This window comes from Bos javanicus, chromosome 11, assembly GCF_032452875.1.
Source record: "Bos javanicus breed banteng chromosome 11, ARS-OSU_banteng_1.0, whole genome shotgun sequence".
NCBI lineage: Eukaryota > Metazoa > Chordata > Mammalia > Artiodactyla > Bovidae > Bos > Bos javanicus.
In genome coordinates this window covers 66,645,290-66,717,378 of record NC_083878.1, presented here as the reverse complement: position 1 = coordinate 66,717,378, position 72,089 = coordinate 66,645,290, and the positions used below count along the sequence as shown (strand labels likewise).

Here is a 72,089-nt window from a genome sequence, read left to right as displayed (position 1 = left end):
ATAGCATGCAGGATCTTAGTTCCTCCATCAGGGATTGAACCTGTGCCCCCAGTGGAAACACAGAGTCTTAGCCACTGGACTACCAGGGAAGTCCCATTAAAAACTGACTTTTTTTTTTTTAAACTTTACAATATTGTATAGAAACTCTACTGGATTATTCGAGTGGGCCCAGTGTAATCACAAGGGTATTAAATGGGGGAAGTGGGAGGCAGAAGAGTCAAAAACAAGCCATTTTTGGCTTTGAAAATGGAGAGAGATTCTGAGCTAGAGAATGTAGGAAGCCTCTAGAAGCTCATAAAGGCAAAATAAAATACAACTCTCCCCGACTAGAGCCTTCAGAGGGGAGCACTGCCCTGCCAACACTGTGATTTTAGCCCAGTAAGGCCCATTTGGACTTCTAACTTTCAGAATTAAAAGATAATAACTGTGTGCTATTTTAAGTCATTAAACTTGTGGTAATTTATTACAACAGCAGGAAATTAATATAATAAATTTTTATTGAAATCCTGCATACAATTAAATTTATAAAGCATCAAAATTTTGTCTTCCACATATTAATACTGTCTGAGCCACCAGGAATGGTAAAGAATCTGCCTAAAATGCAAGAAACCCAGGAAGATCTCCCTGGAGAAGGGAATGTATTCTTGCCTAGAGAATTCCATGGACAGAGGAGCCTGACAGGCTATAGTGCATTGGATCACAAAGAGTTGGACACGACTGAGTGACTAACACTTTCACATATTAATATACACAACTCCTAGTTATCGAACATTCCAGCATCCTACAAATTTCCTTCCTGCAATTTCCCATATTATATACCACACCCCTTAAAGTAATCAATATTCTGACTTTTACAGTCATTCATTTTGCCTGACTGTATCCTAAGGGAAAAGGCAGGCATTTTGAATATTTAGAGCATATGAGAAAAGAATCCAGAGAAGATTCTTTTTCTAAGGGCCTAATTTTTGTGACTTAATAGTATGATTCCATAACACAAGATCATTCTTTTCAGTGTGAACTTAAGTTATTTTGTAGAAATCTTTGGCTTTAACATCTTGATCTTCAGATCATGTTCCTTTGAAGTGACTATCTCACATCACCCTGCTGATTTCTGCTTCTTCCTAGATAACCTTTATCATTGGCTTTCATATTCTTGGAGCTGCTATTGAAACACTTGTATTAGTCTCTTAGAATCCCACATCCTTTGGAATTCTTGTAAATTTTTTCACCCTATTACCAGATGTTTATCCCAGACAACATCGTGGCTACCAACAATATACTCATGTGGTGGCAGGACATGGGTATTCGTTTAAGTGGGAGGGATGTTTGAGAGGGGCATAGTTTTTTTTAAACAGTCTGCTTTTCAGTAAAAATTTTTGTGTTGAATTGGTTTTCTATCCAATAGAACCTTCTGGATTTGGTGATTGAAATCATTAGTGTTTGACTAAGGTGGGCTCCCTATAGTTCATGAGTGTTCATTAGAGTTTAAGCAAGGGATGGTTAGAGAGGAGGGCTGATATTTGTGAAATACATGGGATTAAATCCTCGAGTCCTTCATCCCAGGTGGAGGAGTTTAGAGTTAAAATATTTGACTCTGTACAGAAAATACGTTGAAGGGAGCCAATAATAAGGCAAGAAAAACCAGTTATGAGGTTTTGACAAAAAACAGGCATTCTTTTCCTATGGCTGAGGAGTATTCCATCATGTGTGTGTGCGGACTAAGTCACTTCAGTTGTGTTTTACTCTTTGCAACCCCATGGACAGGCTCCTCTATCCATGAAATTTTCCAGGCAAGAGTACTGGAATGGGTTGCCACACCTTCCTCCAGAGGATCTTCCTGACCCAGAAAGTGAGCTGGTTCCCTTGGTCTCCTGTATTAGCAAGTGGGTTCTTTACCACTAGGACTACTTGGGAAGACCCACATCTTCTTTATCCATTCATCTGCTGATGGACATTTGGGTTGTTTCCATGTAGTTGGCTATTGTAATCAGTGCTGCAAGGAACATTAGGATGCATGTATCTTATTGAATTATGGTTTTCTTCACACACATCTGTATTTCCCACTTCCAAACAGGTATACATTCTTTTTTAAAATCAGAAAAACATCAGATCAGATCAGATCAGTCGCTCAGTCGTGTCCAACTCTTTGCGACCCCATGAATCGCAGCACACCAGGCCTCCCTGTCCATCACCAACTCCCGGAGTTCACTCAGACTCACGTCCATCGAGTCAGTGATGCCATCCAGCCATCTCATCCTCTGTTGTCCCCTTCTCCTCTTGCCCCCAATCCCTCCCAGCATCAGAGTCTTTTCCAATGAGTCAACTCTGCACATGAGGTGGCCAAAGTACTGGAGTTTCAGCTTTAGCATCATTCCTTCCAAAGAAATCCCAGGGCTGATCTCCTTCAGAATGGACTCGTTGGATCTCCTTGCAGTCCAAGGGACTCTCAAGAGTCTTCTCCAACACCACAGTTCAAAAGCATCAATTCTTCGGCGCTCAGCCTTCTTCATAGTCCAACTCTTACATCCATACATGACCACAGGCAGAAAAACATAGATATATTTAAAAGTAAAATATGTTAATCTCTAAGAGATTAACAGATAACCATTACTGTATCTACTACTATGGAAAAGAATTCCTTAGAAGAAATGGAGTAGCCCTCATAGTCAACAAAAGAGTCCGAAATACAGTACTTGGGTGCAATCTCAAAAATGACAGAATGATCTCTGTTCATTTCCAAGGCAAACCATTCAATATCACAGTAATCCAAGTCTATGCCCTGAAGAAGCTAAAGTTGAATGGTTCTATGAAGACCACAAGAACTTCTAGAACTAACACCGAAAAAAGATATCCTTTTCATCATAGGGGACTAGAATGCAAAAGTAGGAAGTCAAGAGTTACCTGGAGTAACAGGCAAATTTGGCCTTGGAGTACAAAATGAAACAGGGCAAAGGCTAACAATTTTTCCAAGAGAATACACTGGTCATAGCAGATACCCTCTTCCAACAACACAAGAGAAGAATCTGCTCATGGACATCATCAGACAGCCATTACCAAAATCAGACTGATTATATTCTTTGCACCCAAAGATGGGGAAGCTCTGTACAGTCAGCAAAAACAAGGCCGAAAGCTGACTTTGGCCCAGATAATGAACTCCTTATTGCCAAATTCAGACTGAACTAAAAGAAGGTAGGGAAAACCACTAGACTATTCAGGTATGACCTAAATCAAATCCCTTACGATTATACAGTGGAAGTGACAAATAGATTCAAGGGACTAGATCTGATAGACAGAGTGCCTCAAGAACTATGGTTGGAGCTTTGTGACATTGTATAGGAGGCAGGGATCAAGACCATCCCCAAGAAAAAGAAATGCAAAAAGGCAAAATGGCTGTCTGAGGAGGCCTTACAAATAGCTGTGAAAAGAAGAGAAGCAAAAGGCAAAAGGAGAAAAAGGAAAGATATACCCATCTAAATGCAGAGTTCCAAAGAATAGCAAGGAGAAATAAGAAAGCCTCCCTCAGTGATCAATGCAAAGAAATAGAGGAAAACAATAGAATGGGAAAGACTAGAGATCTCTTCAAGAAAATTAGAGATACCAAGGGAATATTTCATGCAAAGATGGGCACAATAAAGGACAGAAATGGTATAGACCTAACAGAAGCAGAAAATATTAAGAAGAGGTGGCAAGAATACACAGAACTATATATACAAGATCTTCACAACCCAGATAACCACGATGGTGTGATCACTCACCTAGAGCCAGACATCCTGGAATGCAAAGTCAAGTGGTCCTTAGGAAGCATCACTATGAACAAAGCTAGTGGAGGTGATAGAATTCCAGTTTAGCTATTTCAAATCCTAAAAGATACTGCTGTGAAAGTGCTGCAGTCAATATGCCAGCAAATTTGGAAAACTCAGCAGTGGCCACAGGACTAGAAAAAGTCAGTTTTCATTCCAGCCCAAAGAAGGGCAATGCCAAAGAATGTTCAAACTACTGCACAATTGTACTTATCTCACACACTAGCAAAGTAATGCTCAAAATTCTGCAAGTTCAACAGGACATGAACCATGAACTTCCAGATGTTCAAATTAGATTTATAAAAGGCAGAAGAACCAGAGATCAAATTGCCAATATCCGTTGGATCATAGAAAAAGCAAGAGAATTCCAGAAAAACATCTACTTCTGTTTATTGACTATGCCAAAGCCTTTGACTGTGTGGATCACAACAAACTGTGGAAAATTCTTCAAGAGATGGGAATACCAGACCACCTGACCTGCCTCCTGAGAAATCTGTATACAGGTCAGGAAGTAACAGAACTGGACATGGAACACCAGACTGGTTCCAAATCGGGAAAGGAGTATGTTAAGGCTGTATATTGTCACCCTGCTTATTAAACTTCTCTGCAGAGTACATCATGCGAAATGCTGGGCTGGATGAAGCACAAGTTGAAATTAAGATTGCTGGGAGAAATATCAATAACCTCAGATACACAGATGATACCACCCTTATGGCAGAAAGTGAAGAGAAACTAAAGAGCCTCTTGATGAAAGTGAAAGAGGAAAGTGAAAAGACTGGCTTAAAACTCAACATTCAAAAAACAAAGATCATGGCATCCGGTCCCATCACTTCATGACAAGTAGATGGGAAAACAATGGAAACAGTGAGAGACTTTATTTTATTGGGCTCTAAAATCACTCCAGATGGTGACTGAAGCTTGCTCCTTGGAAGACAAGCTATGACCAACCTAGACAGCATATTAAAAAGCAGAGACATTACTTTGCTGACAAAGATCCATCTGGTCAAAGTTATGGTTTTTCCAGTAGTCATGTATGGATGTGAGAGTTGGACTATAAAGAAAGCTGAATGCTGAAGAATTGATGCTTTTGAACTTTGTTTTTGGAGAAGACTCTTGAAAGTCCCTTGGACTGCAAGGATATCAAACCAGTCAATCCTAAAGGAAATCAGTCCTGAATATTCATTTGAAGAACTGATGTTGAAGCTGAAACTTCAGTACTTTGGCCACGTGATGGGAAGAACTGACTCATTGGAGAAGACCCTGATGCTGGGAAAGACTGAAGGCATAGAAGAAGGGAATGGTAGAGGATGAGATGGTTGGATGGCATCACCGACTCGATGGACATGAGTTTGAGTAAGCTCCGAGAGTTGGTGATGGACAGGGGATCCTGGTGAGCTGCAGTCCATGGGGTCGCAAAGAGTCGGACGCGACTGAACGACTGAACCTAAGAGAGATCTTCTGATCTTCAGCAGAAACACACAGGTCTTATTTTTAAAGATATTTAACCTTTGCAAGCTCATTCCCTAGAGCAGCTTATTACCAATTGTAATATGCATAGGACATCATCTGATGAATCTAGTTAAAACTCATGCTCTGACTCAGATTTGGACTGGAACTCCAGCTTCTGCATTTCTAAGAGACTTCCAGGAGGTGCTAAGGCTGCCAGTCTTTGGACCACTCTTATAGCCATACTTTCACATCTCTGTCCCACAGTGAACTCACTCCATGTTGGCCTACATCATGAACCTAACCAGTTCCTCACCCCACTCAGCACATATGGCTTTTCTGGTTACTCCAGATCCCCTGCTCAGATCCCATGCATGCCCTTCATCTAGTCTACCAACATGTGCTTGACCTCCTGCTAGTAACTCACCCAACCTGTGTGCCCAGGTTCATTTCCATTGGATTCCTCATTCTTACTTTAGGATCTTAGTGACAGAACTCCTGAAAGAGGTCAAAAAGACTTTCTTCATCCTTGCACTACATAGAGATGGTTGCTCTTTATTCTCAACCAAGTCTCCAAAACATCTGTTCCAAACCATTCTCCTCAAGCTCCCCAAGAATTCCTCTCACTCAAACTCCCTTTGCAGTGACTTCTTCTCTTGCTTTAGAGAGATGTCAAGGGCAATCAGCATAACCTCTTCCCTCGTTCTTCCTCTCAACTTCTAAAGAAATCTATTTCTATGTCTGTCTCTATTTCCTTGTTCATGTTAGTGGTATCACTCCTGTTTCTCATGAAAATGTTCTGTCTGGCCCCATGATACAACCCTTCATCACCACCTCCATAACCTTCCTTCCTCATTTCATCCTTTCTTATCATCTCCAACGTATTCCTATCCTCAGCCTACAATTTACAAAGATTCAGTGTTCCACTTAGAAACAAAAATCTTTCACCTGTTTTTGACCAGTCCTCTGGACCCCAGCTCTACTTGGATGACTCAGAACAGGCCACTGTGAGCAAAACAAAACCCCTGATGCTAACATCCTACCACACCCCACATCTGTACTTCCCCCAGGCTCCTCATATCAGCAAATGCTCTACCATTTGTCCAGTCACTCAGGTCAAAAACCTAGGAGTCATCCTTCATTTGTCTTTTCCTTTTATCCCAACTTGTTTAGCAGATCCTAATTGATCATTCTACCACTAAAACATATCCTCATTCTAACTCTTTCTCTCCATTTTCAGTGCTACCAGTCTGGATAAATCAACCTTACCCTTTGCCTGAATGATTCAGCAACTTCCCATGTTCCCAAGATTTAATTCTTTTCTTCATAGTCCATTCTTGAGGAAGCCAAGGAGAATTTGAAAGCTGTCAATCTGAACATGTCACTTCCTTAAAATCCATCAATGATGTCCTCTTGCACTGAGAATATAACCCAAGTTCCTTCCTTGTCTCTCTGATCTCTCCTATCACTTTCCCCCTAGTTTATCAAGCATCAGATACAATGGGCCTGTTTTTGTTCCTTGATCATGCAACACTCAATCCTGCCTCCAGATCTGTGCATTTTCTCTTTCCACAGACTAGTATGTACTTATTTCTTGCCTTGTTTTATTTTCATCAAAAGCACTTTCAGTATCTGAAATTGTCTTGACTGTTTACATACTATTCCTCTACACTAGAATGAAAACTCCCTAATCCTGGGGATCTTACCTGCCTTACTCACCTAGCAGTGAACAAGCACTCATAGACTCTAATTAATGTGGGTTCATTGAACAAATAATGAATGAGTTAATGTGAGTTAGTATACTTCTGGAAGCTACAGCCCAACTGTCTACCTTATAACGCAATGTAACAAAGTTCTAGAATGAATCATCTGCAACCACTGCTTCCCTTTTTTATTAATACTACCCACCCCATTTTCACTCTGTTGTGACTTTTCCCCTCACCATCCTTTTGAAACTTCACCACTGTGTGCTTTCATGACCACACCCAACTGGCTTCTAGAGGCGTCAACCTTCTTACCCACCAGGCACCCACCATGCCTTTGACACTATTGACCACTTCCATTTTCTTGCAGAATCGTGCTTCTCCCAAGGCTTCTGAAAGCCTTCTTCTGTTGACCGCATCTTGACCAACCCCTTTGCTGGATCCTCTTCCTGCTCCTGAACTCCATCTATAGGTAGTTCCAGTTCTTCAACATAAACCTGTGTTCATATCTTAATTCTACACGTTCTCCTTTGGGGAACCCATCTCCTAAGACTGCAACCCTTCTTTGCCTATAAGTCTAAGTAGACCCCTACATCTCCACTCTCCTTACAGCAAATTCATGTCCCAAACCCACCCTCATGCTATGATTTCCCTTTTTCTACTAAAGAGCTGCTGTTCTCAGAGGATTAAAATACTACAGTTCTAAGTACTTCTCAACTCTCACCACCTTATTCAGTCTGTACTACCTGTGGATCCTTCCTCTGAAATGGTTATCTTCATCCTTATTTCTACTGCCTACACTCTTAATACCAGCAATTCAAATAAACAAAAGTTCACTACCTAATTTCCTAGTCCGTGAGTCACCTTCTCCCAAGTTACCTCCATCCAGGACCCCTTGAACTCCCCATTGCCTCCAAAGAAAGATGGAAAGCTCAAATTCCTTACTTACTAATTCAGTATAAATAGAGCCACAAGCCAATTTTCTAGATTTTTCTTGATATGTCTGCTTTCTTACTTTTTATGGTATTAAGTTCAACTGTGGTCTCATCACAGGGATCATCTATACAGTGCACTCATGTTTAGCTTTATAAACAGACGCTATGCCCCAGAGGGCATGATTAGGTCTTGACTTTTGTGCCTCTGTGAAGAGCCGGACACGACTGAACGACTTCACTGTCACGTTTCACTTTCATGCATTGGAGGAGGAAATGGCAAGCCATTCCAGTATTCTTGCCTAGAGAATCCCAGGGATGGCGGAGCCTGGTGGGCTGCCTCTATGGGGTTGCACAGAATCGGACACGACTGAAGCAACTTAGCAGCAGCAGCAGCAGCAGCATGAGACCTAGCTCAGGAGTTGGTCAATTAAAGGTGGTCCAGCCAGTTTCTTTTGAAGCAGAAGTCTTCTGTGCCCATGTGCAAAACAGAAGAATCAGGAAAAGCATAGATGTAAATGAATTAATTACAATCATTAATAAAGGTTATTGGAATCTCTGCACATTTAACAGTATTAACACCTATGTGTACAATCAATTAAAATTTTTAAGTTATATTCTCTCACTGGCAAAAAATTTTTTCAAGTGTAGGTTATATTCAACTTTTCAACTCCATAAAGTCTATCTCATCCTTAAAGAGTGTTCTCTTGGTTTTCTCTCCCATCCCTAATTATCAGCTATTTATCTATTTCTCTACACTATCAAGAACCTTGAAAGAAGAGTCTAAACTCTTGTTTGTCATTAAAACACTGACCCAGATTGATCTCACAGTTCTTCAGTTACCACACAGTGGGCACACAGTAAATGTTGAATATATGAGTGAATGAATACATGGACTCATGTTCTCCCTTATTACTACAGCTTCAAATGCCCACAGACAAGTTCATGACTCCAAAACCTCAAACTCCACTTTGACCCTTCTTCTTTGCTCCAGTCCTGTAGATTCCTAATTCCTACTAAGCAGTCACTCCTAGATTCCTAACTAGGACTTTAAGTTCAATATTTTTCCATCTAAATGCAATATCCTTTTCAGGAACTAGGCTGCAGATTTTTGTATTTCTTACACTCATTAACAAAATGGTCATCAGAATTCCAGGTTGCTATGTCAGAAACTGGAAATCATATTAGATTTCTTAATGAAAAGATTGAGTCTTTCTCCTAAAAGTATCTGTCAAATCTGTCTCCTACACTCTTTGCCTTGGTAAATCTTATCCATCTTTCAAGGTTTCACTCAGTTATCACCACCTCCAGGAATTCTACCCTAAACAGCCCATTTTCCCTTCTTAATCTGCCCATCAGAACACTCAGCAGTCACAGGGTATTGAAATCATTAGTTCATGAGCTCTTTGAGGGCAGAGAGTAAGGTGTAGGTACTTCTCTTTCTAGCACAGATCCAGACATAAGATGCACCTTCCATAGATATTTATTCAACTGTTGACTGAAATGGACTCTCACCTGCCTCACCTTGATGGCTGTGATTCTGTTACCTTTCACCTGGATTACAGTAATGAGCCTTACTGCCATTATTCTCCCAAAGATGCTCAGTCAGCTCCAGATACTCACACTGTGGTCAGAATGACCTTGTAAAATGCTAATGCAAACCATTCACAGAGAGGCCTAGAGAGCCAGAGGAACAGGAAGGAAGGCATAACAGAAAGAGCAACTGTTTATCCAACTGGATCACTCACTGTGGCAGGAAGCAAGTGACCAAACTGGGTCACTTGTCTTCCGTTTTTATGTTGACTCATTTACTAATCCAAAGACAACTGGAAAGTTATCTTCCCATGTGTCAAGATACTGCCAAAAAAGGAAAATCCACAGTGATGTTGGATCTGCTGTTCTCCTTTTGAATGACTACTAGAACAAAACGTAATGCAGTTTGCTGTACAGCAGAAATTAACACAACACTGTAAATCAACTATTCTTCAATAAAATAAATTTTAAAAAACATAAAGCAAGTAGTATGTACATTTAAAATTTTCTCATAGTCATATTTTAAATAGTAAAAAGAAACAGATGAGATTAAGAATGTTTTCATTCAACCCACTGCATTCAAAATAGTATCTTTTCAACAAGTAATAAATGTAAGAATTATTAGTGAGATATTTACAAGGATTGGGGAGTACTAAGTCCTTGAAATCTGGTGTGTCTTTTACACTTATACCTCAGTTTAGCCTAGCCACTTTTGAGTGCTCAGGGGCTCCATGTGACTACACAGTGGCTACAGGGTGGATCTGGACACTGATAAGGGAAAAGAGAACCCTTAAAAGGCTTATACCACATTGAAATGCTTAACCCAGAACCTGCCACATGACAACACCCAGCCCTGAGGGACTGAAAAGTACAGTCCTTCCAGGTTTCCGGAAGAGATAGAGTTGAACCGATAGAGTGAGCAGCCTTCAGGACTGCCACATATGCCTTCCAGGAATAACGTCTTCCTGTCATAACCATAGCTACTGTAACCATTATGTTGGAAAGCTGGTCTCCTAGGAGGCAATCATGATAAGCCCCAGTCCCATAACCCATTTAAATCAGTTCTCTGGGACTACATCTTTCTCCACTCTTGATGGACTATCAGGCAGATTCCATCATATTTTCAGTCTCCAGGGTAATGAAAAATCCTCCAGATACTTCAAGTCACAAAACCATCTCAACTGGGTAATTAAAATGCAGTGTTCCATACAGTACTCTAAAACTCATCTCGAGGTAAGGAGGCTGCCTTCACAGATCAGTCCTGGGGGCTTGAGAACTCTGCAGGAGAAAGGGTGATGGTGGATGAAGTCCTCTCCCTTTCCTTGCCCTGTACCCCTGGCCCTGCTTCCTCCAGCTCCTCCAGAAGTAAAAAGGGTTGGGGAAGGAAGGAAGCAAGGGAAGGAAAGTTTTCGCATTCTGGTTACCAATCTTATCTTGTGTTACTCTCCTCTCAACTTGTACAAGTTCAAAGCTGCCTCTTCAGGGAGGTTTTGGTGGGTTCCCAAAGACAATGCCCTCATAGACACCCCCAGCAACATTAAGATGAACTTTTCATGAGGCCTGCCACATGTGTTCCCATGGCTGTCTGCCTACATTTCTCCTTTTGCCCATGAGAATCCGATGGCCTATTCCAATTGTTGAGGTCATGTTCTTTCCATTCAGGCAGTCCTCTCTGGCAGAATTTTATAAAGCTCCACATGGCCTTCTCCTACCTGTGGCCCACACTGGGAAAGTTCTGTTCAGTTCAGTTCAGTCGCTCAGTCGTGTCCGACTCTTTGCGACCCCATGAATCCCAGCACGCCAGGCCTCCCTGTCCATCGCCAACTCCCAGAGTTCACCCAGACTCACGTCCATTGAGTCAGTGATGCCATCCAGCCATCTCATCCTCTGTCGTCCCCTTCTCCTCCTGCCCCCAATCCCTCCCAGCATTAGAGTCTTTTACAATGAGTCAACTCTTTGCATGAGGTGGTCAAAGTACTGGAGTTTCAGCTTTAGCATCATTCCTTCCAAAGAAACCCCAGGGCTGATCTCCTTCAGAATGGACTGGTTGGATCTCCTTGCACACTGGGACACACTCATTCAAAGAGCCAGTGCCCCAGCAATCCAGGAGCAGAGCCCAATTCCAGTGTAACCTTTGCTCCTTGCTTCTGCCACCAGGACACACCAGTCACAGCCTCTGGCCTTAGGCTATTTCCAGGTGTGATCTGCCATCAACTTCTGGGCTACACAGATTCCACCAGATTCAGGTCAAGGTGAGAGTCTTCTCAAAGCCTTTCACGGTCTACTTGGGGTGAAGGGAAGTACCCTCATGGAGTGAAAAAGAAAACTTCCATTGCACTGCAAGTGCTTTCCCCAAAGAAACAGTCTCCCTGATTTCCAAATGATATTTTTAAATTCTTCCTATTTAGATCTCTTAGATGGGAGAAGGACAAAGAGTCCTACATCTGGCTTTTGTCTATCTTTTGCAAGTCTAGCGTCGTTCTGACATGGGAGTACAATACCAGGACGTTTTAAGGGCATCACCCAAATAGAAAAAAAAGGATCCTATTTTAACATGTTGCTAAACTACTATATATTGACCATTCATGCCCACATAAGTCATTTCACTTCCATGGTCTTATTTAATTGTCATGTGAATGGTGCAACGTCAGTGTCAACCTCTCCACATTACAGATGTGTATGCAAGGCTCAGAGAGGTTAGTATTTGGTGAAGGAAGTCTGACATTTGATCTGCCTACTGACTATGGGTAAAATCCCTTTTTGTAGTAGGGGTAGAAAAATTCACAATTATTTAAAATTATTCAACTTCAGTGGGTTGATCTTAGATGTGTGCTGTTGGGAGGAATTCAGGCTTCCTTGTCTGATCATGAAGCCAAACACACTTCAGTTTTAATGTGTGCTCACCAGCTAACTCAACATTTCTCTGTCATTCTGGCCTTTCTTGGGAGTGTGTTCAGCTTCAAGATTTGTGCACATCAGACAATCTATTTCCTCTGAACTGCCATTCAAAGGGAACTTGATTATTGAAATTACAGGAAAAATTGACTGAACAAAACCCAACTGACCAGAACTTCAAACTAACAGGAACTCTCTTCTATATTCCAATCTAAAATAAAGCAGCAAGCCACAAGACAGCAGGTCAGTGTGAGAGATCAGGTGCAGAGCAGGGGCAGGGGTACTTAAGAGAGTTTCCTAGTAGTTGCAGTGCGGGCTTTTCATTGCCGTGGCTCCTACTGTTGCAGAGTACAGTCTGTAAGTGCACAGGCTTCAGCAGTTTTAGCACACGAGCTCAGAAGGAGTAGCTCATGGGCCCTAAAGTGTGTGGGCTTCAGTAGTTGCATCACAAGGGCTCAGTAGTTGTGGCTCATGGGCTTAGTTACTCCACAGCATGTGGAATCTTCCCAGACCAGGGGTTGAGCCTGTGTCCCCTGCATTGGTAGGTGGGTTCCTAACCACTGGACCACCAGAGGAGTCCAGTAGGTACACTTTTTTGTCTGGCTTTTTTCACTCACCACAATTTATTTTGACATTCACCCCATGTTGAATGTCATGGCTTCCCTCATAGCTCAGTCAATAAAGAATCTGCCTGCTCACTGAAACATGTAAAATATCATGTAAGAAACGAGTTGCCAGTCCAGGTTCGATGCACGATACTGGATGCTTGGGGCTAGTGCACTGGGACGACCCAGAGGGATGGTATGGGGAGGGAGGAGGGAGGAGGGTTTAGGATGGGGAACACATGTATACCTGTGGCGGATTCATTTTGATATTTGGCAAAACTAATACAATTATGTAAAGTTTAAAAATAAAATAAAATTAGAAAAAAAAAAAAAAGAATCTGCCTGCAATGCAGGAGACCTGGGTTCAATTCCTGGGTCAGGAAGAATCCCCCGGAGAAGGAAATGGAAACCCACTCCAGTATTCTTGCCTGGAGAATCCCATGGACAGAGGAGTCTGGCAGGCTACAGTCCTTGGGGTCACAAGAGTCAGACACAACTTAGCAACTAAACCAACACCACCATGTTGAATATTCATTTCTTTTTATTGCTGAGTAATATTCCCTGGTATGCTGCTGCTGCTGCTGCTAAGTCGCTTCAGTCGTGTCCGACTCTGTGCGACCCCATGGACTGCAGCCTACCAGGCTTCTCCGTCCATGGGATTCTCCAGGCAAGAACACTGGAGTGGGTTGCCATTTCCTTCTCCAATGCATGAAAGTGGAAAGTGAAAATGAAGTCGCTCAGTCGTGTCTGACTCTTAGTGACCCCATGGACTGCAGCCTACCAGGCTCCTCCATCCATGGGATTTTCCAGGCAAGAGTTCTGGAGTGGGGTGCCATTGCCTTCTCCCATTCCCTGGTATAAGTATACATAATTTGTCTCTCTATGAACCTTTTACTGTGTATTTGGGTTGTTTCCAGTTTTCGATTATTACAAGTAAAGCTGTTATGAACATTCATATGTAAATTTTGTATAGTCATATGCGTTCATTTCTCTTAAAATATATCCAGGAGTGGAATGGCTGGTGCATGTTCAAGTTTTTTTAGGAGCTCTCAAACTGTTCTCCAAAATGGTTGTAATAATTTTACTATCCCACCAGCAGCATATGAGAGTTTCAGTTCCTCTGCACTTTGCACACACTTGGAGTGATCAGTCTTTGTAATTCTGGACTTTCTACTAGAAATGCCTTGGCATCTCATTGCAGTTTTAATTTGCATTTCCCTAATGATGGTAAGCATCTTTTCATGTGCTTATTTGCCAACCATACATCTTCAGCACAATGTCCCCCCTTTTATTATATTTTGAAACTGCAAGTCAGTCAGTCGTGTCCAACTCTTTCCGACCCCATGGACTATACAGTCCCTGGAATTCTCTGGGCCAGAATACTGGAGTGGGTAGCCCTTCCCTTCTCCAGGAGATCTTCCCAACCCAGGGATTGAACACAGGGCTCCCACATTGCAGGTAGATTCTTTACCAGCTGAGCCACAAGGGAAGCCCAAGAACTGGAGTGACTAACCTATCCCTTCTTCAGTGGATCTTCCGGACCCAGGAATCAAACTGGGGTCACCTGCACTGTAGGCGGATTCTTTACCAACTGAGTTATGTTTTAATTTCTTATTATTGGCAAAACATGGCTTTTGACCACATAGCAATTTTTCATGTGCATCCACCCAGTGATATCAGTAGTTAGGTTTAAAAACTTTAAATAGGCACATAAGCATACAAATAAATATATATACTGCATATGTGTCCATATATAGGCGCATACACAGTAATCAACTCGGGAAATGTTTTGCCACATGTAACATTAAGAATACAATCCTCAAAAGCCTCAAAACCAGTATCAGGAGGGCAGAGCTATTTGCATAGCTGTATCTAACTGTAGAGGTTTTCCTTAAGAAAAGCCTAGAAGGTAGCCGTGGCCTGACAGGAAACGTGGGCTGCAGCTGATAGGGCAGGCGGGTGGGTGGAGTAAGCCAGGTGTTCCCTTGGCAACAAGATAAAGAGCCGAAAGGCAGTGGGAGTGAGATCTATCTACTACAGAACAGAGCACTTAAGCACGGGGATTCAGAAGCCAGGCTGATCTGTGTTTGAATCTCCTTGGGCGACCAGCTTAGGGCCCTTCCCCAGTATGACTATACTCATTTCCTTCATTTGCAAACTGGGGACGCAACCCAATAAATACCTAACCCATTTCCAATCATCCCTCCACTCTGTGCCACAGGGAACACTTCTAGACCATGCAACTTCTCTCTTCTTTCCAAAGGAACGTCTTCCCTTACTTGTAGATTGAGTATAAAGAAGCTAATTTTTTTTGATAGCTTATCAGAGCGGTTTGAAAAAGATGATGCAAAATAGAATTCACTTAGAAAAAGGCAGACAGGGAGTCACAACATGCTTGGGTTAATTCAAAGTGTGGCCATTCTACCATAAACTGCTATTAACTACAGTGAAATGATGCAAGTTAAAATCAAAACCTGGACTCAAATATATCTCCGAATTTTAGAAAAAAATGAATTGTACAAATTAAGTGGAAAACTCGTGTGGTATGTAGCCAAGTTCCTAGCATTCATAGTCAGCGCTAATTAAACTCCAGCTCTTATGAAGGGGAAATTAAAAGTAGGGGTTAAAAGCATGAACTCTGGGGTCAGCCCAACATGGCTAGAATTTCAACTTGGACAATTCCTAGCTATGTGTCCTTGGACAATCTCGTCACCATTCCAGGCACAATTTTCTCATCCATAAAATGGGAATAATATGAGATAAACCTCCTAGATTTATTATGAATATCAGCTGAGTTCATGTGTGCAAAGTCTTTAGAAAGGCGGTAGCAAACAGGAAACATTTGCTGTTACAGCTGCAGTGATCTCTCTAAGCTCAAGACAGTGTATCTGGAGCCTCCTAATTGTGACTAGTAATTCATTCATTCACATTACTTAACTAACAGCTATTTATAGTGCACCTTCTACACAAGTGTTAGTAAGGATTGAAAGAGTTGTAAGACACAGGTACTTTCCCTGACCCCAAAGAACACAAACCCTAAAACAGGAAGCAGAGTTAGTAACTTCAGCCAACACAGTATGCAACTTTTCATAAATGCCTGATGCAAGCAGATAATGGAGAAGTTCAGAGGTGTAAGGTCGACCACAGCTGTGGGGAGAGGAATATGAGAGAAGGGTGAGGCGCTAAGGAATCCAGCTGGACCCTGAGGATAAAGAAGAATGAGAGGGCCAAAGAGACAGGGAGCAAAGAGTGTTCTGGGCCTCAAGGGTCCCATGGTGGTGCTGGTCTCTCAGAATCAGAGAGAGGGCAGGTGTCCGGAGTTGGGGGCAAAGGAGCAATTACTTAGGAAAGGTACTGGGGGCCAGCTCTTGAAAAGTCATTAAAAGTCTTTAGTCTATAAAGTCTTTAAAGCTAGCTACACTAGAAGCAGCGGGGATTCAAGCACTTTATTGCTAGTTTTTAACTTTAATGTTGATTAAAATTACCAGTCTTGTTTTTGTTAAAAAGAAATGCAAACCTATAGATCCCACTGCACACTTAAGAAATCAGAATTCCTGACACAGAGGCTCAGGGAAAGAATTCCACAGGCTGTTTTGATAGAAACCAGAAGTTGAAATCCATTGCTACAAAGCCTTAAAAACTTGGATTATCATGACAATTTCTCTGGCAGAGGGGTCAGGAGGAAGAAAACTAGGATTTGCTGAGAGCCCACACGTGCCAGGGGACTGACAGATATTTTTCCATTGAGTCCTAACAACAGTCCATTGGGGGGGTACTTGCTGATTCTCATGTTAGGGATAAAGAAGTCAGAACTCAGATGTGTAAATCACAGAAGTGAAGTGAAAGTCGCTCAGTCGTGTCTGACTCTTTGCTAACCTATGAACTCTACAGTCCATGGAGTTCCCCAGGTCAGAAAACTGGAGTGGGTAGCCACAACCTTCTCCAGGGGATCTTCCCAACCCAGGGGTGGAACCCAGGTCTCCCACATTGCATACGGATTCTTTACCAGCTGAGCCACAAGGGAAGCCTATAAGTCACAATGAGGGTTTTCAAAGTCAAGTCCCAGGAGTCAGAATGACTATACTTTGCTCCGTATCACCTGATTGCCCCAGAAACGCCCGTCATCCTTCCCCTGTATCTTAGTGCAGTTCAAAGTCCAGTAGCAAAAGTGGCATCATAATCACTCACCCCCATCCCCATTTCTCTCCTCCAGTGAAATCTGAGTTTACCTTCCCTTTGCCCTGAAGCTGAGCCAAAATCACTGAGCGCCATCATTTCAAGTGGAGTTTATTTTTATAGAAGAGACAGAAGTCACTCAGTTGTGTCCGACTCTTTGCGACCCCATGGACTATAGCCCACCAGGCTCTGTGGTCCATGGGATTTTCCTGGCATGAATACTAGAGTGGGTTGCCATTTCTATAATCAAGTTTATTCCAACTTTCTTTTTCTTCCACCCTCTTCTCTGTGACACCTCCTAATCTATTCTATGCAGTTTTGTTTTGTAAAGTTTCTGGTGTACAGCGTTATAGTTCAACATCGATATACACTACAGAATAATCACCATGAATCTAGTTACCATCCATTACCATCCAGCTGACCCTCTTCACCCATTTTATCCAACCCATGACCCACTTCCCCTGTGGTGACCACTAATCTGACCTCTGTATGTAAGAGATTTTGTTGTATTTTGCTTTTTTTATTTTAGATTCCACATACGAGTAATATCAGACCGTATTTGTCTTTCTCTGACTTATTTCAATCAGTGTAATACCCTTAATGTCTATTCATGTTATTGCAAATGACAAGATTTCACTCCTTTTTATGACAGAGTAGCATTTCATTGTACATATACATCATATCCTCTTTATCTATTCATCAATCAGTGGACACTGAGGCTGCTTCCAGATCTTGGTTTTTGTAAATAATACTGCAGTGTACATGGGAAAGCACCCTATGCAGTCACAAAACTTCTTATTCAGAGCAAGACACAAACGGAACATGAAATCTTAAATAATTCTTTTCATGGTTTTCTTTTTACCCTAAGGGTAACATGGGTGGTAGCTGGGGATCGGAGGGGGTTTGTCCAGAGGGGACTTCACCTGAAATCCACAGGAAATGATATGGATGCACTGTTTAGCTCTCTCACATGTCTACCAGCAAGCACTGGGAAACTGGTTGTTATTTTAATCTAAGCCTGTTCCTCATTCTGGTTTTGAAAGACAACTCCTGTTGGTAGGATTTTAGCCACTCTGTGTGTGCCTATGTGTCTGCAAGAGACACTTAACATCCTTCCTTAAATTAGTCTTGGGTTTTCCACCTGCGTATAAGATTCTCACCTCACAAACTAAAAGTCTCTCAGTTGTGTCAGACTCTTTGTGACCCCACGGACTGTAGCCTGCCAGGCTCCTCTGTCCGTGGAATTCTCCAGGCAAGAATACTGGAGTGGGTAAGCTGTTTCCTTCTCCAGGGGACCTTCCCAACCCAAGGACTGAACCCAGGTCTCCTGCATTGCTGGCAGATTCTTTACCAGCTGAGCCACCAGGGAAGCCCAAGAATACAGGAGTGGGTAGCCTATCCCTTCTCCAGGGGATCTTCTGACCCAGCAATCAAACTGGGGTCTCCTGCATTGCAGGCAAATTCTTTACCAGCTGAGCCACCAGGGAAGCCCTCACCTTACAAGTTCTCCTTCTATTTTTTGTTTCCCAGAAGGGTGTTAGATTTAGCAGACTTAATGTTTTATTTTTCTGACTTGCTGTCAGTTACATGATGTGAGAATCCATTTTCCCCCTTTTATATATTCTCCTAATTCTCTTATAAATTATTCTTTTCCGATTTTTTTTTCTCCCCACTCTAAATTGGAATCCTGGATAAATGCTGAGCAGCCCTTTCCTAGCTTCTAATGTCCTTCAAATGGAATGACAGGTAGTACACTCCTTCACCCACATCACTGAGGGCAATATTCATCACTGGGGCTCTGCCCTGTGTAGTTTGCTTATTTCTGCACTGAAAGGCCGATTGTTTACTAGTAGTAAAGAATATGTCTTCCAATGCAAGAGATGCAAGAGACTCAGGTTGGATCCCTGGGTCTCTACTCCAGGGATCAGGAAGATCCCCTGGAGTAGGAAATGGCAACTCTCTCCAGTATTCTTGTCTGGAAAGTTCCATGGACAGAGGAGCCTGGCAGGCTACAGTTCATGGGATTACAAAGAGTCAGACACAACTGAGCCACTAAGCATGCTCACACAGATGATCTCTAAGCCAAAGCAATTCAGACATAATATCTATGCATGCTCAGTCACTCAGTTGTGTCTGACTCTTTGCGACCCCATGGGCTGTAGCCCACCAGGCTCCTCTGTCCGTGGGATTTCCCAGTCAAGGATACTGGAGTGGATTGCCATTTCCTACTCCGGGATAATATCTATACCTATACTCTAAATATCTACTTTGGCAAGTGATACCTTCATTCCAGTTGCCCCCATTAGGAAGCCATAATGATGCTTTGAATTCTTTGCAGACCACAATATTCAAACATGTAATGCAAATTGTGTAATGCAGATTCCAAGGGATGACAGTCGCCCGGATACAGAGTGAACAAGGCCCCCTGAAGTTGAGCAGTGCACATCCTGCTCAACCATACTGAGCAGCCTTTCAGTGAGAAACTTCTTTCCCCCTAATGTAAGCAGTTTTCAGCATTCTTAATAGGTAATGGCCATGTATGGACTCTTTTGCTTGCCTATACATTATAAGTTCTCATAGGTTAAAAATTACTGGGACTTTGCTAGTGGTCCGGTGGTTAAGAATCTGCCTTGCAATGCAGGGGACATTTGTTCAATCCCTGGTTGGGGAACTAAAATCCTACATGCTGAGCAGCAACTAAGGCCACAGCTAGAGTCTGAATGCTACAATGAAAGATCCTGTATGAGGCAATGAAGATCCCACATGCCACAACTAAGACCCGATGCAGCCAAATAAATAAAAAAAGAAAAGAAAAAAGTGTATAATGCAAGTAACTCATTTTTTTAATCACTGATAAAGGTTTAGGGAACAGAAAGTTATGCTGTCCATATATCTTTCTATTCCCTAAGCCTTATCTTTATTTTCCCTATAATCTTGCTCCTTAGAATACACGGACTTTGTTTTTAAAACAATTTTAAAACCATTGGGATGACTTCATAGATGACAGATGGTGTGGAAATCAGTAAGGGAATGTAGGTGGTAGAAAAGCAGAGTCACTAGCGACAGGCAAAACGTCAGTCATCACACCAAGATGACACACAACATGGTAACATTTATTTCAAAACTTAAAATTCACTCCACATTAATAAATACTTCTAACACTGAATGTAGAAAAAGTACTGTGCATGTTCTAATACAGTTTACTAAAGAATCACAGAAAAGTAGTCTTTCACCTCTTGGCCAATGAGAAAACAATCTGGGGGTAAGAGTAGCCTCAAGGATATTGTGTGGAATTGGGGGAGGGGAAAGGAGCTGCTAAAATCAAGAAGAACTTTCTACTCTTCTTTTCTCACTAGGGCCTTAAAATTAAAAATCGAAAGTTGGAAAATACACCTTCGCAAACATATTTAATTTCTTTCTCAATTTTGGTTTAGAATCATTAGTTGGCAGACAGGATAAAAAAAAAAAAAAACTGAAAACCAGTACACAATCTGAATCTAGATCAGACCCCTCTGAATGATGATGGGCCCATGAGGCCCCTTGTTGGCCAAGCAGGAGATCGGACAGCTTGTGCTTAAAGCACATGCTTTAAAGTGTGACCACAATCTCAACAACTTGAGCACTGAAGGCACAGTGTGATGTGACGGCCACATCCATTTGCAAGCTAAACGTTAAGTCCTTTCAGAGCTGTCTTTGTATAAACTCATTATCCCATCAGCTGGCCTGTGATCTAAGTCCTCCACCCTCTGGAGCTGGGGTTGGGGGTGAAGGAGGGGACATTTGAATCAGGCAGCTGTCCAGCCCCCTCACCCAAGCAGAGACCTCATAGAGAAAACCCCTCTGGCCACTTTTCTCTGTAAACACTCAAATGAAACAGAATCTCACAAATTTGGAGTTCCTGCTCCTAATTAGAAATGCTCTCTGGAAAGAGGCAAAGATAGCTTCTTGTCTGACCAGCCCCCAGTAGAGTGCAACACGCCTGCTCTGGGAGGCCTCGGGAAGAGGAGAGGACCCTCAGCTACCCCTGGCTTCCTTGGGTCTTTTTCTCAGAAGACAAAACTTTCCAGACTGAAGTCACAAGGCTTCAAGCTAAAAACCACGACTGCAGTATACTGGCTGTCAGGAAGTTTCTGGCGAGGGCAAAGAAGGAAGAAGAGGGTTCTCTTTGGTGTTGATACATGAACTTGTGCCAAGAGCAGGGGAAGGCAGCAAAGGGGAACAAAAGAGGTTTGTGCTAGTGCTCTTAGTACAGATGGGCAATGGCTTTAACAGGAACAGTTGTCTCAGGTTCTGAAGGCCAAGACCTGGTCATGGAGGGACTTCAGCTGCCCTGCCATGGGTATTAGATTGGCAGGCTTTTGAAGCTAGGAAGGACAGTTCTCCTCTAGTTCAACTCCTTCATTTTCCAGAGGAGGAACCTGAGGTCTGAGAGGGTAAGCAATGTCCCCAGGCCACACAGCTTGGCATGTCTGCCCAGGGAACACAGAGAGTGGCAGAGAGGCTTCAGCGACTGATGTGGTCAGTGTGGGCGAACATCACACGGCATGAGGTTAGTTACATTCAGGACCCCCGAGGATGACAATATCCCACCCCTGGGCTTTCTGTTGCAGAAGTGGCCAGGCCCTGGACTGAGCTTATCCATGTGGTTCCCTTGGAAGGGAGTGTCTTCACTTTCCTGTCCGGGAGGCCACCTGGATGGCTTTGATCCACTCAATGCGCTCCTTGGGGGTGGCTGCTTGCAGGAAATAGTGAACTTCATCAGCCGTGATGATCTCAAAGAGGTTCTCTTCTTCACTCTTCTTGCCTGGTGAGAAAGAAATTGATGACAGTGAGCGTGGGCACCAGAAAGGCCACCTAGCTTGCCCTCCTTCTGCAAGCAATTTTCCAAGTGTTCTAAGGAAATTAAATGCGATTTTCAAACTTACCATTATTGTATGCTTATACATTTATATATGTATGATTAATATATATATATATATAGTACTTATACAGACAGGTGTCCAGTATGATTGTGTTTGTGTGTTTAAGAAGTAAGTTAAAAACACTCAAGGAAAAACATTTTCTTTTGTAAGCAAACTAAATTTCTCATTTTTGCATACAGTGTATAATGAGTAATCTGTAATAGTGTCCAGTGAGTGAAAGGTACTCCACTCACAATATAAATCAAAAGCTGGCCTCAATATTAGTTTTCTTAAAAAAGAAATTAAAAAAAAAAAAAGATGTGCCACCAGTACCATCGGTGCAGTCGAAACTAGTTTTTATCAAGCGCTAAGTGAGCATCTCTACTGAAAGATCAGAAGGCAGAAAACTGGCCAATACTGTGACAAGGCTCAAAACACATCCATCGCGGATCAAAAAGAAGCACACTGTCCACCCTGACAGTGAAGGATGACTCTAAGGGGAAAGGGGAGGGAGCAGATCCAGGAATAGTTAAAATCTAGGCACTTGCAGCTGCAGCATTTCCAGTCCACCTCTATAGCATCACTAGCCCAAATGACAAGAGAAACCAGGGTCTGGGGGTCTGAACCACGTCTTCCTTCTGACACTACTCACTCATTCCTACACCTGAGAAGACGGTCATTTCATCACCGAATCATAGAGTTGTGATCAGGACCCAAGGATCAGCTGGTAGGACTCCATCATTCTCAGAGAAGGAACCAAAACCCAGGTTAGGCAACTCACTCAAAGTTGTGCCCCTAACTAAGGAACCTAGACCTAACATAACCCCAGAGCACTTCCTGTTCCCCACACTGCCTCCCGGCACAAATGTTCCTCTTGTTGTGGGACGTTTCCTATTTTGTAAAGGTGCACGTTGAGGAATGTTGGGCTCCATCACAGGCATCAGGAGGTAAAAAGTCTCCCCACCCATGCCGGTTCTGAGGTGACAGGTTTTTCTCAGCATTGTGCTAGGATTTATTCAAGGCATCCACAAAACCACTACAGCTCCCCAAGACCCAGAGAACCAGGACAGCAGTTGAGAGAGAACAGCTTTGGGTCTCTCTGAAGTTTTCAGACAGTGAACTCATTCATGCCTGAGTAAGGGAGTGAGTGAGGGAGTGATTGCTGTTGGCTCAGGGTGCACAGGTGTGGGAAGGGAGCCCAGGGAGACACACCTCTCTCCCCCCAAAATTCATTCTTACCATCTGGGTGGCTCTCCACTGAGGTCACCACACAGCCTCTCAAGCGAATCGCTCCCAAGGGATCTTCCCCCTAAAGGAGAAAGGAGTCCTTCATTATGTTTCCAAAGTAAAATATAGGCGTATACTTGATCCTCTTGGTGCAAAAGCCACACAGACTCACTGTGGTTTAGAGAAGAGCTGAAGGAGATTAAAGGGAACCCGTTCTGGATCCTCCACCCCTCTTGCCACTTCACACAGCGGGGAGGTGGGGAGCTGGATGAGGAGATGCAAGTCAACCTGAGCTTCACGTCTGGAGGAAAGTGACAGCTGGGGGAGGTAGGGAGGCCGAATCATCTCCCCGCGGGAGAATCGCCAGGTGTTTCCAGAGTCCTTTGGCCCCAAGCAACAGACATAGTAGTAGAACCCTCATAGGAGGGAATCAAGAGAGCCCTGCAGAAGCTGAGGACCCAACCCAGATAGACATGACTCAACTTATTAAGGAAAAAGCCCTCTTCTGAATAGTCAACAGCCTAAACGGTTGGGCTCAAAAGATGCTCTCATTCAAATAGGCCTAGAAGAGGGATTATCACTTTTTTGCGCATTAAACCAAGAGCACAGTGCTAGGTTGGTTGAGTTCCTCTGAAAATATCAGCTTGGAATAAATAATAAAAAGTTGTGTTGTGTTGATCAAATAAATGGCCATATAATGATATTTTCTTCCATCCCCTGAGATTCTGCTGGCCTCAAAGCCTAAGGTCTCAGATCTTTGCAATAAGAAGGGGTTGGAAAAGGTAGAGGAGGGTGAGGAAAAAGAAGAGGGAGGGTGAAGATGAAGGGAGCAGAGCAGGAAGGGCCCGGGCAGCCCCGTGATTAGGAGCAGCGCAAGCTTCTACTGGGAGGGTTTATGGAGCACAGTTTCTCACCCCAGCAGGGTCATAGTAGTGCAAATAGGCAGGGTCTTCTCTCAGAATGAACTTCCTCACTTTCCAGTTCTTCCGCCTATGGCCCTATATCCAGGATGAACATAGAAAAAGGAAGGATGAGTTTTTAGTCTCACTCAGTACACATAGTCCCTACAGGATAAATCTTGTTGGATTGAAAGAAGAAAATAATAAAGATGATATTCTATCTCCAGAAGAATTCAGGCCACAACCCAGGCCTTGTCAGAGATAGCACTAGAACCAACGAACAATTTAGATGTTATTAAATTGTGGGTTAAATTATTTCTAAGATCATCTCGCAGCTTTAGCATCATATAAGACAGCACTATGTATAACATACTATGTTAGGTAATGTGGGGCTATCAAGAGATTTAAGACATGGCCCTGCTCTTCAAAGAGTCTATAATCTATGTGTAAATATAAAATAGCAAATGTCCAAATCAAATAATCTCTATAGATAAGGGTTTTTCAAAGGATTTTTCATTTTATTTTACATATGATAATGTAAATTTCCATGGTACCCTGTCCATACATCTCACCCTCTCCTCCCCTCTCCCCATGTCCATAAGACTATTCTCTATGTCTGTTTCTCCACTGCTGCCCTGCAAATAAATTCTTCAGTACCATTTTTCTAGATTCCATATATACAGATTCAAAGGATTTTTTTTTAATTTACTATTTATTATTTGGAAACTTCATTTGAGGTTTTTTTTTTTTTTCATTGAAATATAGTTGATTTACAGTGTTGTGTTAGTTTCCGGTATACAGCAAAGTGATTCACTTATACACACACACACATGTATATTATTCTTTTTTAGATACGTTTCCATTATAGGTTATTACAAGATATTGAGTATAGTTCCCTGTGCTATTCAGTAGGTCCAGTTTCAAAGGATTTAAATGAAAGATATATAATTGTGGTTTGGCATGTCAAAGAGAGCCTCATAAAAACCTTCACTTATCCATGTGGGACACACAGGAGTTAGACGGGTGAGAAAGAGGTGGGTGGGAAGACCATTGACAACAAAAAAACCGTGGTGGGAATGTCTAAGGCATATTCAGACCCTGATGAGTAAGACCATCAGGCTAGAAGGCAGGTATAGCAGAGGCAAGTTTGGAAAAGTGGAAGGAGACAGTAAAAATAAGACACAGGGGTTGTTGTCACTCACAGCTTTTGAGTTGGAAGCAAAAAGATTACTGTAACACTTTAGGAAGATTAATATGGGGACAACATACAGGATGGATCAGCTAGGGATTAAAGATAAAGCCAGGGGAAATATAATAAGGTAGAAAGAAGACCATCAAGAAATGATTACAACAATCCCAGCATAAAATTAGTAGGAACTAACAACAGGGAGCCGGAGAAGGCAATGGCAACCCACTCCAGTACTCTTGCCTGGAAAGTCCCATGGACGGAGGAGCCTGGTGGGCTGCCGTCTATGGGGTCACACAGAGTCGGACACGACTGAAGTGACAGCAGCAGCAGCAGCAACAACAGGGAGCAGCAATGGAAATTGGAAGCAGTAGTGGTTGTGACAGACACGATGAGGAAGAACAGGACTTGGCCCTTCCCTAGAGAACCATTGACTCTTCCAATGTCAAACACTGCCATTGTCTAGACTGTGGGTTCTGAAGCAGGATTTGTGTCTGTTTCTCTTTGTTCCTCCCAAGCCCAGCACTGCGCCTGGCCTGTGGGAGCCACTTCGTATGTTTGTAATTGCCTTGAATTGCCCAGTTATTTCCATTAGCTGATAGTAGTTGTTTAAAATGTTGTGCTAAACCTAATTCTATGATTTCCTACAGTAAATTCAAGTGACTTTTAACTCCAGAAGTTAAAAACCTTAGATTAGAAAATATATAGTTTCCATGTTGCCAACATGAAGAATATTGTGTGTTATTTCTGAAGCAGCATGTATTAAGAGGCACATACAGAAAGCTTCCAAAGTTTTTCTCTGTGTTTGTATAGAAAGCAATGGAACGTCTGCGATTTTAGCAAACGATGTCTCCTTCATAAAGCCAGGTCAGGGCACTTTCAAGAATGGGTTTACGTTATTTGGCAGAGCATTTGGTCAAGGAGCTCATCTCCAAAGAACGCTTTCCTTGCCTGAAGGATGGAGCCAAGAACACTGCAGAGTCATACAGGAGAAAACAGAATATTTCTATCTGCAATATTATATGACTTTTGTAAAGCATCAACTTCTAAAATTCTTGTCAGGAGTCCCTGTTCTTTGCCTTAATTGACGTTACCCATGGGCTAAGAGGACTTCCCTGGTGGCTCAGATGGTAAATTGTCTGTCTACAATGCGAGAGACCTGGGTTCGATCCCTGGGTTGGGAAGGTTCCCTGCAGAAGGAAACGGCAACCCACTCTAGTACTCTTGCCTTCAAAATCTCACGGACGGAGGAGCCTGGTGCAGGCTACTGTCCATGGGGTCGCAAAGGGTGCTGCCCCACACCATTTTCTCCAGATCTACAGGCACACAAATCATGTTCTCGTACACAATCAGTGGGTGAGTATCAAGTACTCAGGAGTCAGTGGAAGAGGAAGGTACAGGAGGATGTGAAATCAGCCAGCCCTGGCCAACTACCACATTGTCTTGAGGTCCTCATTGGCACACGATGTGAGGCACTGAAGAGTTGTCTTTCATTGAATGAGTGTTTCCTGAGGCACTTTAAGGAATGCATGCACAGCTGGGGTTTCCAAGAATTGTTGCTGCTCTGTCAACATCTATGTGCTACATCATTTTATATAAGGGATTTGAGCATCCATAGATTTTGGTATCCATAGCGGGTCCTAGAACCAATCCTCTATGGGTACTGAGGAACGGGTGTACCTACATTCAACTTAATTCACTCTAAAAAGGTTTATTGTCTATTACAGACTAAGAAGGATGCTGAACTCTGCAGCAGATACAAGAAAAATATGTATAACATATTGTCCTTTCTCATCAAAGAATCTACGTGTGGTTGAGAAATGAGGTATTTTATTCATCATAGTCACAGAGAAGGCAATGGCACCCCACTCCAGTACTCTTGCCTGGAAAATCCCATGGACAGAGGAGCCTGGTAGGCTACAGTCCATGGGGTCGATAAGAGTCGGACACGACTGAGCAACTTCACTTTCACTTTTCACTTTCATGCATTGGAGAAGGAAATGGCAACCCACTCCAGTGTTCTTGCCTGGAGAATCTCAGGGACAGAGGAGCCTGGTGGGCTTCCGTCTATGGAATCGCACAGAGTCGGACACAACTGATGTGACTTAGCAGCAGCAGCAGCAGTAGTCACAGAATGAATTGTATAAAAAGGATTATGTTGAATATAATCCAGTATCATTCATCCTCAAACTGGCTATGTCCCCCAAACTGAATTAATGCCTCTGGAACCAGTGAATGGGGTAGAATGAGGGTAGGGACTGACCCCCAAGTGGATCCATCTACTTCCCACCTATGAAGTGTGGAGCACAGGTACCCTTTTTTGAGATAAGGCTTCTGCCAGGTAACCCGGGCTAACTCACAACGGAAGACATAGGGTTGATTAGTTTTTTTGGTACTTAAAAAGATTTTCAAAAATCTCTCAGATGATCCTGCTATGAGCTAGGATTATACACGACTGAGATAAGGGACAGGAAACATTAAAGGGGGACTATCAATTCAAGTAGAAGAGGTTTTTCTTCCCTCTCCCTCCCCTAGAAATTAGAGATGGGGGGAATATTAAAAAAGAACAAAATTCCTGAATGAAAAAAAATTGTTTTCTTCATGTTAAAAGGAGGTTTATGACTATTTAAACAGTGATATTTTGATAATAGGATAAACTAACTTTTAAGAAAATGGTTAGCTCTGTAATTCTTTACATTGGCCACATACCAGAATCTCTTGGGGACCTGTAACATATAGAGACTCTGATTTAACTGGCCTGGGGTGCAATTTTAACAGATCCCTGGAGGGTTTAAATGTATACCACCGGAGCTATTGAAGGCTGACCTGTACCTATCAAAGGCCACGTAAAGAAGATGAAGAAAAATGGAAGGGGAAGCCTACATCTAGTCCCACTACTTTCAACACACACTCACACCACAACTCTCAGCTGACTTTTGAACATCCAGCATCTCCATTGCATCCATTGCCCAGACCTCACTCCAGTCCAGCCTGGACTTCATCTATCCCTATTCAACCTTCACGTTCAGTCGGATCAACTCACTCAAGAAAAGACATTCATGGCTGATAGTAACATAGAATTATAGAAGATATCATAAGGAAATAATGGAACTCCTTTCCAAGTGACTCCTGCCTTAACAGCCTATGATCAGAGCCATATACATACAAACATTTGCCAGAACCAAAGAGGAAGCAGGTGATATGCAAACTCTGCCCATGGGCAACCTCCAGAACCTACCCTGTGTAAGGCTGACCCTGCTCCTTTGCTCATTCTTTAATCTAGTCAGTGGGCATACAAGTTATTAGAATAGTCTGGAATTCTTTCTTTCTTTTTTTTTTTCTAATTTTATTTTATTTTTAAACTTTACATAATTGTATTAGTTTTGCCAAATATCAGAATGAATCCGCCACAGGTATACATGTGTTCCCCATCCTCTTAGGACCCTGTTCTCTCAAAATATAATGGGAAGGTAAGTTTTCCGCATTAATGCTCTACTTCTAATGAAACTAAAAAATGTCTATCTATACTTAGTCAACCCAAAGTTCTCCTTTTTAAATGTAAATATATGCTCAACTTTGGTTCTTCCCTCTTTACCCAGAAGTTCAGGCTTCTATCATGAGATAAGTCAAATCTCTCAGTCCCGTGAGATCTATATACAATGCACAGAAATCTTGCAGCAGCCAGATCCTTTCTTTTATTAACAGGTACAGAGCAGTGCCTTTGAGACAGCTCATGACGCAATCACAAGGGGCAAGACCTTGGCCTCATAAAGCAGCTTAGGCTTCTATGACAACATATACCAGCATCAGTTGTTTCACTCTGAATATTCCTGTTTTCCAATTGCTTCTTCTCTACCAGGTGCTGACCCTGGCTTCCTCACTCAGCTCCAGCCATCGGGTTCTCTTACCTCTTGGTGTCCCATGCCTTTGCACTTGGTAACTGAGCAGAGCTCTTCAGCTCACCCCAGCCCCTGTCTCCCAGACTGACAGTGGCCAGTACCTGATGATACCTGATAATGACTGAGTCTATGCCCTCTGACCGGATTTGACCTTCATCTGTTGCTGCTCCTGCAGAGCTGGCCTGGGTATGGTCTCATTGTGACCTACCCACAGTCTGCAATGGTACTTCCTTGCTCTCAGTGGTTTATGATGCTCCTCTTCTGGGTGCAGCTTGTTTCTATTTCCTGGTTACTTTGTAAGGAGGAAGGATAGGCCAATGGAAGAACTTTCATTGTGAAACATCTCTGTCTTTTGGATGGCATCTCTTGGCCAACTGATATCCTCCAACTAATGAAAAGTTCAGCATTTTCCTGAAACACTGATAGAAATTTCCCTATTTTTAGGTGCTTCTGCCCTGCCTGCCTCAGTCCTCCTGACCTAATGCCACTTTGATCATCTACTTAACTATTTGTCTCTCTTTCACTAGGTCAGTTTCATTCTCTAGTTGACTATTCACCAAACAAACAAAACACCATTTGATCCTATAGAATACAAAGGGCCTGGTTAGGGAGAAAGCCTAGGGTAGAATATAGTGACCACTCACCTGCTTCAGTAAACATCCCTGCTTGATAATGACTCCTCTGAATTCTTCTTTCAAAATCACATCATCATCACTGGAATTCTCTTCACAGAAGAACCCACTGTCTGGCTGTTGGGGAACCAAAGAACCAGTTTATTTTTCCAGTCTTAGGCATAGTGCTAATTATACCACCTTCCTCTCCCCTCTTCCCTCTAGCCACTCCTTCTCCCTGTGATTCGCATCCCAACCTGAACGCTAAAGGTTATCCTTGGTTAGCTTGTTCCCCCTCCCCACTGTTCTTGTTTCTAGATGCTTATTTCTTCTTCTTTTTTTGTTTTGTTTTGTTTTGGCTGCACCATGCAGCATGTGGGATCTTAGTTTCCCGACAAGGGATCAAACCAGAACCCCCTGCAGTGGAAGCATAGAGTCTTGACCACTGGACCACCAGGGAAGTCCCATCTAGATGTTTATTGTTGCTGGATGCTCCCTTGTCTCCATGCAATTATGATCTTGTCCATATACTTTCATTTTCCTGGGTTCCCCAAGCTGTATTGGATGTCTAGCTCAGCACATCTCTCCCTTCAAAGCCTTCCTTCTCTAGGGACCTCATGGCCACATTGCTGAAAGCGAGCTGGCTGGTTTATAAGACACTGTCCATACAACATAACCTCCATATGCCCCCTGCTCCTCGGCTCCCCCACTTTAAGAAACCAAGAGCCCAGGTCCAGCCACATCCTTTGAGTTCAGGCAGGAACTGGGCCTTGCTCAGCTAAACGAGACCAGTGAATCACACAAGCCACTGTGCTCGGTATTTTTAGACCTACATTTTTTTTTAGAGTCCTACATTTAAATAGCTATAAACAACCAGGTTAAAATTCTGAAAAGAAAAAAATATTCTGGTAGAGGAAATTCCCCAAAGTGAAATGAAACTCTCTTTGGTACATTCACTTCATTTATATAAGTAGCTTCCTTACTTTTGTGTTCTGACTCCAAATAGAAACAAAATTGCCAGAATCCCCCTAGAAATCCACTGTTGCCAGATGTTCATGTGACCCAAGATTTAAGTCCATGTTGTACCATACAGTGTTTCCCAGCCTGTGGGAAGCATGCCACTGGAGGTACCCATGATGACAGAGGGAAGGAATAAGGATGAACATACTTGGTATTGAGTCACATATTTCAATGTATATTTGGACTCCCGGGGGCCATAATTTTGCTGGTTATTTTTCCTTCCACTACTGGATCTACTTTGACTAAATGGGTGCCTGGCATGTGCTCAGTCCCTAAGTCACATCCAACTCTTTGTGACCCCATGGACTGTAGCTTGCCAGGCTCCTCTGTCCTTGGGATTTCCCAGGCAAGAATACTAGAGTGGGTTGCCATTTCCTTCTCCAGGGAATCTTCTCGACCCAGGGATGAACCCTCATCTCCTGCATTGGCAGGCAGATCCTTTACCACTGAGCCACCAGGGAAGCCCCACCTGGCATGTACTGGGGCCTAATAAGCTTTTACAAAAGAAATTCTTGCTTAAAATAGAAATAAATATAGCAAATTTTTAAACAAAAATAAAGAAAACTATTCAAGTAAACAGTATTTTCCTTTAGACTAACTTACTGGATGTGATAGGCATTATGGAGAGGGACAGCTGTCAAGTCAAGGACATGGACCAAAGCTGTAGGGATAGGTGCTTTCCTTCACATCAGCAGATATTAACTGAAATCAACTAGAACACACCCAGGTCAACCCCCATGCCCGGAGGAGTAGATGGGTAGCTCTCTCACTCACAAAGTAATAGAAGGCATCAGGGTTGTCCAAGAAAGGGTTTTCAGCAGTTCCATCCACCGCGTTCTTGGAGAGGTCTCCAGCGGGCTGCAGGTACCCTTCGTTGAGCAAGGAGGAGGCGATCACAAGGCCTTCCTGGCGGTTCCGAACAGACTTATTGGAAACAAGCCAATCAATGACACAGTTACCTGGATGGGACCATCAGAAAGAAGGTTAATTCTCTTTTTCAAAGAACAAGGCACAGACAGTTGCCCCTAGAGAGCTGCAGAGCACCCAGCTTTCTTACTTGTTTCATCTTCCCTGTTACTCCAAGAAGGAAAAATGAAATTATTGAGATAGATACCTGGAAACAAAAGGAACCACGTAAACGGTTTTAAAAAAACACCTACATGCTCCTTAAGCAGCAATGCATGCGTCTTCCATTAATGACCCAGAACTTCTGCTGAGAACTAAGTTCAGTAATGGCTATTGGGGAGGCCCCCCCGGGGGAGTCTAAAAGGAAGATCTGGGTAATGAGTAAGTGTTGTAACAAGTGCCTTGCTGTGGGGTCAGCACAGTGGAGCTGCTGGGTCAAATCTGTAGGAAGGTGTGGAGGGGTGGCTGGGGCAATGGGTACTGTTTCACAGAGGAAGTGACAATGTTTATCAAGCATTTACCTAGGCAGAGGCCGAGGGAGAAGCAGGAGCTGAGGGAGCAGCAGTGTGAACAGACTCAAACAGGCATGAGGGATCCCTTCTGGGTGCTGATGGGAGAGGGGCCGGTGGAAAGAAGACAAAAGAAGACAAGAGAGAGAGGAAGTCATGGGGTGGGTGGGGAGAGCTTTGATGGTACATTAAGAATTTGGCAATGAGGAGCTGTTGCAAGTTTTTAAGCAGAAAACAACATGTGCTAGTATGTGTATGTCCTAATTTAGAATTTTATGCCATCCCTTACATCGAATGTCACACCTTTGCAGGGTCTAGCAGGGACCTTGAGAAGTCATTCAATCAGCCTTCTGAATCAAGGGAAGACTGTTAGGAGAATAAAATGAAATTGACCCACCAACTGGATTATTAGCAGGCTACAATGAAGCTCTGTATTAAAAATATTTCGTACAACCAACAAGGACCTATTGTTTAGCACAGGGGACTATACTCAGTATTTTGTAAAAATGTATAAGGGAAAAGAATCTGAAAAAAGAATATATATATGTATGTGTGTGTATGCATAACTGAATCACTGCACTATACACCTAAAATTAACACAATATTGTAAATCAACCATACTTCAATAAAAGTAAATAAAACAAATTTCTTTCAAACATTTATATATATGTATAAATTTATGTTATTAAATATACTTATACATTATTACAAAATACTGAGTATAGTTCCCTGTGCTCTACAATATATACTGTACAAATATAGCCAACCAAAGAGCCAACTTAACAGGCCCCAAGTCATCAAAGCAGTAAGGTATACCATCTTTGAAACAAGAGTGGGAGCAGTTAGTTGATAAGAGCACCTTTCATGAATTTCATATACAAAAGGCTTTGCCCAGTTTTCTTTCTCTGAAAAGAAAAACTAATTAATACTGCATTTCTGCTTTTAATCCTTGCAGTGATCCTGTAAAAGAGGTAGGGAGGTAAGTACAGACCTCTTTTAAGAATGACTAAATGGACATGAATTTGAGCGAACTCTGGGAGATAGTGAAGGACAGGGGAGCCTGGCATGTTACAGTCCATGGGGTCACAGAGAGTCAGACACAACTTAGTAACTGAACAGCAACAAAACACTATGCAGCCTCAGACATCCCTAATTTGTCACTTAAGTCTAACATTAGGTGTCTTGATTCTTATTTATCATCTTGCTCAACTCTGTGTCTATTTCAACATCCTGCCATTTTCTGGCAAAAAATGACCCTTTGATTGATATAACTAGAACTTCTAAGATTTTACCTTGAACCACAAAGTATGGGCCTACCTTTCTTTCTCTTTCCATGCTGGGGAAGTCCAATGATCATGTCCATCGGTCTGTGTTCCATGAGACCAAACCCCCCACCTCGCTCCACATCCCCCTACACACACTCAAGGCTGAGCAAGACCTCCATATTGCCTGCCCCAGAAGCCCCACATCAGACCCACAAGGCCTTTTACCTGTGAAGCAGTGATTGAAAATCTTCTTGTCCTTCTCTAGGTTCAGTTCTTTTACTCCTTTTTCAGTGTCTTTCATGGACAAATACAAGGCACTGCACAGATGAAAACACATGGATGAGCAGGAGCGGTTCAGTATAGCCCGTCCTCTCTGGGACTCGCCGGCTTGGAGGGGCTGGCCCTGAGCACAAGCTTCCCCCTCCCCAGGTGAAACCTGAGCCTAATCTCTCCACTGGATCATAAGTAGGTCATTAGAAGGCAGAGCTCATACTTGAACTCTGCGGCCTGCACAGCATTCAGCAAAATGTACTGGGAAGGTATTTAATAGCCCTTAAATTCACTAAATTTTGTTGATTTAACTTTTAGTATCTGAGATGGAGAGTTGTCCCCAGTTAGGTGTCAAAAGATTAAAAGTTCTCAGGCCTCAATACTCATGTCCCAGTTCTTTGTGCCCTTTAAGAGACCATCTGGTGTAGACATTTGACTCCAAGAAAGTGAATGTGTTTTGGTGGGGTGGGCTGCCGTCTATGGGGTCGCAGAGTCGGACACAACTGAAGCGACTTAGCAGCAGCAGCAGCAGAGGGGAGTTGCAAGGGGTTAGAGTTTTTTGGTTCGTTTTTTTTTTAATGTGGACCATTTTTAAAGTCTTTATTGAATTTGTTACAATATTGCTTCTTTTTTTAACATGTGGGTTTTTCGGCTGCAAGGCATGTGGTATCTTAGCTCCACAACCAGGGATCAAACTCACACCCCTGATATTGGAAGGTGAAGTCTTAACCACCGGGCCATCACAGAAGTCCCAAGAAAGTGAATGTTTTGACTAAACTTATCCTTTATCCTAAAATTTATAAGAGATAAAACAAAATAGTGAGATGTTCTCATTTTTATCCTTGAATAATAAAGATAGCCTTATCAGAAAAATTGCAAGCAGCAATTTTGTGTGTCTTGTGGCTCCATGTAGCACAAACATCATTCCCACTTAGCTCTGACAGTTGTGGCCAGAAATGCAGTCACTGGACCACCCACCCAGCAGCTACAGCTGGACTAGGCAACTCCTCTTGGGTCTTTACCAGAAAGCTTTCTTAGTGAGAAAAAGCGCTCATTCTCTCTAAGCTCAATGTGCAAACTTCATCAAACTCCTATGACCTGCCAAATCCTGCATTAGGTGTGCATGCGGCTTTTTCTATTCTCTTCCTAGGGACTTCCTGCATTTGGTAAACAGAATCCTGGATAGATGCTGTAAGTAGTCAATATGAAATTCTTCCTGATAGAGCTCCTGTTACAGGGTATGTGCCACATAAAAGCAAAAACCAGTAAAAAATAAAGACACTCCTAAAGAAAGGGACTTAAGTGATATCAATCTGTAGGCAACAACTATCACCTGTCAACTATCACCAGTCAACATTAGAGGTCACTAAGCTAGGTCGGGGCACAAATGGTTTCTGCCTAGGAGAGAGATTCACGCTTGCTGAATATGTGAACTTGAACTTGAAAAACCTTACCTGCATGAACACATAGTTCCTGTCTTTTCCTACCTATGTATAGATCCCAAAGCTTTCTTTTAAGAGTAATTTACTATAGCTACTTTATAAATGCAATGATGTATTATCTCTTTCTCTCTTCCCTCCTTTTTCTCTATCTCTCCTTCTCCCCGTCCGTCCCTCTGCAAAGATTACGCAGACATAAGGGAACTCCCATGCCTCCTCTCCTCAGCTGTTAGGCTTTGGAGATGCCATGACCACTCCTTCAGAGCCAGGTAAACGTCTTAGTACATCAAGTGAAAGTACTAAGGACTGGTAAGGGTGTGTACAGCCTTCAGAGGTGCCCAAAGCAGGCCTTGGAGTAGGGCCTGCTGTGGGATTGCCTCAAGGAGTGGGGTGGAAGGAAGAAAGAGTGAAGGAAAGTAGACATAGAAAGTCACCTTAAGTCAATCGTTTCTGGCAGTCGAATGGACCTCCTGGTGGATTTTCTTGCAAACTTCTGGCCTCCTTCAATGCATTTAGTGGCCTTCTTGATGTCCCGAACCCAGGCATCTCTCTCCTCCAGGAAGGCTGCCTGGAAGAAGTGGTCCTGCTGTTTGGTCGTAGTGATCTTAAACACAAACTGAAATCAAAACACATCCCATTAGGAACGACTCCTTTCAAGGGGGTGAGGGCTTTTATGAAGCACAGGAGTTGAGCCAACCCTGTTCTGGAAATGCTTAGCCAATAAAGACCCAAATGCCCAGGGTTCAGGATGAGTGGTGGGCAGAGGGACTGGCCCAGGGAGCTCCATTCACATTCGTAGGCTATGCAAAGGTCAGCACCTGAGAAGATGTTCGTCACAGTTAATGACATCAACTCACCATCCTTTTTCCAAAGTCCTGACAAGGGCTGGTCAGAGCGCTTCCTTTCAAGGGAATCATTCCTTTGGGGCTGTTGTCACTCTTCTTCTTATAGAATTCAATTCCGTCTTCTAACAATACAACCCACATGGGTTTCCAAGAGTTGAACATGCTCCCCTGTGATGCCAACAGAAAGATTCGGGTAAGGATGTTTTCTAGAGCTCTTCTGTAGATGCCACAGGGCTCGGTAAACAGCCTACCTTTGGCCAGCGTGGATGCAGGAGACCCACATTTGTGTGACCAGGGGAGAAGGGCAATGCCATTCTTCTGGAACTTCTTTAAAAATTTTAATATAAAATGTATACACATCTATCAGTAGCCCATAAGCCTCTCCTGGGCCATTACCAAGGGAATATGGTATGGATCTCAACTCTCCTTCTTGTGCATTTCAGACTGACTTTCTGCAGCATATTTTCTGCTCCTAACCCTGCCCGTTGTTTTCAGTTCAACTTAAGTAAGGATGGCAAAAGAATCTACCTCAAGTGCCAACTCAGACTGCATAGTAGCTGGTGCTTGAAGCTGGACTCCCTGGAAAAGTGCCATTAATGGCAGCATGGAAGCTCCACTTACTTCCATCCTTTGGTCTAATCAGATTTTATCTGGGTATGAATGTCAAGAAGAGACGCAGAGCACAGCCTTGTATATAGGCATGACTAGGAGGGATGAAAACCAGGTTCAGAATGGTCTCTGATGCCAGCACGGTGCTATCATGTCAGTTCTTACTTTAAAAGTTTTCAGTTTGGGTTGATGCCAACTGTGCCTTTAGTAACAGATAACCATTCTGACTAGGAAGTCTTTCTTTCTTGTCTGTACTTTATGAGGACTTTGGAAAAAGAAGAGAATAGCGTTCTTTGCCTCTCATCTTTGAACTCCTGATTGTCACCCTGTCATGATTACCACAAAAATGGAATTATCAACCAGTTCCTAGAAGATCCTTCTGCTTATCTTAAAATACCAAGAGCCTCTATATAAAGGTCCAGTTGCCCAAAAGGAAGACTATTTATGCATTGAAGATAAATACTCATGGAACTATCATTTTGCTGGTCCAAGTGTTTCCTTTGTTTTAGTTACTGAAAAAAAAAGTTTCTAATTAAAACACACTGTCTCTTTTCTGTACAGGCAGAATAACTATTCATGCTAACACTGGATTATTTCCCCTTTTTTAAAAAAATGGGCAAGGTCGGACACTATGCCAACACATGAAATAATTTCAATCAAATGTCTTTCTGTTTTACATCTACTCAGAATGTAAAACACTCCTGCAAATCAATAAGAAAAAATACAAATTATCTATTTTTTTAACAGGCAAAAAACTGGAAGAGGCATTTCATTAGAGATGGTATCCAAAAAGACTCTGCAAATATGTTCAATATCACAATCCATCAGGGAAACTCAGATTAAAACCACAATGAAATACCTCTGCACACACACTAGAGCAGCTAAAATTCTGAAAGATTGAGAAAAGCAAGACTTCACAAAGACAGTAACTGGAACTCCCATACATGGCTGGCAGGAGAGCAATATGGTACATTCAATTAGGAAAATTGTGGAGAATGTTCTAATTCTCAGAATATATATGTTGATACACTTAGACACAAGGGAGCAAGATGTCTGAAACTTATTGTCAAATATCTCAGCAAAAAAAATATGTGTATATATTTATATAGTAATATGGAGTGATAGGCAAATGTAGCCATGAATTAACAATTAATAAATCTAGGGAAAGAGTATATAGCTAATTGCACTATTTTTTCCAGTTCTCTATGAGTTTGAATTTTTTCTAAATAATTGGGGAAAAGTAATAAATAAATTAACAATATGACACTAATTAAAACACACTATCTCTTTTCTGTACAGGCAGAATAACTATTCATGCTAACACTGGATTATTTCCCTTTTTTAAAAGAAATGAGCAAGGTCAGACACTACATATTGAAATTTGGGATGTACTTTTAATGAAATATACAGACAAGTCTAAAAAAATCAAGTATCTGAAACAAGTAAAAGATCTACTCACAGAGCTAGGAGTAGAAGCTGGACTAGATGACTGCTGAAATGCCTGTCAAGGCTCAAATTTTAGATTCTACTTCATGCCTATCAAAGATTTATAAATGCCAGAATCACTCAGGGCTTTTGACCTTGGAACTGGCATAAAATGAGAAGTCAGCCAACACTGCATTCCTTCTGTAGACAGTTTAAATAAAACTACTATGCAGCCAACTGTTCAAAATGAGCTTGTGCTCTCCTAATTCAAATGTAGCCTCAGGGTCTGTCTGCTCACTCAGAGGAGGGTGTCATTTGGGATTCGGGGCCTTTGTGTTCATTGAGGAGGCTGATATTGGTAAAAGCAAGAGAAATCCCGAGAGCTTATAAAGTGGGGACTTTCTTCCAGGCTTGGTGGTGGTTAGTTAGGTTGCTGCTGCTGCTGCTGCTAAGTCGCTTCAGTCGTGTCCGACTTTGCGCGACCCCTGAGACGGCAGCCCACCAGGCTCCCCCGTCCCTGAGATTCTCCAGACAAGAACACTGTTAGTTAGGTTAGGATGATGGAATTCTGGGTCATCACTCTCTGCATCTGCCAGCTTCTCCCTGGAGTAACCTGAAAGCACCTCCCTCCACCATCCCTGTATTTACCCTTCTCTGTCCTTAACTCTCTTGGTGCTCACACAAGAGCAAACCCTGAAGTGTGATCACAGAGTGTCCATGCTAGAAGGACATTTAGTATCATCTACCATCACCCTCATCACACAAGCAAGAAAGTTGAAGCTCGTTTAAGTAACTGGGCCTAGTATACTCGACCAGTTAATGTGAGACCAAAATTAGAACCCAGGTCTACTGATACCCAACTTTATGTTCTTTCTACTTCCTCTTAGATGCCATCTCCATTCTGGGTCTCACATAAACTTCAGTCATATTGGAATCTAAATCAATTTTTAGGTCACTTAGCCAGCTATATATATGTGTGTATGTGTATAAAATCGTGTGTGTGTGTGTGTGTACTTAGTCATGTCTGACTCTTTATGACTCCATCAATCATAAAACATATCTAAATCATAAATCATGTCATAGCATGATCATATATAAAAGGTATGTTTTATGATACTGTACATATATAAGGTTTATACATATAAATAAATATATATGTGGCACATGTCTGCTTTCTTCCATTACAGGCCAAAATCTATACAATTACGTGTCAGAACCAGCAAGTTTTAGGTGCTAAATCAAATTTAAAGTTTCCAAGTGAGTCACTGTACATCACCATGGAAACAGCTAGTTACGTGCATAAAAGTCTGACACTGAATGACACGAAAAGAAGAAAACTTAAAGGTCAAGATACTTGACCATATAAAAAAATTGAATTTCTGTACAGTAAGAAAGCAAATGAACAAACAGCAACAATAACAACAAAAATGCTGAACAACTGAAAAACAAATTAAAAGGTGTGGATATTTATAACAAATTATCATATAATTAAAGATTAATATCCTTAATATATTTTTAACCCTTTAGAATCAATAAGATACATACAAACCCTATCAATTTTTTAGATGGGCAACCGATATAAGCAGGCAATTTTCAAGAGAAGAAACATCTGGGTCCAATAAATGTAAAAATGCACTGCTTCAACAGCATTCAAACAAATGCAAATTAAATAAAATATAGTCTTGTTCTTTAATATGTTTTTTTAAAAGATTTATAAAATATATGAAGATTTGGGGAAATTGGCATGTGGAGGACAACAAAGAAGCTCTATGAGTCAGCACTTTGATGTGGGATGTCAAAATGAGTGAAGTCATTTGTGGGCTGTATAAATAGAAGCATAGGAAAGTAAGAAAGGTTCTAACTTTAAATGGAGCCTAACCAGTAGTGACCATGGAGATAGGTGGCCCAAACTCAAATCCCAGCTCTGCCTCATTCTAGGAATGTGACCTTGAGGAATGTTTAAACCTCATTTGCTACGTCTGGCAAATGCAAATAATGCTACTACATATTTCTTAGGATGATTGGGAGATTAACTAAAATAATCCATGTAAATTGCTAAGGGCAATATCCAGAACATAATAAGCACCCAATAAAACCTACCTAGTCTCTGTAATTCTGTGTTTATAGATATACCAATAAAACCTACCTAGTCTCTGTAATTCTGTGTTTATAGATATACCTCAGGGCTTTCCTGATGGTTCAGTGGGTAAAGAATTCACCTGACATCAGAGACACTAGTTCGAACCCTTTGTTGGGAAGATCCCCTGGAGAAGGAAATAGCAACTCACTCTAGTATTCTTGCTTAGGAAATCCTATGGACAGAGGAGCCTGGAGAGCTACAGTCCATGGGGTCACAAAAGAGTCGGACACGACTGATTGACTAACCATATAGATATAACTGGAGAATGAAACAGTTCAGGAAGCCTCGAAGTTGCAGATGAAGTGAAGCCTGTTATATAAGCCAATGAAAAATTTTTTTAAAAAAGAGAAAAAATGGCATCTCTCTTGGGAAATTATTGGAACTCACAAATTTGGGCTCAAAAGGGGACAGACAGAGTAGATGAGGGCTGTCTTCAGAGGTGTGAAACACTAAATTGTTTTGAAGTCCCAGCAGGTGAAAGTTTCAGGAAAAAAAAACAGTTTGTTGCATAACTTATGGGAGAAAGTCAAGTTAGTGAGTTCCCTGGCACAAGAGGTCTTCTAGCATGTTTGTGAACAGATTAGTAAAAGAAATGCAGGCCACAGATGAGAAGTTCAATTAAATACTTCACATTCCTTTCAATCCTCAGATTCTACACATCTGTTCCAAAAACCTGTTGTCCCTATTGTGCCTTTAGTCTCCTAATTCCTTATCCTCATCTGAACACTTGGGCCTCATCTGCAAGAAAAACAATGAAAAAAAAACCCCCACAAAACCCACAAAAACCTGCTTAACATGAATGTCTAAAAATGACTTCATTAGAAATTTTTTAAGTTACTATAATATGAACCCCTGACATTTTGGTTTCTCTACAGTTTAGTTCAGTTCAGTCACTCAGTCATGTCCTATTCTTTGTGACCCCATGGACTTCAGCACACCAGCCTTCCCTGTCCATCACCAACTCCCAGAGCCTACTCAAACTCATGTCCATTGAGTTGGTGATGCCATCCAACCATCTCATCCTCTGTCGTCCCCTTCTCCTGCCTTCAATCTTTTCCAGCATCAGGCTCTTTTGAAAATGAGTCAGTTCTTCACATCAGCTGGCCAAAGTATCAGAGTTTCAGGTTCAGCCATCAGTCCTTCCAATGAATACTCAGGATTGATTTCCTTTAAGATGGACGGGTTGGATCTCCTTGCTGTCCAAGGAATTCCCAAGAGTCTTTTCCAACACCGCAGTTCAAAAGCATCAGTTCTTCGGGGCTCAGCTTTCTTTATAGTCCAACTCTCACATCCATACATGACTACTGGAAAAATCATAGCTTTAACTAGACTGACCTTTGTTGGCAAAGTAATGTCTCTGCTTTTTCACATGTTGTCTAGGTTGGTCATAACTTTTCTTCCCAGGAGCAAGCATCTTTCAATTTCACGGCTGCAGGCACCATCTGCAGTGATTTTGGAGGCCAAAAAATAAAGTCTGTCATTGTTTCCATTGTTTCCCCATCTATTTGCCATGAAGTGATGGGACCAGATGCCATGATCTTCGTTTTCTGAATGTTGAATTTTAAGCCAGCTTTTCACTCTCCTCTTTCACTTTCATCAAGAGGCTCTTTAGTTCTTTGCTTTCTGCCCCAATTCCTAGTCCCAACTATTTTTCTCCGGATGTTGGCCGGTGTTGACGATCTGATTTCTGGTTCCTCTGCCTTTTCTAAATCCAGCTTGAACTTCTGGAAGTTTATAGTTCACATCCTGTTGAAGCCTAACTTGGAGAATTTTGAGCATTACTTTGCTAGCGTGTGAGATGAGTGCAATTGTGCAGTAGTTTGAGCATTGTTTGGCATTGCCTTTCTTAAGGATTGGAATGAAAACTGACCTTTTCCAGTCCTGTGGCCACTGCTGAGTTTTCCAAATTTGCTGACATATTGAGTGCAACACTTTCACAGCATCATCTTTTAGAATTTGAAATAGCTCAACTGGAATTCCATCACCTCCACTAGCTTTGTTCATAGTGATGTTTCCTAGGGCCCACTTGACTTCACATTCCAAGATGTCTGGTTCTAGGTGAGTGATCACACCATTGTAATTATCTGGGTCATGAAGATCTTTTTTATATAGTTCTTCTGTGTATTCTTGCCACCTCTTCTTAATATCTTCTGCTTCTGTTAGGTTCATACAATTTCTGTCCTTTATTGAGGCTATCTTTGCATAAAATGTTCCCTTGGTATCTCTAATTTTCTTGAAGCGATCTCTAGTCTTCCCATTCTATTGTTTCCTCTATTTCTTTGCATTGATCACTGAGGAAGGCTTTCTTATCTCTCCTTGCTATTCTTTGGAACTCTTCATTCAAATGGGTTTATCTTTCCTTTTCTCCTTTGCCTTTCCTTTCTCTTCTATTCAATTTGAGCTGGTGGCTCAGAGGTTAAAGCATCTGCCTGCAATCCGGGAGACCTGGGTTCAATCCCTGGGTTGGGAAGATCCCCTGGAGAAGGAAATGGCAACCCATTCCAGTATTCTTGCCTGGAGAATCCCATGGATGGAGGAGCCTGGTGGGCTACAGTCCATGGGGTCGCAAAGAGTCGGACACAGCTGAGCAACTTCACTTTCACTTTCTCTTCTATTCACAGCTATTTGTAAGGCCTCCTCAGACAACCATTTTGCCTTTTGCATTTCTTTTTCTTGGGCGTGGTCTTGATCCCTGCCTCCTATACAATGTCATGAACCTCTCTATCCATAGTTCTTCGGGCACTTTGTCTATCAGATCTAGTCCTTTGAATCTATTTGTTACTTCCACTATATAATCGTAAGGGATTTGATTTAGGTCATACCTGAATGGTCTAGAGGTTTTCCCTACTTTCTTCACTTTAAGTCTGAATTTGGCAAGAAGGAGTTCATGATCTGAGCCACAGTCGGCTCCCGGTCTTGTTTTTGCTACTGTATAGAGCTTCTCCATCTTTGGCTGCAAAGAATATAATCCATCTGATTTCGGTGTTGACCATCTGGTGATGTCCATGTGTAGCGTCTTTTCTTGTGTTGTTGGAAGAGGGTGTTTACTATGACCAGTGTGTTCTCTTGGCAAAACTCTATTAGCCTTTGCCCTGCTAACTGGTTTCTCTACAAATGATGATAAAGCAGCCTGCACATTTCAGACATTTGCCTTTGTACTGCGGTAAAAAAATAAACAAAATGCTATCTTTACTCTCAAAATGCTCATAGTCTAACCGGGGAGAGAGTGACCTTGACCTGAAACTCCAGGTCAGAGTGATAATGCACAAACTGAGAGAAGCCTTCCTACACATGGGCAGTTTCACAGAAAGAAGTCATGACTCATTGCTGAAGGTGGAGAAGCTTGATTTTGTGTGGAACCCCCTCCCAGACACCTCCCTTCACTTCTCCTTTTCCTCAAACTTCTCTTTTCCCATGTTGACATACAGCTAGAATTCAAAGGAAAACTATTTGATGGTCAAAACTACGTATTGAACTAAAGCAGAATTGTGAGTCAGTATCATCTATTCTCCCATGCTTGTGGGAAATGTTATTTTAAGTTTGGTGTTACAGTCAATGAAGTCCTTATTTCTGCTACATCCTAGATTGCATCATTTAGTCAACCAGTCTGATCCATGATATCACGGGTATAACATCCCAGATCAATGGTCATTTTGTTCCTGTTTGAATACTTTGAAGGCAAGGAAACTAATTTGTTCAGCAGTGTATTTTTTTATATAAATATAAACTTTTCCAGGTTGGACAATTTCTCAATGAAAACATATTATGTTAGCAATAGAGAGATGACACAAATGTTTAACAGTATGGTTTCTGGGGTCTTAGGGATTTAGGTTCAAATTTCAAGTTTGTCTCTTCTGGGTTCCATGACCATAGGCAAGTTACTTCATTTTTTCCAAACCTTAGTCTCCTCACTTGTAAAATAAAAATAATATAGTACCAATTTCCCATTACTACAATGATTAAATGAGATAATACACTTTAAGGGCTGATAACTTACATCTAGCTTATAGTAGATGCTCAAAAAATGGTAACCATATAGGCAGATAAGATAGCACAGTTTTGTAGGCAGTACTGTGAAGTCATTCTGGCCTAAGGTTCTCCTGGGTACCACCCGTCACAACAACAGCTCTTTGGAAAAGAAAAATCACTGCAGTCTGGGCCCATGAGGGCCACATAAAACATGGCTAGGCATGGCTTTCTGTGACACTGGATCACACTGCTGGGTTCCAGTCCAGATCTGCCACTTAATAGCTGCGTGACCTTAGGCAAGGCCCTTTACCTCTCTGTACCTTACTTTCTGGTGGCTCAGTGGTAATGAATCTGCCTGTTTATGCAGAAGATGTGGGTTCAATTCCTGGATCAGGAAGGTCCCCTGGAGAAGGAAATGGCAACCCACTCCAGTATTCTTGCCTGGGAAATCTCATGAACAGAGGAGCGTGGCGGGCTACAATCCATGAAAGTCAGATCTTACTTTCCTCTTCCATAAAGTAAAGGTAATAGTTGTACCCATTATATGTACATAAAGTGCATTAAATGGTTAGATCTGTTACTGCTACAAAGTAAGGGCCACATATACTGGCTACTCTGACAATGATAATTCAATGGGTGCAGATCATAGGGGATTATTTCATGGCATCTGGAAGACAAGGTTTGGAAGAATTGTTGGGCGGAGACCACCGAGTCCTGCTCTCTGTTTTGCCCCAGGCTTTTCTCCTTCTGCTTCCGTCTTTTGCAGCCATTTTCTTTCCTTAAAAATCCCTTGTCCTCTCTCTCACCACTCCTATTCTTGTGCTTTCCCCAGCCTCTCAGGCCACCTAAATTCCTAATACACTCTTTGGATCAGTCCTGCCATTCAACATGATGGTGGAATGGTTGTCATAGAAACAACAGCTGATTCCGTAAGTTGTGTAGAAATGAGGTTAGTTTGGGAGGTGACTTGGTGGAGTCTAAGTTATTGGTTGCATATAATCTGCTTCTCTCTCTTCTTTTAAGCTATTATTACAAACATATTCAAATCAGTGGTCTGCTTTCAAGGACCTCCAAAATATGTTTATGCTTATTGTCTGAAGTAACCCCCTAATCAGAGACAAAGAGAGGTTGAGGTCACTGCACACACTCTTACCCACAGTCCAGTTTGTCCAGACCCCACTCTGGCTCTGCAAAGTTCATCTCACCTCTCTTTAGCTGGCTGGGGAAACCTGCCTTTCAGAAGGCTGCCTGGGATCAACGAGATGGTGGTAGGCTTTGCAGTTAGGCAAGCCTGGGTTTTAATCCCAGGTTGTCCTCTTATCAGTTGTTGGATATGGGCAAGTCACTTATTCTCTCTGATAAACTAATTTATAGAGCTAAAAATACAAGTATACAATATAAGAGAAATTTTAATTACAAGATGCTTAAATTGTTTTTAAAACAAACAGAAAACCTTTGCAGAAAATGTTTCCATTCATCTGCTCTTGTCAGGATACTAGCCTAAGCAAGCAGGAAAGAAATAGCAACATTAATTATTACTGGTTCTCAAAGAGATTATTAGGGCCTACTGCAAAGTATCTACATACACCTCTGTGTGTATATGTGCATCTTTTCCAAAGGATGTTTCAAAATATGGCTAATGAAAGAGAATACCTGCTGAGGGTTCGTTTATTCTCTGGCACATACTTTTAACTCTCACAACCACAGACACATTGCTGCTGCTGCTGCTAAGTCGCTTTAGCCGTGTCCGACTCTGTGAGACCCCACAGACGGCAGCCCACTAGGCTCCCCCATCCCTGGGATTCTCCAGGCAAGAACACTGGAGTGGGTTGCCATTTCCTTCTCCAATGCATGAAAGTGAAAAGTCAAAGTGAAGTCGCTCAGTCGTGTCTAACTCTTAGCGACCCCATAGACTGCAGCCTACCAGGCTCCTCCGTCCATGGGATTTTCCAGGCAAGAGTACTGGAGTGGGGTGCCATTACACATTACAAACCCTAATTTAGGGTTTACTCTGAAATTTACTCTGAAAATCCCAGTGTACTGGAGACAGGCAGTGCCAGGAGACAGGGAGTAAGTTTCTGATCCCAACACTGTCACAGCCATGTGACTTTGAGCAGTCACCAGCTTCTGGGTCTCAGCTTACTCTTGTGGAAATGAGGGAATGAGGTCAGATGGTCTAAGGTCCCTTCTAGATTTAAATCAAAACAGAATCAGGCAGCAATGTGAGCAGTTTGACCCCCTCTTAGTAGAACACTTCAGGCTAAAATTCAGGTTAAACCATGAATGGCCTAAACAAAGTCCCACTATGCACTCCATCAATTAAAAAACGGGGCCTCTAAAGGAATGTACTGAATCCAGTTCACTTCTAACACCCTGAGCTCACTTGGGTCAGTGTGAGTTACTTGCTCATAAAAGTGTTGTCCACAGGATGCTAACAAGCCTATGTGAGAACTCACCCTCCTGGGAAGATTCACAGTGGCGCGGCACACACCCACCATCAGAAGATAAACCAGCAGTGCTAATGAAATTCAGTTTCCTGATGCCTAACCAGTGAAACTGAGCTTTTTGGAGTAAACTCCTGTCTCTATTTTCTAACCTTTAAAATGGTGTATCTACCTACCATCTTAACAGCATGTTATACAAATTCACTAAGAACTACAAATAAAGAGATTTCAGTCCAGTAAAAAAAGATAAATAAGCTACCATTACTGTATCACTATATCAGCTCATCTTTAATCATTTGCTTCTTCTTCCTTGCCAAAAAAGTAAAAAGGGGAGGAAGAATTTAACTAACAAATGAGTAGTTTCTCCTAATAACCTCTATAGCAGGAGTTTGAGTCTTCTGGCATAACACACACGCATACTCTTGAAAAGGATGCTCTAAATCATGAAGGATTTCCAGACCCCACATTCTGGAATTCTCAGTCCCACATAATCAAGCTATGCTGACACCTGAGGTGGAACCTTCCACCTTTAAGAACCAGAAGGCAGTGGAATACATACTGGCTTCTCCCCACAACGTCCCACAACCTGCAGTACTCTCCTATTTCAGCGGTAGAGAGTGCAAAGCTGGACCCCAATCCTCCCCCACCCTATGCCCAGGGTCACCGATGCAGGTGACTCTTTGCTTACCTTCTTCACTAGATAGCCCTCCCTGATCCGCTTTGGTTCCATGTTGGATGGACAGACAGCCGGGTGCCCTCACAGATGAGTCGTCTCAGAAGCTCAGCCTCCTCTGAGAGGTGGGGCAGTTGTGGGCTGCTTTTCTAGAGTGAGGTCTCTTTCACAATTTCCCCTCTGCGGGCAATCTCGTGATCACATCCTCTTCTCCTCACTGGGGTGGAAGATCAGAATAAGGAACTGCAGCTTGAAACAACCCATTCTTTGCTAATGTTGGAGACTTACCATAAGTACAGTTGGGTTGAATATTTACCTGAGGGTCAATTTTTATTACCAAAAACGAAAGCGTTCTCCTAAAGGGAGAAAAATGGGGAAAGGAAGGTGAAAGTGAAAAAGAAAACCCTGCTCATGGAAATTGTCCTGGCTTAGGAATTATTCCTGAGAGCCTCAAAATGCTTAATAAAAATGCCAAGAAATTCAAAACTGGTGAACATAAAGGCAACCAGTATTAAGTGAAGGTCTGTCCCAGGTATTCTCCGAGGTGTGTTTCGGCCGGCCTCATTTAATGTAGCTGTTACAAGAAACTCATAGGGGACAGTATACTGTTCCTTCTGTAAAACTCAAGATGTAAGGACACTTGTGCTTATAGAAGAAAAGAGTTGTCTTGAGGATACACAGCAGGTAAGGGCCAGAAGAGTAGGGAGCGTCCTTACCAGGGCGCTGGGTCTCCTATCTGGCGCGAGATGCGTGTGTCACACAGAACGTTAATCCCACAGTAAAAAGAAGCCAGTATTCAAACATGTTTGAGAAGCTGTACAAATTAAAGACCCCCCCCACCTGCAACACACACACACCCACAAGTACTACAGCCAAGAATCCTGCTGTCATGGTGTTTAAAAATGTGTTTTTCAAATTCATTTGACCACAGAATTCTTTTTTGAGCAATTTCTATCAACATTCTTGTTATAAGTTGAATTGAAAAAAAAAAAACTCAAAAACATATTTAACATGAATATCTAAAAATGACCCTCAACCACAAAAAAAACGTCCTAACCCCCAGTACTTTAGAATGCGACCTTATTTGGCAATAGTGTTATTGAAGATGTAATTGGTTAGGATGAGGTCATACTGGAGTAGGTTGGGCCTTAATCCAATATAACTGGTTCCCTTAAATAAGAAGAGTAAGGGGACTTCCCAGGTCACCCAATGATTAAGACTTCACCCTCCAATGCAGTGGGTGCAGTTTTGATCTCTGGTCAGGAAGCTAAGATCCCACATGCCTTGTGGTCAAAAAACCAAAACATAAAACAGAATATTGTTACAAATTCAATAAAGACTCTTAAAATAGCCACATCAAAAAAAAAAAAAGGAAGAGGAGTGAGACACAGAAAGAAAGCAGTTACGTGAGAGCAAAGGCAGAATTGGAGTGATATCTCTACATGCCAAAGAACGTCAAGGACTGTCAGCAAATATCAGAAGCTGGAAGAAGCAGGCAAGTTTCTCTTCTACAGCAGTCATAGAGAACATGGCCCTGCCAGTTGATTTCAGACTTCTAACCTCCAGGATTGTGAAATGATCAATCTCTGATGTTTTATGTCTGCTGCAGCCAGCACAGCAGGTAGGGATCAAAAGTGACTGACGCACAGTTGGGAAAAAGAAACTAGAGACAGAATTAAAGTTTTAAAAGATGGGACCGGGAGACTCAAGACCTCTTGAGTCAAGAGCCCCGTTCCTCAGAGCCACATCACTTTTACTGAGTGTCTTGGCAATCAGAAAGTATCTGTTGTGCTACAATGAAGTCATCAGCCTCCTGTGTCCCCGGTCACGTCTCCGATTTTATTGATTACTTTAAACCATCTTCGTTATTTTCTTGTACATAGACCTGCATATGCCTTGGGAAAACATCTTAGGGTGTACACAAGCAGTGTTCTGAACTTATGCTGACCTGGCATTCCAAGGTCCTCACTATGTTTTTCCTTAGCTTAACAGGGCATGACAACCCCAACTGATCAACCCAATGTACTTTTATTTGGGTTATGTTGTATTGCTATATTTTGCTTTTATTCTTTTCCCATGGTGATTTTCTCATGGCTTGGCCAGAACAACAGGTGGCTTGACTATTAACCCCTGCATACACCCTTTTTTGTTTTTGTAGCTGAAGATATGTTGCTCTTGCAATTTCTTTCTTCATTAGTTCTCAGAGGGATTTTTGCATGTATCTGAGGACTAAACAGAAGATTATAGCTAAAACAACAAACAGCAAAACAAGGCTAGTGTTTCAATGAGACCACCTCCAATGCCTTTGATCCAACGAGAGGACTCAATGAGTTAAGGCTCTCTTCTATTCCTTGAAGTTTACCTATACCTGTTAATAGTCTAAGAGAACCATGCTGCATGCCAATGATTTTTGCTTGTAGCTTTTTAATATCTAGAGGAAGGTTGTCATCTGTATGGCCCTGCAAGTGCCATCTAACTTTTTCCCAGGAGTGTTCAGATTGGTTATATTCCTGGGGGGTTACACAAAAAGTAGTAATGTTCCAATCACACTTTAAACATATTTATAATTTACGACATTGTACTTCATCTTCTAAGAGTAGCATTGCATTTTTTTAAATCCACCAACCTGTTGTTAATCTCATCTATATGAGTTTGGGCTCCCCAGTATACTCTGAGATTTTTGTATATGTCTGGAGACAGTCTTTTTTACCTTGATGAGGCTGTTCAGAACTCATGTGTATTCAATTTCTGGAGGGATGAGGCAGAGAGAAAAGAAAAATGTTTTAATTTTACCCACAGGTGTAAATCACTAAATTGTTTTAAACCATCAGTGACTTGAGGAGAAAAGATTTTTATATCTGAAAACAAAGATTAGAAGCCAGTAATGCATCAGACTAAAAGTCATGAAAATAGTATTTATATTTAGCAGTCTGTTTAATCTCATGTAACCAGTTCCTTTGTTCTGTGGTCCTTGCTTGACAACAAAGGACATCAGTGAAAGTGATGGTCTCCAAGAAGCTCATGAAATTTTTGCCAGTGTCTGTATGACCTGACCAGCAAAGTGGGTGCTCCGATCACTGGAGATTGCAGAAAATGTATTTTAACCATTTTTTTTTTTCATTGTGAGATTATTAACCCCACAGCCAAGAAAGGCTTCATCCTATCAAATAAAAGTAAGGTTGTTCAGGGAGCAGGGAAAAGCCAAGCAGCTATCTTGGATTTCCCATAGCCCTGACTGTTTGGTTTATAGCCATTGTTTATCCATTTTAAATTTCCTGATGAGGGGTTAATTTTGTAGAAGCAGAATGAGCTTTGTCTATGCGTGTCACAGTCTTCATAGATCATTGTGAAATAATACTCATTCACTTTATCAAAGTAACAAAAGATTTTAAAAGCAAATATGACTCACTTAAAGACAAAGAAATTTACATAGTCTGTTATCAAAAGCCATATTCCAAGAAGACTTTGTTTTTTTTTAACAAGAAAAGAAAATCAAATTCCAGATTGATACCAGCTTAAATTCATTGTGAAACAATAGTTATTCATTTAGTCATAGTAACAGTAAAAGATTTCAAAGGCAGTTTAACGTCTTAAGAAACTTGTATCATGCACAAAACTCTCTTTCACTTGCCACACACCTTTTTTACACTTCTATATTCATCACTCTATTTGCCCATTCAGAAAACAGCCACCTGCAAGTTCAGATGTACTTCCTTTTTCGTTAAGAGAATGTAATTCCATTCCTTATACCTTTTTATTAAAAACACAGCTTACTTTCCTTTAGCAACCATGAACTGTACCTTATATCATCATTCTGTAGATTGGTAAATATAAACCACTCAAAGCTATGTCATTTGCAAAAGTATCTTCACAGAGTCAATAAATAAACATTAATACCAGGTATCAAATCAATAGTGAATATTTCCCAGTTTACACAAGTCTGAAATTCATTTTAGTTTAATTTTTTTGAATTTAGAATTGATTGGTAAGCACTTATTTCTCTTTAGGCCAATTAAATAGAGCTCATTGACCAATCAGCCTTTAGCAATTTTGTCCAAGGACAAAGACACACACTGAGACTCATAAATTTTGATAGCCATATAGACAGAGATCTCATAGTTTTCTGCTTGATATTTAAAATGTCTCTTTTTCCTATTCGATATTTAAAATGTCTCTTTGCCCCTTCTCTTTTTCTTGGTTTGAGTTCTACCAATTTGTTCATGGCTGGAGTCCCAGATAGAGTGGGCTGTGCATCCCAAGCACATGATAAGACTTAACTTTAGGTTTTTGCCTAGGCCTGTTTTTGTTTCTCAGGTAGAATTTGAGCTCCAAAAAAGTATTTTAACAAGCCAACATTTTTATTTTAATTACATGTGCAAGAAGAACCAGTTTTGCAATTTCAAAAGGCTTCATTTTAACCCGTTTTCTCTGGAGTCTAAAGAATATCATGGCCATTCAGTATCAAAAATGTCATCTTTCTTTTTGTAGTCATAGTTTCATAGTTAAAAATCACACCAGAGAATGTTCAAATTGGCTCTGATGACAGGACTGGACAGACTAATAAGAAGTTGTCCCAGCAGAGATTGTCTCTCTGGGCAGATGAGGTCTTCTCTTAAAGTAAAGAAAGCCTGTCCTTTAACCTCTATTTTCTCCCAGGCTCTTATGCAGTATCACCTCACCTGTTCTATAGCCTGATCTTCCATAAGCACTTGATCTTGAGTTTCCCCCCAATTTCCACTGCCTATCAATTGATCTAAAGTGATGGGGATTAGCAAGAAAACACAAACTTTAAATGATACAATGGACCAATCAGACCTAATTGATACCTAAAGGACATTTCACCCCAAAACAATGAATTTCACCTTTTTCTCAAGTGCACACAGAACATTCTCCAGGATAGATCACATCCTGTGCCATAAATCCAGCTTTGGTAAATTCAAAAACATTGAAATCATTTCAAGCATCTTTTCTGATCACACTGCAGTAAGATTAGATGTCAACTACAGGGAAAGAAACTATTAAAAATATAAACATATGGAGGCTAAGCAACATGCCTCTGAATAACCAACAAATCACAGAAGAAATAAAAAAAGAAATCAAAATATGTATAGAAACAAATGAAAATAAGACAACCCAAAACCTATGGGATTCAGTAAAAGCAGTACTAAGGGGAAGGTTCCTGGCAATACAAGCTTACCTCAAGAAACAAGAGAAAAATCAAATAAATAACCTAACTTTACACCTAAAACAACTAGAAAAAGAAGAAATGAAGAACCCCAGGGTTAGTAGAAGGAAAGAAATCATAAAAATTAGGGCAGAAATAAATGAAAAAGAAACAAAGGAGACTATAGCAAAAATCAACAAAACTAAAAGCTGGTTCTTTGAGAAGATAAATAAAATAGACAAACCATTAGCCAGACTCATCAAATAAAAAAGGGAGAAGAATCAAATCAACAAAATTAGAAATGAAAATAGAGAAATCACAACAGACATCACAGAAATACAAAGAATCATAAGAGACTATTATCAACAACTATATGACAATAAAATGGACAACTTGAAAGAAATGGATGAATTCTTAGAAATGTATAACCTTCCAAAACTGAGCCAGGAAGAAACAGAAAATCTTAACAGACTTATCACAAGCACAGAAATTGAAACTGTAATCAAAAATCTTCCAACAAACAAAAGCCCAGGACCAGGTGGCTTCACAGCTGAATTCTACTGAAAATTTAGAGAAGAGCTAACGGAAGCAACAGTTAGAACTGGACATGGAACAACAGACTGGTTCCAAATAGGAAAAAGAGTCCATCAAGGCTGTATATTGTCACCCTGCTTGTTTAACTTATAAGCAGAGTACATCATGAGAAACGCTGGGCTGGAAGAAGCACAATCTGGAATCAAAATTGCTGGGAGAAATATCAATAACCTCAGATATGCAGATGACACCACACTAAAGTGAAGAGGAACTGAAGAGCCTCTTGACGAAAGTGAAAGAGGAGAGTGAGAGAGTTGGCTTAAAGCTCAACATTCAGAAAACGAAGATCATGGCATCTGGTCCCATCACTTCATGGGAAATAGATGCGGAAACAGTGTCAGACTTTTTTTTGGCCTCCAAAATCACTGCAGATGGTGATTGAAGCCATGAAATTTAAAGACACTTACTCCTTGGAAGGAAAGTTATGACCAAGCTAGATAGCATATTCAAAAGCAGAGACATTACTTTGCCAACAAAGGTCCGTCTAGTCAAGGCTATGGTTTTTCCTGTGGTCATGTATGGATGTGAGAGTTGGACTGTGAAGAAAGCTGAGAACCGAAGAATTGATGCGTTTGAACTGTGGTGTTGGAGAAGACTCTTGAGAGTCCCTTGGAGTTGCAAGGAGATCCAACCAGTCCATTCTGAAGGAGATCAGCCCTGGGATTTCTTTGGAAGGAATGATGCTAAAGCTGAAACTCCTGTACTTTGGCCACCTCATGCGAAGAGTTGACTCATTGGAAAAGACCCTGATGCTGGGAGGGATTGGGGGCAGGAGGAGAAGGGGACGACAGAGGATGAGATGGCTGGATGGCATCACCGACTCGATGGACGTGAGTTTGAGTGAACTCCGTGAGTTGGTGATGGACAGGGAGGCCTGGCGTGCTGCAATTCATGGGGTCGCAAAGAGTCGGACATGACTGAGTGACTGAACTGAACTTTTGCACATCCTACTCAAACTCTTCCAGAAAATTGCAGAGGAAGGTAAACTGCCAAACTCATTCTATGAGACCACCATCACCCTAATACCAAAACCAGACAAAGATGCCACAAAAAAAGAAAGCTTTTTTTTTGAACATAGATGCAAAAATCCTCAACAAAATTCTAGCAAACAGAATTCAACAACATATTAAAAAGATCATACATCATGATCAAGTGGGCTTTATCCCAGGGATGCAAGGATTCTTCAATATTTGTAAATCAATCAATGTGATACACCACATTAACAAATTTAAAGATAAAAACCATATGATTATCTCAATAGATGCAGAGAAAGCCTTTGACAAAATTCAACATCCACTTATGATAAAAACCCTCCAGAAAGCAGGAATAGAAGGAACATACCTCAACATAATAAAAGCCACATATGATAAACCCACAGCAACATTATCCTCAATGGTGAAAAACTGAAAACATTTCCCCTAAAGTCAGGAACAGGGGTGCTCACTCTCACCACTACTATTCAACATAGTTTTGGAAGTTTTAGCCACAGCAATCAGAGAAGAACAAGAAATAAAAGGAATCCAGATTTGAAAAGAAGAAGTAAAACTCTCACTGTTTGCAGATGACATGATCCTCTACATAGAAAACCCTAAAGACTCCACCAGAAAATTACTAGAGCTAATCAGTGAATATAGTAAAGTTGCAGGATATAAAATTAACACACAGAAATCCCTTGCAGTCCTATACACTGAGAAAACAGAAAGGGAAATTAAGGAAACAATTCCATTCACCATTGCAATGAAAAGAATAAAATACTTAGGAATAAATCTACCTAAAGAAACAAAAGACCTATATATAGAAAACTATAAAACACTGATGAAAGAAATCAAAGAGGACACAAATAGATGGAGAAATATAACATGTTCATGGATTGGAAGAATCAGTATAGTGAAAATGAGTATACTACCCAAAGCAATCTATAGATTCAATGCAATCCCTGTCAAGCTACCAACAGTCTTTTTCACAGAACTAGAACAAATAATTTCACAATTTGTATAGAAATACAAAAAACCTCGAATAGCCAAAGCAATCTTGAGAAAGAAGAATGGAATTGGAGGACTCGATCTGCCTGACTTCAGACTATACTACAAAGCTACAGTCATCAAAACAGTATGGTACTGGCACAAAGACAGGAATATAGATCAATGGAACAAAATAGCACAGAGATAAATCCACGCACCTATGGACACCTTATTTTTGACAAAGGAGGCAAGAATATGCAATGGAGAAAAGACAATCTCTTTAACAAGTGGTGCTGGGAAAACTGGTCAACCACTTGTAAAAGAATGAAACTAGAACACTTTCTAACACCATACACAAAAATAAACTTGAAATGGATTAAAGATCTAAATGTAAGACCAGAAACTATAAAACTCCTAGAGGAAAACACAGGCAAAACACTCTCTGACATAAATCACAGCAGGATCCCCTATGACCCATCTCCCAGAATAATGGAAATAGAAGCAAAAATAAACAAATAGGACTTAATTAAACTTAAAAGCTTTTGCACAATGAAGGAAACTATAAGCAAGGTGAAAAGGCAGCCTTCAGAATGGGAGAAAATAATAGCAAATGAAGCAACTGACAGAGAATTAATCTCAAAAATATACAAGCAGATCATACAGCTCAATACCAGAAAAATAAATGACCCAATCAAAAAATGGGCCAAAGAACTAAACAGACATTTCTCCAAAGAAGACGTACAGATGGCTAACAAACACATGAAAAGATATTCAACATCACTCATTTTAGAGAAATGCAAATCAAAACCACAATGAAGTACCATCTCATGCCATTCAATGGCTGCTATCAAAAAGTCTACAAACAATAAATGCTAGAGAGGGTGCAGAGAAAAGGGAACCCTTTTACACTGTTGGTGGGAACGCAAACTAGTTCAGCCACTATAGAGAACAGTGTGGAGATTCCTTTAAAAACTGGAAATAGAACTGCCATATGTCCCAGCAATCCCACTGCTGGGCATACACACTGAGGAAACCAGAATTGAAAGAGACACGTGTACCCCAATATTCATCACAGCACTGTTTTCAACAGCTAGGACATGGAAGCAACCTAGATGTCCATCGGCAGACAAATGGATTAGAAAGTTGTGGTACATATACACAATGGAATTTAGTTCAGTTCAGTCGCTCAGTAGTGTCTGACTCTGCGACCCCATGAACAGCAGCATGCCAGGCCTCCCTATCCATCACCAACTGCCGTAGTCTACCCAAACCCGTGTCCAGTGAGTCGGTGATGCCATCCAACCATCTCATCCTCTGTCGTCCCCTTCTCCTCTTGCCCTCAATCTTTCCCAGCATCAGGGTCTTTTACTCAGCTATTAAAAAGAACACATTTGAATCAGTTCTAAAGAGGTGGGTAAAACTGGAGCCTATTATAGAGTGAAGTAAGTCAGAAAGAAAAACACCAATAAAGTATATTAATGCATATACATGGAATTTAGAAAGATGGTAACAATGACCCTATATGTGAGACAGCAAAAGACACACAGAGATAAAGAACAGATTTTTGGACTCTGTGGGAGAAGGCGAGGGTGGGATGATATGAGAGAATAGCATTGAAACATGTATATTACCATATGTGAAGTAGATCACCAGTACATGTTCAGTCATGAGACAGGGAGCTCAGGGCCAGTGCACTGGGATGACACTGAAGGATGGGATCGGGAAGGAGGTTGGAGGTGGGTTCAGGATGGGGGACACGTGTACACCCGTGGCTGATTCATGTCGATGTAAGGCAAAAGCCACTACAACATTGTAAAGTAATTAGCCTCCAATTAAAATAAATTAATTTTTTAAAAACCAAAAAAAAAAATTAAAAGAGATGGGTATCTGTCTGGCTTGGTCATGAGCCACCATAATCAAATGGGAACCCTCAGCTAGTCCCTGCACTATTTTCAAAGTAAAAGGAAAATTTACTCTGTAATTTTGAACAGCTTTCTTAAGTTCCTTTAGTATTTTGAAGGGAATCTGTTTATGTACAGCCTAAAACACTCCATTAGGATTATTAGGATCTTTCCCAGGAGCTATCTGTTCATGTATTGTCACTAGAAATGCCATAGACATGGCGTCCAAGTCACCCTCACGTCGAGCCCACCAAATACCTTTCTGGAGGGGTGACAGAAAGAGGGGTCTGTGGCAAGGAAGGAAAAGTTTGAGTCACTCCAGCAGTTAAGACAGGAAGGGGAGGAAGAGGAGGTAAAGCAAATTCATCCTCCCCAAACAAATGTGCAGAAGGAACTGTAGCCTTAAGAGCCTCCTGCGTTTTTTCTTCTATCCCCTCGGCCTTTGCATTTTCACATTCTCCCTTTGATGGGTTTTCACCGTCATCCTCCCTTCCTTCTGAGCTTTCTGGGGTCTGAAGAGGTTCTAAAATAGATTTTATCAGTGTCCAAATTGACCAGCTAGATACAGGCAAGGGCACTCCCTTGTAAAGAAGTTTCTCTAATTCGTTATCTACCTTCTCCCACGTTCCTAAATCTAAAGTAAGGAGAGAAAGGAACCATGAGCAATGTTTCTCAATGGTTTGTAAAAGCTCCAATAGCCGGTGCTCACTTATTTTTGTTCACCCTGCTTTCACTGCCTTAAGAGGCTTATTAAACTGAACTGAAGAGGCATATACATGGTCAGGGTTGTTCCGAGCTCTCTGAATTTCCCATATTTAACTTCACTTTCACTTTTCACTGTCATGCATTGGAGAAGGAAATGGCAACCCACTCCAGTGTTCTTGTCTGGAGAATCCCAGGAACGGGGGAGCCTGCTGGGCTGCCGTCTATGGGGTGGCACAGAGTCGGACACGACTGAAGCGACTTAGCAGCAGCAGCAACTCCGGTTTCAGTGCTGAGAGAGGGTTATTTACCGCAAAGGAGGATTTTCAGAGGCCTCACCCCACTCTTACTCAGGGTCATGCGCGGATATTTCAACTTCAGTTTCGTTCTCCTTCACATTCGAGCCCCACGTTGGGTGCCACGTGCTGCAGCCAGCATAGCAGGTAGGGATCGAATGTGGTCAATGCACAGTTTGGGAAAAAGAAACTAGAGACAGAATTAAAGTTTTAAAGATGGGACCGGGGCACTCAAGACCTCTTGGATCAAGAGCCCTGTTCCTTGGAACCACATCACTTTTATTTAGTGTCTTGGCAAGCAGAAAGTATCTGTTGTGTTACGATGAAGTCAGCCTCCTGTGTCCCCAGTCTCCCATTTTATTGATTACTTTAAACTAATATTTGTTATTTTCTTGTACAAAGGCTATCACCTAGCTGGAGGTCATAGACCCGCATATGCCTTGGGAAAGCATCTTAGTGTGTGCACAAGCAGTGCACTTGCGCTGACTGGGCATTCCAAGGTCTACCCCTGTGTTTTTCCTTAGCTTAGCAGGGCATGACTCAACTGATCGACCCAGTGTACTTTTATTTGGGTTATGTTGTATTGCTACATTTTGCTTTTATTCTTTTCCCATAGTGATTTTCTCATGGCTTAGCCAGAGCGACAGGCGGCTGACTGTTAACCCCTGCATATGTCTCCTTGTTTCTGGTGTTTTGTTTCGGTGCCCTAGAAAACTAATACACTCTGGAAAACTAATATTCTATAAAACAAACTTTGAGAATGTTAATCTGGCTATGTGAAAATGATCACATTGGATTAATCACCTATGCCTCAGTTTTGTCATGGGTAAGATGGGAATAATAACATTTATTCAATGGGACCATTCTTATGTAAGCATTCTTTTTTTATCTAAGTATTCTTAAATAAGAATACTTGTAAATGATTAGAAAAGTGTCTGGAACATAATAGGTGCCCATAAATGTTAGCAATGCCTCATTTTCAAGGAGTCTCCATTTCTTTATGGCTAGTCCTTTTCAATGATAAGTTCAGCTGAGATTATAGAAGTAACACAGGACTAAATTTTTGACTAGTTCACTTTCCCTATTACATCAGTTAGCATTTTTTGGCTGCAGTCACACAGAAACCAACTCTGGCTTATACAGGCAAATAGGAACTTTCTAGAAGAGTGTAGGGTGGCTCATGGACTTGAAGAAATAAAGACTCCAGTTTTTGAAAGGACATAAAACTGGACAGCTGTGAGATTCTAAGAAGCAAGAGGTAATGGGACAGTCTCACTGAACCACAAAACTGAAAGAACTTGTGGTTTTCAGGCTCTGCAAGAGTTTCCAGGGCCCCTCACGCTTGGTTGGCCTAGCTTGACTTGATGCTGACCCTTCAGTCATCTGAGCAGCCCCATCAGGACAGTGCCTTGGGAAAGGGACTCATCCCCAAGGTAAAATCAATATTAACCTATTATTAACAGTAGAAGAGTGAAGGGCCCCTAGGCAGGCAAATCTGATAAATGTCCACAGAAGGCATGTGAGGAGCCAGGAAAGTGAAGGGCAGGAAGAAGATCTGTTCTTGGGGTTTCCTAAGGGCTTCCTGATTCCCTCTTCTCCTCACCAGCAGTCATTGTTCCTCTAACTTCACTTTTCATTTTACCCTAATCAGTTCCCTAAAATTATAGGTGACTTGCCATCAGTTTCTCACTGCACCAAAATTAGTTTTAAAAAAAATTAGTAGAAAGGTTTTATGGGGGGATAGGAGAGGAAGAGTTGGCATTTGATGACATCTAAGCAAAACAGAAACAAATAAAAGGATGACTTGCCACATCTGCATTGAAACAAGTATTTTGCTGCTTAGGTGTTTATACAGGCAACACATCATAGATTTATCAAGTCAAATTTCATGGCTAAATGTATCTATTTTTGCTTAATTAACCCACTGATACCTAATTTATAATGTTTTCTCTCTTTGTCCTAATATCACCAGAGGTCTTAAAGAATCCTTTCTCCAAAATCTGTCTCTTGAATGCCTACAGTGTAAAAACATCTCCCGCACTCCAAGTAATTCCTTTAAAGGACTATGTATTGAATGCTTACCATGTGTGCCAGGCCCTGGACTAGGTAAAACTGTCTTGCCACCAAGGAGCATCCCAAGCTTGTTCATCAGCTGAACATTACCAGGCTGTATTAGATACCACCACCCTGGCTTCTCCTCCTCCTGCCAGGGGTCCTTATGCTTGCTTAGCTACCCCTAGTGGTCAATAGAGTGAACTGTCTGGATCAATGACATCCTAGGACTTCTCTAGCCAGAATATTTAGCAAATCCTCTATTCTGGTAATTCTTGCCTAGGGAATCCCATGGACAGAGGAGCCCGGCGGGCTACAGTCCATGGGGTCATAAAGAGTCAGACACGACTGAAGTGACTTAGCACGCACATGCCGGCTACTCTGTAGATGCCATTCCCAGATCACACAATTAGAACCTTTTCTATTAATATCTTTTTTATGTGTATGTGTCTAGACTTAAGTCTCTTTCTGTATTCTTTTTGGACTTCCCCTGTGGCAAAGTGGTAAAAAAAAAAAAAAAAAACGCCTGCAATGCAGGAGATATGGGTTCAATCCCAGGGTTGGGAAGTTCCCCTTGAAGAGGGTATAGCAACCCACCCCAGTATTCTTGTCTGGAGAATCCCAAGGACAGAGGAGCCTGGCAGGCTACAGTCCATAGGGTCACACAGAGTCAGACATGAGTGAACCATATTCCTTTTAATTCTCCCACACTGGATCAGTACCTTGGAAACAATTCTTCTAGTATATTTTATTGATGTAAGGAAATTTTAAGACTTTGGAATAAACAAAAAAGATTATCGTGTGTCTCCACTGGAAAACTAGGCATCATTTATGGCACAACTTTGCACATTCTCTAATTCTATGAAGTTTGTACTTTTCCTTGTATTTGAATTATTTCACAACCCTATAAATTGTGGATAACTGATAGCAATGCAAACAATTCTTGTCTATGAACATGTAAATGAATTGTGATGGAGTTTCAACCCCGCTCCACTCCCCAGGGAAAAAGCCAAATTTCTGTCCATTTGTAAATTGACTTTCCCACTCCTTTCCTCAATATGAATTTGTCTCTGACTTCTTCTTTGAACCAGTTGTGATATCTGGCTGGTTCCCACTTTAATTCATGAGCTAAATAAAGTTTTTACTTTATTACACGTGAGTCATGATTTCACCTTGATATTTTAATTTTTTTAATTTAAATTTCTAATAACTTATTCTTCAGCATGGGTAACTCCAAAAAAGCCTTACATGTGGCTGAAAAGTATCAGAATACTGCTAGTACTCAACCTAAATGGAGGTGTCAAAACCAGGGAAGAGTCTGAGGTTTACCTACGTGCGAGTTTACAAGTTTGTCTCCACAGTTTGGTGGAAGCTGACATCAGATACCAGACTTTCAGACCTTAGGATGGAACAAAGGACGTTATTACTCACAGCACAGCAGGAAGGATAAGCTTCGTGTCTGTGTTGTTCTTCTTACCCCTGTGAGGACTGTGAGGGGTGAGGCAAGGACTGTGAGGCAAGATGGAGTGGCCCAAATGGATGCTGCACATGCAGGAGGTTTGCATCACAGCTGAGAACTCAAGCTTAGGGAACCCGAATCTTTGATCACAGGCTGCAAGCAAACCTGCCCAAACATTGCCTCAGAGGGAGACATTGTCTTTATTATTGCTATTGTTGTTGTTCAGTTGCCAAGTCGGGGCTGACTCTTTGCAATCCCATGAACTGCAACATGCCAGGTTTCCCTGTCCTTCACTATCAACTGGAGTTTGCTCAAATTCAAGTCCATTGAGTCAGTGATGCCATCGGATAATCTCAACCTCTGTTGCCCCCTTCTCCCCCTGCCTTCTATCTTTCCCAGCTTCAGGGTCTTTTCCATGAGTCGGCTCTTTACATCAGGTGGTCAGAGTATTGGCGCTTCAGCTTCAGCATCAGTCCTCCCAATGAATAGTCAGGGTCAATTTCCTTTAGGATTGATTGGTTTGATCTCCTTTATGTCCAAGGGACCCTTAAGAGTCTTCTCCAACACCACAGTTTGAAAGCATCAATTCTTCAGTGCTAAGTCTTCTTTATGGGCCAACTCTCACATCCATACATGACTACTTGAAAAACAATTTTGACTATACAGACCTTTGTTGGAAAAGTGATGTCTCTGCTTTTTAAATACACTGTCTAGGTTTGTCATAGCCTTTCTTTGAAGGAGCAGCATCTTTTAATTTCATTTCTGTAGTCACCATCCACAGTGATTTTGGAGCCCAAGAAAATAAAACCTGTCACTGTTTCCATTCCCCTCCATCTACTTGCTATGAAGTGATGGGACCAGATGCCATGATCTTTGTTTTTTGAATGTTGAGTTTTAAGCCATCTTTCTCACTCTCTTCTTTCACCCTCATCAAGAGGTTCTTTAGTTCCTCTTTGCTTTCTGCCATTAGAATGGTATCATCTGCATATCTGGGGTTGTTAATATTTCTCCCACCAATCTTAATTCCAGCTTGTGCTTCATCCAACCTGGCATTTCACATGAGGTACTCTATATATAAGCTAAATAAGCAGAATGATAATATACAGGCTTGACTTAATCTTTTCCCAATTTTGAACCAGTCTGTTGTTCAAGTCTGGTTCTAACTCTTGCTTCTTGACCTGCAAACAGTTTTCTCAGGAGGCAGACAAAGTGATCTGGTGTTCTCATCTCTTTAAGAATTTTCCACAGTTTTTGTGATCCACACAGTCAAAGGCTTTAGCATTGTCAATGAAGCAGAAGTAGAGGTTTTTCTGGAATTCCTTCACTTTTTCTATGATCCAGTGGATGTTGGCAATTTGATCTCTGATTCCTCTGTGTTTTCTAAATCCAGCTTGTACATCTGGAAGTTCTTGGTTCACATACTGTTGAAGCCTAGCTTGAAGGACACTGAACATTACCTTGCTAGCATGTGAAATGATATTGGACAGTAAAACAAATCTGCCCTTGCTCTGGAGAGACACCCTCTCTCTACCTTCCAAGGTTGTTTTTCACTATACAAACATCCATGAAAAGACAGTGCCTCTGCTTGCAAATTGTAGAGAAACACAAGAGATCCATGGAGAAGTGTCTCCCAACAAAAGGAAAGCTTTAAATTATTAATTTATTTAAACCCATTAGAGAATATCTAGTCTCTGCCCAGTGGGCCTCCAGCGCAAAATACGTAACCAAGCACCCATCAGTTCAGTTCAGTTGCTCAGTCATGTCTTACTCTTTGTGATCCCATGGACTGCAGCACGCCAGGCTTCCTTGTCCATCACCAACTCCTGGAGCTTGCTCAAACTCATGCCCATCAAGTTGGTGATGCCATCCAACCATCTTATCCTCTGTCATCCCTTTCTCCTCTTGCCTTCAATCTTTCCCAGAATCAGGGTCTTTTCCAATGAGTCAGTTCCAATGAACCACGTATGCGTATTAAACAGCAATTCCTCCCAACAGGAGTTGGTGATGGACAGGGAAGCCTGGTGTGCTGCAGTCCATGGGGTCGCAAAGAGTTGGACATGACTGAGCAACTGAACTGAACTGAACCTCCCAACAGACACAGAGACACAAAATTCATGTGGAAATGATCAAAGAAATATAAAAGTTGTCTATGCATATACCCATTTCCTTCAATGAAAGCATTTCCACACATATATCTTCTAGCTTTGCTAGCTGAGGGCCAAGAAGCAACAACACCCTGGTAGCAACAGCCACAATACTATGGACTTTATGTTTATGTCCCTCCAAAATTCATATGTCAAAATTCTAACCCCCAATGTGATGGTATTAGAAGATGGAGCCTTTGGAAGGTAATTAGGCCATGAGGGTGGAGCCCACATGAATGGGATTAGTGCCCTAATACAAAGACACAAGATAGCTTGCTTTCTCTCTCTCTGCTTTTTTGCTACATGGGGATACCACAAGAAGACGGCAGTCTGCAATGGAGAAGAAAGCCCTTACCAGAACCCAAATACACTGGCACCCTGATCTTGGATATCTGGTTTCCAGGACTGTAAAAAATCAATTTCTGTTGTTTATCAGACAGTCTATGGTAGTTTGTCATAGCAGCCTTCCCAGGGCTTCTCTGGTGGCTCAGACAGTAAAGAATCAGCCTGTAATGCAAGAGACCCAGGCTTGAACCCTGGTGTCAGGAAGATCCCCTGGAGAAGGGAATGGTTACCCACTCCAGTACTCTTGCCTGGAGAATTCCATGGACAGAGGAGCCTGGCAGGCTACAGTCTATGGGGTCGCAAAGAGCTGGACACGACTGAGTAACTCACACACATCCTGTGGTAGTCTGTCACAGCAGCCTAAACTGACTAAGACACACACGCCTACTGCCCAGATCTTGATGCACTATCTCCAGTAAAAGAAATGAGGGCTCCATGGAGAAATAGATGATTCTAGGACTACGGCACGAAACACACAAGATGAGCCTGGAGCATCTTGTAGTGTCAGAAAGTAAGGAAGTGCTAAAAATTGCTAAAATAAGTAAAACCGCAATGATGGGTTATGTCAAAGGGACACAGGAGCCAACTGAAAGAAATCCCAATGGCTAGAGCTGGAACAATTTGAACTATAAAATACATAAAGCAGTACTGGACTATAATCCAAAGAATAAGATAGATAAACAAATTACTGAATTAAATAATTAAACAAATGAGAGAACAGGCAAATCTATTCCAAGAATTCCAATTAATTTGAGTAAATACTCCACCCTCAAAAACATGGAGCAGAAATCCCACTCCTTAGTCGTGTGTTGTTTGTAGTAACTTTCTTTCAAAGAGTATAGTATAGGAAGGAAAAAAGAATATGCTTATGGTGGAGAAAACAGACAAACCTTAGCCTGGTGATCAAGGTCAATACCAACAGTGAGAGCTCAGGTTGAAAGTATGTACTCTTCATGCCTAATCATGAGAAAAATGTTAGACAAGTCTCAACTGAAGAACATTCTACCAAATACTTGACTGGTACTCAAAGTCATCAAAAACAAAGAAGTTCCAAGAAACCACCACAGCTAAGAGGAGCCTAAGGATATGTGATGACTGTAACATGGGATGGGATCCAGGATAAAGGACATTAAGGGAAATCTAAGTAAATCTAAAGAAGGTATCAACTTTAGTTAATAATAATGTATCGATATCAGTAAACTAATAATGGCAAATAGGTCATACTAATGTAAAAATCTGTACACAGGTCAATAAGCAACAGTTAGAACTAGACATGGAACAACAGACTGGTTCCACATTGGGAAAGGAGTACGTCAAGGCTGCATGTTGTTACCCTGCTCATTTAACTTCTATGCAGAGTACATCATGCGAAATGCCAGGCTGGATGAAGCACAAACTGGAATCAAGATTGCCGGGAGAAATATCAATAAACTCAGATACACAGATGACACCATCCTTATGGCAGAAAGTGAAAAGGAATTGAGGAGCCCCTTGACGAAAGTGAAAGAGGAGAGTGAAAAAGCTGGCTTAAAACTCAACATTCAAAAAATTAAGATCATGGCATCCAGTCCCATCACTTCATGGCAAATAGATGTGGAAACAATGGAAACAGTGACAAACTTTATTTTCTTGGGCTCCAAAATCATTGCAGACGGTGACTGTAGCCATGAAATTAAAAGATGCTCACTCCTTGGAAAAAAGTTATGACCAACCTAGACAGCATATTAAAAAGCAGAGACATTACTTTGCCAACAAACGTCCATCTAGTCAGAGCTATCGTTTTTCCAGTAGTCATGTATGGATGCGAGAATTGGACTGCAAAGAAAGCTGAGCACTGAAAAGTTGATGCTTTTGAACTGTGATGTTGGAGAAGACTCTTGAGAGTCCCTTGGACTGCAGTGAGAGAGATCCAACCCGTCAATCCTAAAGGAAATCAGTCCTGAATTTTCATTGGAAGGACTGATGCTGAAGCTGAAACTCCAATACTTTGGCCACCTGATGGGAAGAACTGACTTATTGGAAAAAATCCTGATGCCGAAAAGATTGAGGGCAGGAGGAAAAGGGAACAACAGAAGATGAGGTGGTTAGATGGTATTACCAACTCGATGGACATAAGTTTGAGCAAGCTCCAGGCGTTGTAATGGACAGGGAAGCCAGGCGTGCTGCAGTCCATGGGATCACAAAGAGTTGGACATGACTGCGTGGGTGAACTGGACTGAATGTAAAAATAGAGGAAACTGAGTAGAGGGCATATAGTACCTCTCTCCCTACTATATAATTTTTTTTAAAATCTAAAACTATTCTAAAATATAGTCAATATTTAGTTTAAAAAAAAAGGCATTTCCAATTCATCTTCTGTGCAGATGTAGATTCTGATGTAACCATTTCCATATTGTTATGTTCACATCCTATTTGTTCATAAAGGCTTTAAATTGAACCAGGACTCTTTTGCAATGGAAAATTTATTTCATCAGTTCTTTCTCTCCCTCTAAACATTTTGAAGGTAAAGAACACCACTTTTTAAAAGAGTGCACCTTTGTTAAGTTCAAGATTTTAATGCAGTCATAAGTCTCGTTGTCTAAAGATGTGTTTAGTTGCTAAGTAGGGTCTGACTCTTTGTTACCCCCATGGACTACAGCATGCCAGGCTCCTCAGTCCTCCACTGTCTCCTGGAGTTGGCTCAAATTCATGTCCACTGAGTCAGAGAAATTTCAGATTTTTAAAGATGCTATTTTTTTAAAAGGCCTTACACCATCACCACCAACAAGCAAAAACTAAGAGGATGGATAACCAGAGGAATCCCCCTAACACGGACAAACTGAAAGGACTAACTTTCGGAAGTATGGTCTGCTGAAGTTTGATGCCAATCAAATCCTAGTCTTGTTAGAACATTTGGAGAAGTGCGGGAAACCAAGAACCATGGAATAGTGCTGCTCGGCACTTACTGTCAGCCCACTCGTGCCGTGAGTGGATCTGAAGGAGGAGAAGTGCAGTGCTCCTGTAGACCATGGGGACTGTTAGATGAAAGGGTGGGGCTAGCGGGAGCTTCAGGCTCACAGAACACATGTGCAGTTTGCCATGGCCGCAGTGAGAGGCTGAGATTTAAGCTATGTCTGACAAGACCCCCAGTATTGCTGCTCTGGGGAAGGGGCGCTTTTTTCTTGTATGCAACAGTACCTTCCTCCAGTTAAGCACTGTGGTCATGAGGTTGTTTTGCCCAGGTAGGTGCCTTTGTCCGTGAAAAGACCTTCACAGGCTAGCTGCAGCCCAGGGGAATTTCCCAAACAACTGCCAAGCTGCAACTCAAACAGAACCTTGGAGAAGCTCCTCACTTCCATATTCTGGCCACCATCCCAACCAATTAGGCTTCTGGTTTTTTAAAAACAAAACAATAGTTAGTCTAAAATTTTCTCTACTTCCTTCAGTAGAGAAGTTCTATCCTCGCTTGAAATAGAACTCATCTCAACTCTGACACTGAAATATATAGATCCTTCTCCTAAAAGACAACAAGCAAACCCCAAAATTAGCACATATGAAAAGATTTGATAGTGCCAACTGTACCGTGTTCCCGAGGGAGCTGGACCCAGTAAGGTACAATCACAAAGCACCTACTCTTTTCCTTGGTGTTCCTCCCTCTGACCAAAAGTTCCTTCTCAGTACGTTGGATAAGATCTTAGACAGTTTTCACATATTTCCCAAGAACTCTTAGCTTTAAAAACAAACAATCCAAATCAGTCGAACAATCATATTAACTATAGTCCAGGATAATAGTAAACACTCCGGACACTTTTGTTTCTCATTTCCTCATTTCCTCATCCTTATCCTCAGTTTGAAACCTGGAGTGAAGAGTGAAGTTTCTTATCAGCTTCTTTATACTGTTCTAGCTCCCTTTCCTGACCTGCCTCTTGAGAAACTTGTATGCAGGTCAGGAAGCAACATTTAGAACTGGACATGGAACAACAGACTGGTTCCAAATAGGAAAAGGAGTATGTCAAGGCTGTATATTGTCACCCTGCTTATTTAACTTATATGCAGAGTACATCATGAGAAACGCTGGTCTGGAAGAAGCACAAGCTGGAATCAAGATTGCCAGGAGAAATATCAGTAACCTCAGATGTGCAGATGACACCACCCTTATGGCAGAAAGCGAAGAAGAACTAAAGAGCCTCTTGATCAAAGTGAAAGAGGAGAGTGAAAAAGTTGGCTTAAAGCTCAATATTCAGAAAACTAAGATCATGGCATATGGTCCCATCACTTCATGGCAGATAGATGGGGAAACAGTGGCTGACTTTATTTTTGGGGGGTCAAAAATCACTGCAGATGGTGATTACAGCCATGAAATTAGAAGATGCTTACTCCTTGGAAGGAAAGTTATGAGCAACCTAGAGAGCATATTAAAAAGCAGAGACGTTACTTTGCCAGCAAAGGTCTGTCTAGTCAAGGCTATGGTTTTTCCAGTAGTCATGTAGAGATGTGAGAGTTGGACTATAAAGAAAGCTGAGTGCAGAAGAATTGATGCTTTTGAACTGTGGTGTTGGAGAAGACTCTTGAGAGTCCCTTGGACTGCAAGGAGATCCAACCAGTTCATCCTAAAGGAGACCAGTCCTGGGTGTTCATTGCAGGGACTGATGTTGAAGCTGAAACTCCAATACTTTGGCCACCTGATGCAAAGAGCAGACCCATTGGAAAAGACTCTGATGCTGGGAAAGACTGAGGGTGGGAGGAGAAAGGGACAACAGAAGATGAGATGGTTGGACGGCATCATTGACTTGATGGACATGGGTTTGGGTGGACTCCGGGAGTTGGTGACGGACTGGAAGGCCTGGCGTGCTGCAGTTTATGGAGTCTCAAAGAGTCGGACACAACTGAGTGATTGAACTGAACTGAACTGGACTGTAGCACACCAGGCCTCCCTGTCCATCACCAACTTCCAGAGCTTACCCAAACTCATCTCCATTGAGTTGGTGATGCCATCCAAGCATCTCATCTTCTGTCACCCCTTTCTCCTCCTGCCCTCAATCTTTCCCAGCATCAGGGTCTTTTCCAATGAGTCAGCTCTTCGCATGAGGTGGCCAAAGTATTGGAGTTTCAGCTTCAACATCAGTTCTTCCAATGAACACCCAGGCCTGGTCTCCTTTAGGACAGACTGGTTGGATCTCCTTGCAGTCCAAGGGACTCTCAAGAGTCTTCTCCAACACCACAGTTCAAAAGCATCAATTCTTCTGCACTCAGCTTTCTTTATAGTCCAACTCTCACATCTCTACATGACTACTGGAAAAACCATAGCCTTGACTAGACAGACCTTTGTTGACAAAGTAATGTCTCTGCTTTTTAATATGCTCTCTAGGTTGCTCATAATTTTCCTTCCAAGGAGTAAGCATCTTCTAATTTCATGGCTGTAATCACCATCTGCAGTGATTTTTGACCCCCCAAAAATAAAGTCAGCCACTGTTTCCCCATCTATCTGCCATGAAGTGATGGGACCATATGCCATGATCTTAGTTTTCTGAATACTGAGCTTTAAGCCAACTTTTTCACTCTCCTCTTTCACTTTCATCAAGAGGCTTTTTAGTTCTCTTCACTTTCCGCCGTAAGGGTGGTGTCATCTGCATATCTGAGGTTACTGATATTTCTCCTGGCAATCTTGATTCCAGCTTGTGCTTCTTCCAGACCAGCGTTTCTCATGATGTACTCTGCATATAAGTTAAATAAGCAGGGTGACAATATACAGCCTTGACATACTCCTTTTCCTATTTGGAACCAGTCTGTTGTTCCATGTCCAGTTCTAAATGTTGCTTCCTGATCTGCATACAGATTTCTCAAGAAGCAGGTCATATATTTGTTTGTATTTCACCTATTAGTAGACATGTGAGTTATTTCCAATTTGTTATTTTTACAAATAATGATCCTATGAATGCTAGAAATTTGTCTTCTCAATATCTATGTGCACTTGTTTATATTGGGAATATATCAAAGACTGTAGCTACTAGAGCATATTTTCCACAATAACACCAAATTGTTTAGCAAAGACCAAATTAGCAAAATTGACAAATTCATTCTCTTATGAGTAGAATTTTGGTTTTTCCATATTTTTGTCAACAATCAATAGTATCAGACTTTTACATTTTTGCCAATCTGGTGGATGTAAAACAGTATCTTGTGGTTTTATTTGTATTCTATCAACATAATTGAGTGTATTTTTATATGCTCATTAGCTATCTTAGCATAAAGGTAGCTACTTACAAAATAAAACAGAGGCTTCAACAAGATACATTTATTCCTCTCTCATACGGTGAACTGAATCTACACAACCCGGTGCACAGTACTCTGAAGTGTCAGGATCCAGACCTCTCTGATCTGGTTGTTCTATCTCCTTGACATATGATTCGCATCCCACATCCTAACATGTCTGCTCTGGCTTCCACCCCAAGGTGAATGTTCTTGAAGGCTGCTGAAAATACAGACTCTGAAATCTCCTTTCACACAGATGGTATATTCAAGCACCACCACCCCCACTCATGTCAATTTCTGTTTCCAAGGACAAGAGTGGGTAGGAGGCAGGATGTGGTCCAGAACGAGGAGAAAGGCATATTGGGAGATACAAGTGTCCTACAGACTCAACCATCCCATTAGAGACCGGCCAGCACATTCATGCCATATCCCACTATGTTGTACCAGCAAATTTAAGATGGAGGAAGGGAGTTTTCTAAATAAGCACAGTCTGAAAACTGGGCGGGGCTTAAAGGAGCAGGCAGGGCAGTGGCCTTAATACAAAGCTCTGTGACTAGCAAGGTCTTCCCAGCCCTTCTGAGCTCAGGCAACCCTTCTGAGAGCTCCCCCTTTTGAGAGAATTCTTCAAAACGGGAGATGCTGGGGAACTGTAGATGAGAAAAAACATGGACTTTGGAGACAAATTCACATTCAAAGCCTAGCTCTCTCTCTCACCTTGGGCAAATGCCTTGACCTCTCTTGACCTCTCTGAGCCTCCATTTTCTAATCTGTAAGATGCAGATAGCTACAGTACCCACCTCTAGGACTGTTGTAAAGATGACAGGAGATATTGAGTGATGCCTGCAAAGAAGATTATGTGAAAGAGAGGTGAAGATCATGGCACCAGACCAAGCTGCCTGGGTTCTAATCCCAGCTCCACTATCCTAGCCATGTGATCTTAGACCATTTACTTGGCTTCCCTCTGACTCTGTTTCTTTGTTTGTAACACTAGGGTAATAATAGTCCCCACCTCAGCATATGCAAACTATTATATATAGAGTGGATAAACAGCAAGGCTCTATTGTATAGCACAGCAAACCATATTCAGTATCCTGTGATAAACCACAGTGGAAAAGAATGTATTTGTATGGGTAAATGGATCACTTTACTGCACAGCAGAAATGAACATGACATTGTAAATCAACTATTTTTCAATAAAATAAATTTTAAATAAATAAATGATAGTCCACACCTCATAAACTTGCTATGGGAAGTAAATGAAGCAATGTATGCACAGCTCTTAGGTGAGTATCTGCTATGTATAATCATAAGTGCTTAGTAAATTTTTTTAAGTTAAAGCATAAATAACAGCCTGGAAAAATATTTGAAATAAGTACGAAATATAGTGGTGCTAGTGGTAAAGAATTCCGCCTGCCAATACAGCAGACTCAAGAGATGCAGGTTCGATCCCTGGGTCAGAAAGATCCTCTGGAGAAGGAAATGGCAACTCACTCCAGTATTCTTGTCTGAAAAATTACATGGACAGAAGAGCCTGGTGGACTACACTACTATCTGTGGGGTCACAAAGAGTCGGACGCGACTAAGCACACACACACACAAGCACAAAAGTTATTCTTCATAATACAAAAAGGTCTCCCACCAGTTGGGTAGGAAAAAAGTCCAAGAGAAAAAAAATGGGCAAAAGATATTTAAAAAGCATTTCACCAAATAAATAAAAATGACCAATAAGAATGAAAAACTAATCACTTCAGTAGTAATTTTTAAAATGCAACTTAAGAAACAACAAAGTTTTGCTATATAGCACAGGGAACTATATTCAATATCTTAAAACTATACTTGAAAAAAATCAGAAAAATAAAAAAGAATATAGATACATATATACATATAACCAAATCACTTTGCTGAACACCAAA

General features: G+C 41.5%; 1 protein-coding gene across 2 annotated transcripts; it reads right to left on the bottom strand.

Moving 5' to 3' along the window:
* Positions 1-20,182: 20,182 nt before the first annotated feature.
* Positions 20,183-47,516, bottom strand: PLEK (pleckstrin). 2 transcript variants are annotated; one of them, XM_061432837.1, is made up of 9 exons: positions 47,343-47,516; positions 36,080-36,235; positions 35,657-35,838; positions 33,739-33,830; positions 31,608-31,792; positions 29,847-29,951; positions 24,133-24,216; positions 23,231-23,300; positions 20,183-21,894 (listed from the first exon to the last, which is right to left on the bottom strand). In XM_061432837.1, the coding sequence occupies exons 1-9, from the start codon at positions 47,382-47,384 to the stop codon at positions 21,758-21,760; spliced, it is 1,053 nt and encodes a 350-aa protein (XP_061288821.1). In that variant the 5' UTR covers positions 47,385-47,516; the 3' UTR covers positions 20,183-21,757. The 2 variants fall into 2 exon arrangements, with proteins under 2 accessions (XP_061288821.1, XP_061288822.1); XM_061432838.1 differs by lacking the exon at positions 47,343-47,516 and adding an exon at positions 38,136-42,343.
* Between the last annotated feature and the right edge of the window lie 24,573 nt (positions 47,517-72,089).

Bases quoted from the DNA above. Each gene is read 5' to 3' on its own strand.
- PLEK (XM_061432837.1), bottom strand. From the start codon at position 47,384: ATGGAACCAAAGCGGATCAGGGAGGGCTATCTAGTGAAGAAG. The intron at 31,793-33,738 runs GTAAAAGGCCTT...GGTCCCATCCAG, and splicing joins TTTCAATCACTGCTTCACAG to GTAACTGTGTCATTGATTGG. The intron at 29,952-31,607 runs GTGAGTGAGAGA...GTTCCCCAACAG, and splicing joins CTGATGCCTTCTATTACTTT to CCAGACAGTGGGTTCTTCTG.